This window comes from Dermacentor silvarum, chromosome 9 (assembly GCF_013339745.2).
Source record: "Dermacentor silvarum isolate Dsil-2018 chromosome 9, BIME_Dsil_1.4, whole genome shotgun sequence".
NCBI lineage: Eukaryota > Metazoa > Arthropoda > Arachnida > Ixodida > Ixodidae > Dermacentor > Dermacentor silvarum.
In genome coordinates, this window is record NC_051162.1 from 122,407,229 (window position 1) to 122,479,317 (window position 72,089).

The 72,089-nt window shown below is 46.1% G+C and overlaps 1 protein-coding gene across 1 annotated transcript; it reads right to left on the bottom strand.

Moving 5' to 3' along the window:
- Positions 1-2,348: 2,348 nt before the first annotated feature.
- Positions 2,349-54,869, bottom strand: LOC119464223 (protein henna-like). Its single transcript, XM_049656651.1, has 11 exons — positions 54,807-54,869; positions 47,703-47,825; positions 45,153-45,333; positions 36,039-36,133; positions 34,410-34,477; positions 28,177-28,227; positions 24,958-25,103; positions 19,259-19,394; positions 11,271-11,397; positions 5,735-5,830; positions 2,349-2,486 (listed from the first exon to the last, which is right to left on the bottom strand). Exons 1-11 carry the CDS (start codon positions 54,852-54,854, stop codon positions 2,349-2,351), a joined length of 1,209 nt encoding a protein of 402 aa, XP_049512608.1. The 5' UTR covers positions 54,855-54,869.
- Between the last annotated feature and the right edge of the window lie 17,220 nt (positions 54,870-72,089).

The window sequence follows — 72,089 nt, forward strand, 5'->3', positions numbered from 1 at the left end:
CAAACCAACTTGCCCAGTTTTTTGCTCTTCTGATCATGCTTAATGATAAAGTTGCTAACGCAATTTATGTCTTTGCAGCTGCCTCGTAAGCGCGAGTTTCCGTTCTGAAGGTTTTCTGCCATGAAGTGTGCCCGACATAATGCAACCAGATGTCTTATAGTTAAAATATGGTGATTTGTAACTTTTGGTAAATCTGCTTTCTCTAGTAATGAAAATCTACGGGATCATTCCATTTTTTTACGGGAAAGCGCGGCGCCCTATGACATGTATTCCCTTACTGTTTACTGGGTGTTAACTAGGCATTGTCTTGTCGAATACTTTTTTCGTGAGGCGGACCTTTGTGCTATTACAGAGCTCGGTAGTTGCACATTGCACAAAAAGTCAATACTCACACTGAATGTCACATGCCAGGTTTTGCACTTGTATGTTTGTGTCGACAATCTCGACACTCTGGGTGTACGGGTTGTAGCGTACTGTGAAAGGCCTCGGGATCGACAGAGCGTACTCCCTGCATAAAGTAAAAAAAAAGAAAGTGTGCCGTAGTCCAACGCGGTTAAACCAAGTTTGTCGAGCGATAGCTCACGGTATTGCTTGCTTTGGTAAAGGACCGACGCTGCTCGGCGCCGTCAGCAACTACCGCGTCTACAATTGCACCACACGACAACATACAGACGCGGCTCGGCGGGGCAGCAGCAGCAGCGAGCGAATTGACTTTCATTCTGCGTCTCGCTTCAACGCGAACTAAGCGTCGAAAGCACAGCGCACACGAAGCTACCAGCACTCGGCGCTCTTTGTACACTTCGCAGATCGCTTTCAAGATATGGGCGCCCACGCGGCGTACGCAGCAGCCGCCGGTGGTGGCAGGCTAAGTCCCAGTTTGACCTTGGCTGATCTTGAAGGTCAGATTTAGGGAACCAGGCGTTTTCTGGGTTTGTACCTGGAGTAGCAGAGCTATCGATCTAGAAGACTCAGATTGCTTGCCAACTTACACTTCTATGTCCCATTAATAATAAGAACGCTAAAGTTTTTATCCACCTGTCGACAAGTTGGCAAGTAATCTGAGTCTTCTAGAGCGATAGCTCTACTACTCCAGGTACAGAATAAGACTACGTCAATTTAGGCTGGTTGTGTATCTTTGAAAAGCTGATTCTGAAGTGAAATATGAGTGGTTATTAAAGAAGCCAATCAAGGCTAAACACTTCGGTTTTCCTAATGTCGTGCCAAAACCAGCTCGTCTCTGTGACGTCATAGATTTAACCATTTAATGACGAGTGTTGCCTACAGGCAACATACTAGACAATTTCTTTTTTTTTTTTTTTTGCTCGCCGAGTTTCGGTTTTGAGCATGAAATCTTTGGCGAAATGTCTTCGGCCAACACTGAATAACAGAAATCAAGCGTCGTTTGTTGGTTTCGAGAAATAACACGGGACCAGGAAGAAGTTTGGCACTCGACTTGGTTTCTTTTGATATTTCGCTCAGAGCAGATAGATGCAAGATTGCCGGCTGCTGTGGTGTCACACACGGAATGTAAAGCAAATTAAATATACAACTATAGTTCGCATATGAGGAGAGTTATCTGTTCAAATTCCAAACGTAGTCATGGTTGCCTTGGGGCATCCGTATCCGCACTGTCCGTATCTGTCAGTATCTGGACTGTTTTGCCAAGTAACAGTGCTTCGAACTTGCTATGTTGAGCTTTTCGTTGACATTCGGCTGCTGCGTTGTCATTCATCAATGAGACACTTAACTAGACCGAGTACAGATGCCGTAAGAATTCTTGACGTCAATGCGAAGATGTGTGGGAACTCTAGAGTGTCATCGTCCTTTTGTTGTAATGTTTACCCACATGGAAGGGCAGCAGTTTTCGCTATCGCAAAATTGTACTTGTTTAATGTAGTTCAATCTTTCTCTTCCATGTTCGTTTATATCTCGTTTAATTGTAAGATCTAAAGACAATCCCCAAGACGGCTTTCAGATGGCGTCGCTTAGAGGCAACGCCAACCAGTGACAAGCACGCAAACACATGGTTCAACTGGCATGACACCTTCTACTGGTATCGACTGGCTTTAGAATTGGAGGAACGCACGCGGCTTAGCATACCGTCGAAGCAGCATCAGCGAGACTTCTCAAGTGCAGTTAGCACATTCCGCTTATGTTTTTTTTCGTGCGTATTGAGGATAGCATGCTCTAGTTTTCGCTACAACATTTCTAAATTTCTAGAAGTGATCGCGTTTAACGTAAGTGCATCACCACATTCTATTTTAAGACTTCCTGTTGTTTTCCGCCAACTCTGTAAAATGCTACCTCAGATGTTAATAAAGGCCTCGCTATGTACAAAACCATTTCCCTTACCTGACTTTCTTCTGGGCGTTCTGGAAGCTTTGCGCCACGTAGTAGATTGGCTGGTACTGGGTTATAGGGTACTTCTGCTCACCGGTCACCGCTGGGTCGAAAGGCTTCATTTCCGGCTTTCCGCTGAGACAGTACTGAAAAGAAAAAAAAAACAACGTACGGCGTCGTTAACGTGGGAGCGTTGAAGCTGTAGTGAGAAAATGCGCAGACGCCACTGGGATATTTTGACGCTGCGGCGAAGAGACACGGATGGACGAGGACACAGGAAGTCGTGACACACAAGCAGCGTACACACACAAGCAGTGGACACATACAAGTTGTGGCTATAAGCACATGACACATACAAGCAGCGGAAACACATGCCTGTTGTGACACACACGCCGAGGACACATGAAAGCAGGGGAAACTTACCTACTGTGACATACAAGCAAGAGGGCACGTAACAAGCAGTGGAAACACAAATCAGATGGTATACATACAAGCAGAGCATAGATGCAAGACATGGCCAGGAGCAAGCAGTGGAGACACATGCCAGTGGTGTGTGAGCGCTTTTTATGTGCCCCTTTTCTTCGTGTTTCTTCGCCGCAACACTCTAGCTTCCCACTTAGGAAAACCAACTTACCCGTCCTAGTGCAGCCGCGCAAAAGGCCCACGCAGACAGTCTTATCTAGCTCATTCTTCCCATTTATTCTTTGTCGTTCTTTCTTTTCCCACATCTTTCGTACCTAGCCGACTTGGAACATATGCTCTGGCGGTGCACCGCGTTACGCGACGGCGACGATGTCACGTCGTCCAAATGGGAGGCTGTCCTAAGCAGCCCCGATCTTGAAGCACAGCTATGGGCTGTCCATCGGGCCCGCGACGTAACACAGAGGCTCGGCCTTTCTGTACCGACGTGGGAGCGGCCCGTTACGTGCTGCCGCGCGTTCCGAGGGACCGTAATAAAGTTTTATCATGCCATACCATCTTTCGTACCCCTTGTCTCCTTCTCCAGTCGCAAGGTAGTGTGGAGTATCTCGTTTCCTTATATCTCTTTGTTTGACAGTCCTCATGCTGCACGTCAGTGATTACAATGCGATAGCAATATATAAAACGACTTAACCATGCCTTTCATTACATTGACTCCAAGGTCATCCATTTTTGCAAAGCAATTGAAGAGCTTTCGAGAACGCACATCATGCACACATAATTGACCCACCCTCCACTTTGGTTATAACTATCGCCGGAATCGGCCCACGTGATTTTGCGCCGACGCCCACAGCAAAGATTTCGGGAGGTGCCCTGAATGATTTCCTCGCAAATAAAAAAGCCAGGAATGAATGAAAACTTGTGCACTGAAAACCTGAGGAAGCCTGTCGCAGGAAATTGACCACAGTAGCGATAAAAATAGGTAACATTCCCTCTCCTCAACCTCCCATGTCAAGGCAACACGGGCACGGCACGGAGAGGAGGCGAGGCACACGCTGCTCCGCGAGGTGGTTGCTAGGCGACGCACGTTGACGTCATCGCCAGGTGCAGCTTTCGTTCGCACTACGCGGCCTAACCAAGAGCTTAAACAGCTCCGCTGTTAAAATGAATAATACAGAACCTCAAAATACGGATGCAGCCCTGTCAGCTAGTCTGTGTTAAGTGCTTGTGTCTGTGTGAGACACATATGGGAAATGTGCCTAACAAAAAATGAAATAGATGGCGTGAAAATTAAAAGGAGGATGGAGGAAGAACATTGTAGTCTCTACTCTTCCCCGTAATAAAACCAAGGCTGCCTTCTTACACCGTCAATCCATTCATATTTTATCATAACGTTAAGCTTTAGCTTAGCTTATATCTTGAGTGCCTTATTGCTAAATTTTTGGCAAATGCAACGTTGCTGCTTTGTTCCTTGTTATATTTGAATAGACAAGGCGCGCAGTGGTGTTCGAGTTGCTGCTACAGCAAGAATCTCGCGGAGCTTGAGATTTTGCCGGGCCTGCCACTCACCGTTCATCATTGTGCATGAATGAGTAGACGCGAGATAGCAGTCGGCGAGCTTACGAGTTTAGAAACGGAAATGCTTGCTGTCTTTTTAGTCCCGGAATTTGCGAAGAACTTGGCAGCATATGGCTGAGACATATGACTTAGATGTGAATGGAAAAGTTTTCTTTGGAACGTCGAACGCATGCTTGACTTATTAGCAGTGTGGAAATGAAAGTTGCGCAAACATGGTGTAGAAATACCACGTGTCCCTGCGACGACTGTTTCGCAATAGAGCAGGCTGTCGCTAAAGGGAACCTCAAGAGAACGGAGGAATATGTTCCAATTAACCGATGCTCTGTTTATCGAAAAAGACAATGTGCAGATGTACAGCACTATGCCATACACCCTTATAAGACTGTTACGTATGTTAAGCATAAAGAAGTGAATGTAGCAGCTAGTTTGTCCAGTGGTTTGGGCGTTGTTGACGGCTGCTGGATTGACTGTAGGCATCGTGACTTTGTCTTTAGAGGGTGAGCCGGTGACGTATCAAAGCAAAAGCAGCTCTTACTGCTCCAATTCGTAGAAGAATAGCACGTGGTCGTGCAGTGGGAGTCCTAAATAACGAATGGCACGCTATAAGGCATCCGAAATTTTCGTTGCCCTTATTTTGACCGCCAATGGGGCGGGCGGGTGGTGGCGCTGCGATGCTGTACAGATTTGTACACGCGTAACATTAGACGTCTAACAAATGTTTACCTGCACGAGTCTTTGCCCCCGCTTTTTATTGTTGGCTTTCTGAGCAGAAGACATCTGTCGCAAAAGAATCGATTTCAGATCAGCTGCCTCTTAGCAAAAATACTTGAGAGCTTAGTTTGTCATTCCGATTACAGAGTTGCTAAAATTTTGATTCCCATTAACCAAAGGTTTTTTTTTTTTTTTTGCATTGCCCAAGCACAAAACCGACCAATTTAGAGGCTATTGTTTCATTTAGGCGGCTATTTTGTTTAAGCAACTTCCGTTCACCGATACTCTGCTTTACTAAAAAATATGGGATTCTAGTTAAATTTATGACTTAAATATAACGCGTTCTTTGCCTCCTTCTAGGCACTTCGCGGTAGGTAGGTACGGTCCTGCCTCGCCTCGATTCGGGCCCCTTCAATCAAAGAAAAATACTTACCCGATGGCGGTTGGATCGAGTTCGTGTACCCAGCACAAAGGCCAGACGATATTCTACCCATTAGGTCACAAGGCACTTTTTTACTGCATATAAATATTGTCACAAACGTAGGGCAAGTGTTATTTACATGAAACGTGATGATAAGGTGTCTAACGTGTGTCTACCGGTGTCTACCAACCAATGCTAAATCGATGGTAAAGAATTGAAGTTCTCGCTTATCGTCATTAAGAGGCACGGAAGTGAACTGCTTACCTCTAGTTCACCGAATGATGAGAGCAGGCCGGCACCGTAGGCCTTGAGCTGCCCGTCTTGTTTGCAGATGCCGAATTCTATTGTGAACCAGTAGCACTGTAATGGAAAAAAGAGAGCACCGGTCAGGTTTGCGATAAACGCGTAAACAAGTACCAGGTGCCTTACCAACGAAGAGTGACACGCGCTTAAAATACGACGTAGGAAAAAAATTAACATGTGTATACATGCTGTTCCCGATGGGCCTTCCTGGGAGCTCTCGCTCAAGTAAGCCCCTGTTAGGTGATACTAAGAGGAAGCTTTAGCTCGAGATATTCTGTCTAAATACATGGCAATAACATATCTTGTTTTGAAGCGAAAGCTCCATTACGCTACCTCGGGCAGCCGTCAGCGACTCAACAGTTTTAACCTTGAGAGCTAGAGGTCAAATCACAAGATACTCACAAGGCGCGTTTATAGTACGACTTTATCGACACGCGGGCGAGCGTCATCAGACGCCGGCCACGTCGGCGCGCATTGGCCGCGCGTCCAGTTACGTTGGCAACGCCAGTACGTAGAACCATCGGTCGAACTATAGCCGCTGTTGTTCTCGCCAACGTGACATAACGTGTGCGCGCGTTCACGCTACGTCGGACTATATTTAGGCCTTTGGAGCCCTGAAAGGAGACATTGCCGCCGTTGCCCGAGTAGAGTTGGGCCCGGCTGCGAGCTGCAACCAAGTCTAACTACTTTACCGATCACCGCAGTGACTTCGTAGGCATAAAAATGGTCAATAAACACTGTATTCATTGCAAACATGTCTGTATATCATTGCGAAACCACACCTCGGCCACAACTCGACAATGGGCCTAGCGAGGGCAGTGAAGCTTTCGCTATCAACCAGGGTTTCTTAGTTTTCTTTTTCCGCCCGTTTTCGTGCTCGAACGGGCGAGTTAGTCGCCGAATGCCAAGTATGATATCTCTTTGAGACACACCTGCTGCCACGCGAGAGCTTTGCAGTGGTCGGTGGTGGCGTTGTTCACGTGCAATGGTCACGTGTGCCAACCAAGGAGGCTATAAAAAGGAATTCCTGGGTCCCAACTACCAACTATTTTCTTGTCGCCTGATCTATGCTCGTGAAGTGGAGCCCACTTCCCCGACTATAGCACATTTTAATGCCACAGACTTGCAAACTTATTTGGGACTACTTTCACTGTTCCTGGGGCACTGAGAGGCCGGAGCTCCTGCGGTAGCCTAGTTTCGTTCAGCAACCAAATAGTCCAGAATTCGTATTGTTTAGCAACACTAAAGAGAAAAAAAAAATAGTCGAGCAGTATCAGTAAAAAAAAAAAAAAATACGTTTCTACAATACGACGTTTATTTTCCCTTCTACTATACAGCCTATTGCCGCGATACGAATTCAATAGTCGTAAAAGAATACTTTGTCAGTTTAGACTGACTAAGCGTTTCTCTGTATAGTATCCTTTCAAGTCGCTCAGCCCAAATTTACTTACGCATTTTTAACGTCCTCGCCTACGTTTGCGGCTCCCGACACTTCTTGGGGTACCAGCACTGACGCTGTGCTGCGGCCGCTTAAACACTGCGCAGCATACTTTCTTACGCCCCTGCGGAAATGCTTGATTTAGTTGGGAGAAGTGCGAATACACGACAGCGCATCGACTACCCCGACCTCAAGGCTGTGTGCATACGAGGCAGCTTGGCCAGTGTGCACTCCCGCAGCCGGAAAGACACCCGGCTTCCACAAAAATGCCCGGCTTCCACATGAGCCGAGGATATAGGAGGGTTGTAGTGGAGCAGAGGGTAGTCGTAGACCATCGTTGCTCGGTCAGACAAGATTTCACTCGTGACGATAGCGGAAGCGCGACGTCTTGGGCAAATACCTATAATCCTGTATCGTTTCCCGCTCCAGGAGTAGAGCACGAGAATTCTTTATTTCAGGAGAAACGTGATGGTGGCTGGGAGAGCTAGCTCGATAAGCGGGGGACAAATTGCCGGGACCCGGAAGTAACCGCCATGGCTGTTTGAAGAGTGAGACGAGAGTTGAAACCGCGGGCAGAAGCGGGAAGACAAACATACGTGTCTTCTAGGGCGCCCCCAGTCGTTTCCTGTAGGGACAGTGCAAACAAATGGGTTCTAGGCCTAGGTAGCCTTGCATTAACACTTGAAGTAGGGCGTGCAAACTACATAGCGAAATAGTTATCATTTATATTTTTCAGTTCTGAGAATTTCATTTTCATTTTAGCGCTAAAAGAAGGTTTCCTGCACTAATAACCGGATTCCGTAGCTTGGCGAGCTTGGTGAAATCTCTATTTTATTTATTTAGTTATGTAGGTGCGACAGAGAGAATGTATAGTCGATCTGGCGTTCAACTTCAAACGGTAGAAGGGTTCGGAGTTTTGACAAGGCTCGGGTGACGTGGCGTCGTTGCGATGCCCTCTCCCCTCACTCAACACCTAGCGCGCTATTGTGGCAGCAGGTGTTTCCTTTCGCCCACTCTGCTCCGTCGAGGCGCGCTCGCGACGTGACGTGTTCGTGACGTAGCGTCGTAGCCAATGGGAATTTAGGTGCTGTTTCGCTGCTACAGATGCAGCCGGCTTGTTCGCTAAATGTAACATTTGATGTATTCGTATGAAATTAAATCAACAAGAAACACACCCAGAGAGATATTTTTAAGGCTTCAATTCACGGTGCTAAACCGTCTTCTGTGAAACCAGCCATTTTCGCCTATCGTTTCAGTGACAGGTAAAGACTACATGACAGGGAGTTAGCACTTCTCGGGCATAGTTCGGTGAAAGAGCAGCCGGATTTCACATGGCTTTCAAAAACCATCGAAATACCAATGTGTGGTAGTGTCTCTAGTGGACCGGCAACCTGCTTGACACGGCTGTTGTTTTAAAATTATAGTACTTTCAGTAGGAAGGTTTTACATGCATAGTCGCTATACTAGGTCTTTCAAGCAAGACGTGTATTTCTTAAGACTGTGTAGATATGGTTGCCATGGCATTATGCAGATGAAGGAAGATCTGAAGGAAGGACATTGAAAACACCATTAAACCGAACAGCTTCGTAAACTGAGCGACACCAAACTGAGCGGGATTCGTAACACGTTCCCTTCGGAATACACGCTTATTCGAACTTTCTCGCCCTTCGACAGGGTTTAAGTGCTACGCCTACAAAATTTAAACAGCGACGACATTCCTTTAAGATTGGTTGTGAATCCAAGCAGTCTTAGAACCCCGTGTAAAGCTCTACGTCGTAAGTGTTGTCTTTTTTAGGTGGTGTTTCGCCGTGTAACTCGAAAATGCTTTCAACGTACCGCTGTATGGGAAATGTGCTGTCAAAACATTTTGTCTAAGTTATATATCCGTGTGTTTGTCAACGTTCGGTTAGGCTGCAACAGGTGCGGGCATATAGATTCGATGTATAGGCGAGGTGGCGTAGAAACTTGTACGAGACCGTTAAGACCACTTGCATTTGTCGCCAGATGCGAAGACAAGGAGCTAGATTTTTCTTTACGGATGATGTTTTTATTCGGCGAAATTTCTGGGCAATGCTAAGCCTTTCTATAAATAGAAAGTTGCCTGTTATGCTCTCTCAATGTACTTCATGAATGTTTCTAGCTCAAGCATCATCGAATGTCACTGTAAAATAAAAATGATGCTGTTTTGAGGCTTTGCGAATAAATGGCAAGGATACCAGCAGAAACTGAATGAGGCTAAAGTGGTGGAGAAAACAACACCAAAAAAGAAATGAATGCATCGTAGAGACTGCATCGTTTGGAAGCGCCGCATGGCGTACTACGTACTTGTATAGTTGGCATATTTCTGCCCCCAATAACATTGTACATTGACATTCATTTTTTCGCTTTCCTAATGAGGGGGCGATTTGTCGAATAGGTTCAGTTGTTGGACTTCAAAATAAAATGAGTAACACGCGAGTCAGGAGTAGTACTTCGGCGTTTGTTTTAACTGTTTAATCAATTCACATTTTGTAATCAATTATTAAATTTTGTTTTTCCTTTTTCTCGGAGCTATTGGTGTTGGTTTTAGGTTCCATGTAAAGTTAGCGTTTTTGAGCCTCTGCGGTTGGTGTCTTCTATCTATCTGTGTCAGCTCGTTCCGTAATCTGTTACGCGCGGAGGCCCATAAAATTGGGGAGGTGGGAACATTGCGTTATAGTAGATTACTAAGCCAGTTGCTTATATGGCGACACTCTCGCCTATAGCCCTTACATTTCTTTTTGCCGCTTCATTTCTCAAGCGGTTTGTAATAAGCGTGCGTACACTAAATAGCTCTAGCATGGCTTTGCGGTAAAACGCATGTTGACGATATTCTATTTGAGCAAGAGAAAGAATTCGATTTTTGCAGGCCTTGTGATGTCCGTATCAGAGAGTCGGCCGTCTATTAGGGCGATGGAATGAGTGCTAATGGCAGGAAAATGCAGCCGACAAATTGATTGCTAACGAAACGGAAATGCAGGGGAGCAAAATATGGATGACTCAGGAAAGGGGTGGTCACTGATCTCCGGGAGACGCCTTCGTAGTGCAGCGGTCTCTATATATTATAGTCTAATGGCGGTGACTTGCAATAACCAAAACGGGACGAGTGGGCCTTTCATGACAAATACTGCTGTGTCAGGCTCCAGTAAGGGGTTGCTGTTACAAAGCGCGCAATCAGCATGAGGCGACACGCCTGCAATGTATACTTCCGGCAGATAAACAGACCGACGAGGATACTGATAGACAGAAAGATAGGCCGATAGGCTGATGCAGAGATATATAGGTGGACACACGGACGGACGGACAGACAGACAGACAGACAGAAAGAAAGACAGACGGACGGACGGATATAGATATAAAGATAGCTCTTCGAGGATGGCTTTGATTTAACAATTCACTGGTTTAACGGTCGAATTCAATGCAGCGGCTATGCGTTACTTCGTAGTGGATGTCTTCGGATTAATTTTGACAACGTGGTGCTGTTGAACGCCCGATGCTCGATGCATATACACTTGGCTTTTTTGTTACGGCCTTGGTGAAAGTGATTTCGAGGTTAGGTAGATGCAGAGGTGACGACGCGAAGGGTGAGACTTCAACATCTGGCTGCGCAATCACGAACATGTAGCGCGATCTCAAAGTTGAGTTGGCAACACAACTTGTCACTCCCTTCAGAAACATTATCCACACATCTCACTCTAGAATTAATGGAGATTTTCCTGGGCGGAAGCTGGACAGGATCCGTGGCGTTTAACGTCACAAGACCAGCTCTGTAAGAGGTGTCTCAGTAGAGGGCTTCGAAATAATGTTGCCCGCCTGGTGTTATTTTTCTTTTAACTTGACTCGGACACGCTATGAAACAGCCTGTTTGCCTAATGGCCTCATTGGAACGCGGCTACCGAGGCTAGGAATTGCGTCAGTCGCCTCGTGCTGAGCTCCAAAGCGTCATACCAACTGAGCCATCACGGACGAGGATGCAACGACTTCGATCCAGGCCGCCTAACTGATATTGCAGCACACACTATGACAGTGTTCGGTACTTGCCGTTGCCAGCTTTTCGATGTACTCATCCGGGGCACCTAAGGACGCGAGGCCAATCTCCTGGGAGAACCTGGCGAAGCTCGGGTCTGCGAAAAGTGGTGCATGGCCCAGGAGTTCGTGGCAAATGTCCCTGCGAAGGCAAAACCAGCACAAGCGAGAACAGTGAATCATTTCCGTTTGAGCACTATTATGCTAGTGTAAGAGTGGGGCTGAATAATAATGCGCGGCATACAAAGATAATGTTCAATTTCCTGGTAAGGGAACAAGAATTCAGGATCGCCAGTCAGCCTCTTGAGTATGTAAAGGAGTACGTTTATCTAGGTCAATGACTCACAGGGGACCCTGATCATGAGAAAGTAATTTAGAGAAGAATAAAATTGGGTTGGAGTGCATACGGCCGGCATTGCCAAATCCTGACTGGGAGCTTACCACTGTCGTTGAAAAGAAAAGTGTACAATCATTGCATTCTACCCGTGCTAACATATAGGGCAGAAACTTGTAGGTTAACAAAGAATCTCGAGAACAAGTTAAGGACCGCACAAAGAGCGATGGAACGAAAGATGCTAGGCCTAGCGTTAAGAGACAGGAAGATAGCGGTGTGGATCATAGAGCCAACAGGGGTAGTCGGTATTCTAATTAACATTAAGAGAAAGAAATGGAGCTGGGCAGGCCATGTAGTGCGTAGGATGGATAACAGGTGGACCATTAGAGTTACAATATGGATACCTAGAGTATGGAAGTGCAGTCTCGGATGGCAGAAAACTAGGTGAGGGTGATGAAATTAGGAAATTTGCAGGCGGAAATCTGAATCATCTAGCGCAGGGCAAGGGTTATTGCAGATCGCAGGGAGAGGCCTTCGTCCTGCAGCGGACATAAATATAAGCTTACGATGATGCTGATGATGATGCATGTGAGAAGGAAGCTGAGCTTGAATGGGGTACAAAATTAAGGTTGTAATAAATTCTTGCGTTTTACTCGATAAAACCACAATCTGATTAAGCACGATGCCAAAGTAGGGCTCTCCGGATTAGTTTTGACTTCTTTGGTTTCTGTAACATGCACGTAAATCCTAGAACAGCGAGCGTTTTCATTTCGCCTCCATCGAAATGCGACCGCCATGATCGAGATCAAACTCGCAACGTAGAGCTCAACAGCGCAAAGCCAAAGCCACAGTGTGTGAATCGGGACCAACTGGAAAAGTTGGAAGCTGTACCCCTACGCCTACTCTATTTGACATATAAGAAAATTAAAAGTTTGCATAAAAAATTGAGTCACACAATATGTACAAGTATTACGCAGATCAAACGCACATTTTCTAGCCTATGTGAAGCACTTAATTAAAGCCGACAAAACTTCTAATCTTCTGCAACGTGGTTTATAGCATGATAGCGATTACGTGCCCGCCGGACAAATCCGCAAGGCACAGATACCAACCTCACGTGACCCACGTGACCACAGGTTACATAGCCTCCGGGATGGGTCCTGTTTTGACTCCACCAACTCTGGGCCCCGCCCAGTTTACTGCTGTGCTATATACAGGATCAGGCCGTATTAATAGGCCAGAAAACGACCTAGCAGACGCGCCAGAAAGCAATAAAGACGGCATAAGAAAGCTTGGCTTTATTAAAAGAATTATGTGCTTGAAGCAGTATACATTTAATAATTGTTGAACTAATTTCACATTTGCAAGTACTTGAAAAACCACTCACATTTTTCCTCCTTTAAAAACCCGGCGCCCACTTTCAGACGATTTCTCTTCTATCTGCCATTCCCAGCCTTTTCAAATTAGCTACTCAGTGTATTATTGAAAGAAACGTGGAGGGATGCACCTATCAAAAAAAAAAAAAAAACTTAAATTGAGTAACATTTCGACTACCCCCATCCTTGTTTATAATAAGAAAAAGTTGTCGCAGTTTCGCTTGAAAGGCGAAGCATCAATTGCGATAGCAAATTTGTAGAGAGCTATACGGAGTAATGATAGTAGCTTTATCAGCTGTATAAACTTGGACATGCAGCAGCACCGGCAACACGCAGAACTGTTGTCGACGCCGTCGGCGTTTTGCCCGCGTTCGCACAAAATGCGTGCGGCGTTGGTGACTGTTGACGGAGCGTCTGATATAAATAGGCACTTGGTGCCGCAGCTAAACGTCCGCTCCCTTCAGCGCAAACATTTCGTAACGTAGGCTTTTTTATTTTGATTGGCGTGCATTAGCCGATCTTAGGATCGTTACGATCTTAGGATCATATACGATCTTAGGATCCTTATTAGCGTGCCATTATAATTGCTTGCCGCACTGTGGGAAAGCTAGATTAGGATTAGCCTTGAATGTAGGTCGAGCGAGCAGATGCCCCACAAAACACGTCACATTCGAATTTGTTTTCATCTCAAAGAATTGAGCCACCAGCAGTGTAAATATCCTATCACGTTCACATACGCAGGCAGCAGGGTCACAACTGCGTTTATTGCAGTGTGGAAGTCATAAACGCGCCTAAACGTGTCAGTTAAATTTCGAGCGCAAAACAAAATGTACATTGTTAGTACAGAGTTAGAGCGATCGGACGGCCGCGTACAACAGCTATATATAGCTCACATTGCGCGGGCCTACACAGGCGGCGTCGCCGTAGGGCCGGTACCTTGCCGGTCCCATCACCGAGGCGATCGCTTCTATCGCCGCTCACGACGACGTAAAAATCGGCTACAGCTTGTTTTTAACATAAAATAGTTCTTAATAGAAAAGCTATCTCGAATTTGCGCGTGTTTCGTAAATCAGCGCCCAGTACTAAACCACTGGTGCGATCCGGACACGGCGACGGCGACGGCGACGGCGACGGCGACGGCGACGCCGACGGCAGAAATCTGCTTTGGAGTGTCCATATAATTGCTATCGCAATAAAAAAAAAGTCGGGGTAGCTTGCACTAGTGGCTCAAGGCTAAAGACACAGCGGAGCATATCGGTTCCTAGCTGGTCCTGGCTATACGAAGTGATGCTAAGTTATACGAAGTAATGCATTTCCTGTATATGCATTTCCGAAGTAATTCATTTCCTGTATAAGCATTTCCTCGTGGTCCGTGGCATCGGGGAACGCTTCGCGAAGCCCTTGCAGTCCGATCACACGTAGGGGAAGTGGGGCGAAAGCTATGCACAGTGTACGGGCGGTGCGCAGCAGACGACGCGCCGGGAAGACGTCGCGGCGCATGCGCACTAGCGCGCAGCAGGTGGGAGCTTGGCCGAGCCGCCGCCAGAGACGCCTGCTGCAGTCACGGACACCGCGAGCGTTCGGCGCTAATGCGAGAGAGAGTGCGCGCGACCGCTCTCACTTTCTCTTTCTCTCTCCCCAGCATAGCGCGCGACGCGCACTCTCTCTCTCTCTTGCTCTCATTTTCTTTCTCTCTCCCGACCATAGAGACCGACGCTCCGCGAGGTGGTTGCTAGGAAACGCAGTGGCAGGCAGCACACATTACGGTCGGCTTAAACGGCTCCGCTGCTAAAACTGCCCAGCGGGACTTGCTAGATAGTGCAAAAGCATTCTCTTTAGTCGCTCATCTTGCACACCCACGTCTCCGACGTATCCGAATGCGTTTGGTCGTAGGATGGAAAAGTTTGCCTAATAATTTATGAATATTTATTCAATTATTATTTGTTAGTTATGCGTAATTATACGTGTGACAGTGACGTTTGTTTAATGAATTAGGCCTAATAAATTTTATGGTGGCGAAACTTGCTAATGTAATTAATTATTTATTAGGTTTAGTTAGTGCTAAACCCCTTAATAAATGTTATTAGGCGTAATGATTCAACTATTATTTTCTTCATGTGGCGAATTATTTTAACCTAATTTATTTTAATAAACCTCACTATTCTTAATTACCCTACGGTAGCCTTCAGCAGTTATACTTAGGCTTAAATAATATCGTCGTAGATAATTTAATCAGTTTTTATTAACCTTAACTACTGTTAATACATCTTCCATACCAAGCATATAAAGCCACTAGTGATGCGTATCATAACGCATTCTCATATGTGCCCTCATAGGACCCCATGTATACCCATGGAGCACGTCGTTTCACGCGTTAAAGACTGACGGTCAGACGGACGGACAGATTTCCAAAGGATGTCGCCCTAGAATACTTACGCATTAAAAAAAAAGCAATGACAAAGACAGCGTATCTATAAGTACGCTAAAGTACGTGACACAATCATCGAGTACACATCGTCGGAAGTGTTCCGTCATCTCTATACAGTGTGTGCGCCGTAGTCCGAACGTGCAGGGATTCTACATGCAGTCGCGACGTGAGCTTATGCTTGGCTGAAACATGTGCACTTGCCTAGTCTATATGGTAGCCTGTAAACTCTGCATGTTCAGCAAGGTACTCGAGGTCACGTGCTATTTTCGGACGTCGTTCACGTGCGGTTTCACTCGTTTCTTGAAATCATCCGTGTGGCCGATATATTGTACTCGGTCACCGCAAGATAAGACGTAGAAAGGAAAATTCTCACGTGGCATATATTTTTTTTTTTACGTTGACTAGAACGTTCCTTATTTTAAGTGTTAGCTAATGGGCAATTTTGACGGCGTACCTCCACATGATACGAGCGATGATATCCCTTGTGCCTGGGACTTATGGCATGGGAGGTTTTCAAGTTTGAATAATTATCCTACATTTCCGTCCCTTGGCTACAGACGTAGCCGTACCAGTGTACAAAATCATTCATGTAATTATTACGTGCACGGATCTACTTGCTTTCTCTTAATCTATGGGTTACCAGGAGACTGATAGGCAACATAGACCCTTCCACGTTTCTGCATCTTTCAGCAGACACTCGTCTACGTAACTAATTATCCCCATCTCTATATCTTTCACGAAGTGTTGTCTTCTTTCCGTACCAGGCTTCGCACTTTCTCTGGAGTCTTCTTTCTAGGTGCACTTCTCTCATCTCTTCTCGTAGTTCCTCCTTCATTATAGGTGTGTAATATATATTCTATGTAATTTTGCGTTATTGCTTAATTATTGCTCCTTATATACCTGTTCACCTTGATCATTTTTGAGGTAAACTTTATTTTCGAACTTGTAATTTCTGGTCATATTTTGTTCGAGTTTTTGTATGTTTTTGTATTTTATTTACATGTGCCGAGTATTTAGACCTTCGGTTATTCGTGAGCATTTATTACTATTAATAAATAAACAAATTAATTGAATATTTATTTATTTCATTTCTTTTCTGAAGGAACAGATGGCAGAATCTGATGGGAAGTCCTTTTTTGAACGATGTGAAGCCGAAAACAAAAAAATTGCCAATAAGGTCTTGCTGAAATTCGCAATGTGGACGGGTTTTTACGATAGGGATCAATTGCCGTCCACACGAGATTAGTATAGAGATACAATGGGAGCCCGTGCGGGTCTCTCACAAAAGAAAGCTTCGCAGAAAAACTAGTCCGTGTCCGGGGATCCAACCAGTTAGTAAAGCCTTTCCGGCGTGATCGATTGCATGTGAGCTACGGCAAATTAGTTCCGCGGAAATCCGCAAGGCAGTGAACGTTTTATGGAAAGGGGAAAATTTTCATCCATTTGAAAGAGTATGGCACGCGGCTAAAAAGTAAACCAATCTGATAAAACTCATTTGCTGTATTCACCCTCCATACGCATCCTGTTATCGATTATTTCGCCCTCGCCCAGCACTCCGTTAGTGTCCTGTTTAGCCCAGAAGGCACAGCTACCGCCCCTGAAAGGAACTGATGCCCGATTCGATGCCTTCAACTACGAAGCTTTCACACTCAGAAAGCAATATGGCATTCCGTTGTACCAGAAAGCGCGGGAGAGCAATGGAGATGCGGCTGTCCAGCTCGGCCCTCGACGACCAGCTCAAGCTGATCGAAAGAGCAGAGAAGATGGCAAGAGCCAGTGGAGCCCTGGATTAGGGGCCCCTACCATTAGCGCTGCCCATTCAGGGCAGCACGAAACTCTGATTATTTTCCAGTAAAGTTTATCTATCTACCTCTGAGTGGATATGCCTTTGCGTTGCTGAACAGAAGACCGGTCACGGTCATGGTGACCGCGTTTACATAGGAACTAAATGGAAAACTGCTCACGTACTTACGTCCAGGTGCACTTTGACGAACCCAAGTGGTCAAAATCATTCCGGAGTCCCCCACTACAGCGTGTCCCCTAATCGGATCGCACTTTCGGCCCGTGAATCCCAGACTGTAATTGAATTTTCTTTGTTTCTTCGAGCTACGTTCGGCATGGATGCCAATGTTCTTTTCATGAGGATTCCCTCCGGCTTGCAAACTTGAAGGCTAATTTGCGGATTATATTTCGATTCCTAGTGCACTTTCTTCGATAACAAGTTCTGCGGAAATCCCTGTAGGAGAAACTTTTACATACCAAAAAAAAATCTAATCCAACCGAGAATGACATGAAACTACAAAGAAACCACATATGGTAGAACTTGCGTGCCATGTTCCCAGCGCTCGTGCTTGGAGTTTGTTGATTAATTTGGCCTTTCCCTACAATTCTGCTAGCGTCCCGGTTAGCTAAGATGGTACATGTTGAATGACTGCTGCGAAAACGCTTTGGTTCCCTGTTTCGTCAGGGGGCCAGGATTATTTCTTCAATTGCAAAGCCTCGTTTCTGAGCAACGCATATGAGAGACAGAGAGAAAGCAGGGAGAAGGCAAGAAAGGTGGGGTGGTCAACGAGGACGAGCATCCGGTTTGCTACCCTACATTGTCAGTAAGAGTAAAAGAGAAATAGAAAGAGGAAACGAGGGAGAGAGTGAGAACTGCTTGCACAAAGTAGCACGCACAGCAGGACTTCAATCGGCCACTGCTGCCGGTGGAAATCAAAAACTGCATTGACACGCGAGCAGCTTTCTGCACCTACAGACGGAATGTGGTCAGTGTCGAAGAATTTTTGTTCGCTCGGTGCGGTCAGTCATGTGACGCGCTGGACGTCGTATTGAGGGTGAGTGCACAAGAGGTGCTCCATAAAATTCGTTGCGGGGCTGAAGTTGGTCGAAGACTAAGGAATGCATGACAGCGCGAGATTCTTTCTACTACTTCCTTCTTAAGATATCTTTCCTTGTTGAGTTAATATCCATTCCTTAGGCGCTCGATCGTTTCTTCAGGTCTACAAGTTGTCGCAAGTGGGTGTGCTGACAGTTCTAATATTGCAAGAATGCACGTTTGTCGAGGTCATAGCCGAACGGATTTTCCTTCGTATGCCCTCATGCTACTCCCGGATCGATGACAGCTTTCCCATTTGAAGCGCACTTCTACTCTGCCAACAACCGCGCTCGTCGCTCGCTCGCACCGTCGCTTATCTCCCCACGGCTCTGACCTTTATGCGCCGTGCATTCGCCGCTCAGTTTCCGTTGAAGCGATAGACCGCACGTACCTTCGCCCGCTGCGGCGTATATACGCTCGCTGCCAGCGTTGTGACAGTCGTTGTCTGCAGACGTTCAGTGTGATCTATTCCTGTTTGTGCGCGCTCACACCACGCTTGTTCATTCAGTTAGTAATAGTCGGGCCACATTTTCCAACGCACGCTACACATGCAATGCTGCCCGGATCCGCAGTGCAGCACTACAGGTGTGTCCCTTCGCACGCGCTGCCCACGGGAAGCGCTTCTCATCAACACCACGGTTTCACACGCGCCATCTCGTGGTCATCGAGTCTCTCTCTCTTCATGTCGGTCTACTTACGCTTCAGCACACCTGCTTACTTAATCAGCTCATGTTTACTACAATTTATATTGCTACCAAAGCCGCTCACCTTACTTCGTATGACATTGCTGTGTTGCTATCGCATTCATTGCTTCGCCCTCAGGGCGAAACTGTGACATTTTTTAAAAATGATACAGCTAGAAGGCTACAATGACGGAAAAGGGTTTTGATACAGTTAAAATACTTTTTCATTTGCAAATTTTCCTATTGAAAGGCAAGAACTTGGAGATGCTTAAAAGTGAGTGCTCGTCAAAGTCGAAGTACTCACGGTTCAGGTGTGTAAAGTGGCTGAGAAGGATGCCGGATGTACTGTGTGGAGTGGAACACACGGAAGGCCAAGCCAGCCAGAAAGTCTCTTGAGGAAAGGAGTCCGGCAACAGGCCGCAGCGTAAAGCCGGTGCAGTCTAGAATAAGAAAAAAAAATGCAACAAAGAGAAGCGTTGAATATCACAACTTAAAGAGGCAGTATATGAGCTTAAAACCAGTAATATCACACGCAAAGACCGCTTCGCGTATAACAACAAATTAACGTTCCTAGATAAAATGTGGTCGGTTATCAGAAATTGGTGAGCTTGGTGGTCGCTTTTCAGACATTGCTGCACTTCCGACCTGGTGCAGAGTGGGAAGCTTTTATTTGATTTTGTTTTATTCCCCATAAGGTATTGAGGGAAACCTCCCTCTCCCCCAAGAAAAAAAAAGTTGACCGACAAGTTCATATACAAATCAATGGTCTTGTGACAACTGTCCATGCTTGTAGACTAATTACGCAATCCCGTAATCGAAGGCGAATGCCATCTGCAGCATGTAGTTTTGTATCTGCAGGCGCTCCTGAATCGTATGGTGCGCTTAATTATATAAGTAGTGAGGATTAGGAAAGCAGCGGCGGCGGCAACAGGGGTAGCTCTTTGCGAAGCGCAGTAGATGCTCGCTTTAGTATGCGCCACTAGACAAAAGCTAACTAAACGAAACCAGTGGCATTGGAGCGTGCCTTGCCCGCTAATTTGGCCAAGCCAAGACGTATGTCAATTCTGAAGACGCGAGTACTTAATGAGCGGCTTATGCAAAGCCAACGTGACGGTATTCCTTCCCCGCATCCACGAGCAAAGGCCAACGTTAATTAATCGAGAAGTAGACGGTTTCCAGCCAGCCGAATCTGGCACTCAAGTCGTTGCTGGTTAGATGTCAACGAGCAAGAGGATGCTTGAGGATTCCGGGAACTTCGAAGTGTTCAATTAATAGGAGCGTGACGCATACGTGAGTTGTCTAACTAAACTGCTTATCCTTCGTGCTAAAGTTTCGCAAGAAAGTTTCGTCTGCTTCGAAATGCGCGTCTTCTGCTGCTGCTCCACAGACAAAAAGACGTCGTTCATTTCATGGCATCGTCGCGTACGATGTGCTCTTCCAATTTATTGTGGACGAAGAAAGCAAGCAATGCCCAAAACACGGTAATAAACTGTGAATTCAACATGAAATGTGCGAACTTTCAGCGCGAACAAGGATGTGGTTTGCCTGGAAGAGCAGCGTATACCTGGCGCACCTATTTACTGCACACTCGATGCGTACGCGTTTAGGAAGGGACCCCCCATGACGAGTACAGGTGACCCTCTTGATTTCGAGAGGCCTGCTTTATGGATGCCTGTTCTGAAAATTCTGCACTGCTGCCCATGGCTTCTGGGTACAGCCGCCGTCTTTCGAAATAGCTCATATATATATATGAGCTATTGCGAAAGACGGCGGCTGCACCCAGAAGCTATGGGCAGCAATGGAGAATTAATATATATATATATATATATATATATATATATATATATATATATATATATATCCGTCTGTGCTACTTCAATCGATGTACCGGTGGTCTGGTCTGTTCTAGAAGGAATTACACACTGTGACAACGGTACTTATATAACCTCACTGCAATACCTATGCACCTTTGAGCGCATATTTCTTCATTAAAGTAAAGTTACATTTATGCTTTCTTCATCCGAGTTTAACGCGACTGCTCCGTCAGCTCATCTCCGAGTAAAAAATGGACCTATCCTACAGAGCGTGCAGTCGTAAATTGGGCTGTTGCCGTAGTTGTTTAACGAAGGAAAAAAGAAAAAAAAGCTTGGCCAATCCCGGAGAGAGAGAGAGTAATCGGCGTTAGCGTGGGTCGCGTAGGGGAGGTGTCCTCGTTGGGCCGGGCAGACACGTGATCGTTAGGCTGCTCAACGTGGTGTAGAAGATGACTGCTTTACAGCATTTAATTAGACGCTTCAAGAGAGTTTCGCTTCACATTGATTTCAACATGTGCGTTGAATCTCATAACTTTTGTAGTAGAAATGTGCAATGTTTTTAACAGGCTTTTGCTTTGTAAGACGTCTGTTGGAAAGACATTTCGCATTATATCGCACATTTCATTGCATAGTATTACTTGAAACTTTGTAGCCTATTCTGTTCTTCCTTTTCCTTTCTATGCCGTTTCGTCTAAAATGCTTTTATAGACTGAGGGCTATACGAATAAAAAAATTAATGTGATAATGAGGGACATGTTGGAAGATGTTGAACTACAGTTGCTGCCTATCTGTGCGTTAAACACACCTTTTTTATTTGTGTAAGCAGAGAACTCGACTGTTTACGCAACACCTACTTCAGGGCAGATGCCGCTAAAATTGAGGGCTAGAGTGCGGTCGAATAATACTATTTTGAAAGGCCAGGTAGAGAGCGATCTGGGGGGCTATGCTGTGAGAGTCCACCTATAGTGGTCCATCCATTTCGGCTGTCGCCGATTGGCTCCAGCGGCACGAGCGAGAAGCAGACTGGCTGGCTCCGTCTCGCTCCTGCAGCTGGAGCCAATCGCGACAGCCGAAGTGGACAGTCAACTAGGTCGGTCTCTTACAGAATACCCCTCCTGGTGTAACTGCATATATGCCTATATTTTCTAAGGTGCGAAGAACTTCCAATGACTCCTTTCTCCATTGCCTACAAGTGACAGCTTGCACACCGTCTCGCGTAACCTGGCTCAAGCTGTCTCAAAATGATATTTGATCCCTGTAACAGGGATCAGTGGAAAAAATGGAGGACGCTTAATCTTCGCCTTTAAGAGTAGAACGCGTGATAGCGTTATCGGGACCCGTTCGCATCGCATCGTTCGAATATCGCAAGTAGGCTTCATTCACTGCAACACAGAACGTGGAAAAGCCAGCTTACAAAAAACAAGCTTACACCCACCCCCTTTAAGTCGGCTTCACTTTTAAACAGAAATGCATTGCTGGAAAGACGTTTTCACAGGGGCAATAGAAGTGGTCTCAGATTAAACTGAGAAGGCCCTAGCACCTTTTATGGCTACATGGACACTTCCACCGGATTTCTGCCATCGGCGTCGCCGTGAGGTTCCGTATAAAGTCCAACGGCGATAAAATCGTCGCCGCGCGCCGTATGCGCGAGTGAAAGCGCGCGGGGACGCGCGCTACCACGGAGAGCGAACGCATGGCCGAAAGTAAACGCAAACTTCGTCGCGCGAAAGGCCGTGGCAGGATGGGAGCGAGGGAGGTGCGGCGACGCTGTGCTGCGGCACCGAATGCGTATCTTGCAACCGGGCGCAAGGGGAATTGGCCACTCAATCTCCCACGCGAAAGCAAGAAAGCGGGAAGGCAGCGCGGGAAGGCGGGGGCGGGGGGTGGGAGATTCTACATTGCCAACAACGGCGCTTGTACTTTGCCCGGCTGTGGCGGTCGTCCGCACCGTCTCTTAAAAGCGATCTCCACACGGCTCTGACCTTTGTATGCGCTGTGCATTCGCCGATCAGTTTCCGTTTAAGCGATAGACCGCACGTAGTACCTTCGGCCGCTGCGGCGGATGCGCTTGCTGCCAGCGTTTTGACAGTCGTTGTCTGCAGTCATTGAGTGTGATCTATTCATGTTTGCTTGTGCGCGCTGACACCACGCTTGTTACTTCAGTTAGTAAGCGAATGTGTCGAAGTTTATGCAGCCGATAAAACTACTATCCCTACTCCGAATAGCTCTCTACTAATTTGCTATCGCAATTGATGCTTCGCCTTTCGAGCGAAACTGCGACATTTTTTTATTAATTTATTAATTGTTTGTTATTACCCCAACGTGCGCTCGTGTCCAAAACGAATTAGCAGCTGAAGTCCCAATTTGACCTGCCTTAGGGAGCCTACATGCAAGTGCTGTTTTAAAACGGCGTTGCATGTAGGCTTCCCTAACGGGGCGGCGACAAATAGTCACCTAGCCTGCTTGATTTATTCAGGTATACTCTACATGTTCTTTATCTAGAATTTTTGTATACCTCTCATTTTTTTTTCTTTTTCAAAAATTTACCTTGTACCGCTGCCTATGATTTTAAGAGATCAGTTCGTATCCATCTTTTTTCTGCTTTTTTCCACCAGTACTCTAATCGTCTCTTTCTGATCTCTACGGCTGATCTGTTTATGTTTCCTTCCACTTTAAACCCAAGCACTTCTGGGAGTTGCACGTTACCTACAGTTCTCGCTGGGTGGATCCCGTGGCATTCCATCAGAATGTGCTGAGTGCGAGCTAGGATGCGAGCGTCATCTGGATATCATTTTCGCAAGTACACGAACGCGCGGCTGTAGGCCTGATAGAAATGCTGGAAAAGGGGTTTGTGTTTGAGTTTCCTCGTAGATGAATGAGGTTTTCTCGTACTTTGAAATTGCAATACGACGCCGATTGGTAAACAATCCGACGGCGAATACGACGCCGAATGATAAAGGCGTACTTTACCATTTTTCTGCTGGGTTTCACTGTTGGAAATTCAATTTTTGTTCACGAAAACCTTGCACCACGTGGAGGGCCTGCGCGATCGGGGTGGTTGAGGTGGTTGGGGATGACTTACCCTGCCACCCGCCTACCCTGCCAACCAGCCCGGTTGCCGATGCCGGATTTTCTGCGACACGGGGCCCTGAACGCTGCCGCGTTAAAACTCTCATTGGCCATATGCTGTATGTGCGAGTGAAAGCGGATGGAACGCACGGCGGAGAGCAAATGCAACTTCTTCCGTCGCGCGAAAGGGCGTGAGGGGACGGGTGGGACGGGAGGCGATCTTGCGACCGGGCGCAAGGGGAACTGGCGACTCAATCACCCACGCAAAAGGAGGAAAGCGGGAAGGCAGCGCGGGAGGGAGGGAGTGCAGCTTTTGCTCTGCGAGCAATTAACTGCGTACTTTGCGCGGCGACTGGCGGTTGCGCGCACCGTATCTTGAAAGCGGTCGCCAACACTGCTCCTACCTTTGTATGTGCTGTGATTTCGCCGCTCAGCTTCCGTTGGAGCGAAAGACCGCATGAACCTTCGCTCGCGGCTGCTGGCGCGCTTACGCCAGCATTTTGACAGCGGTTGTGTGCAGTCATCGAGTGTGATCTACTTGGTACGTACCAAAATTGGCATTGTATGACAAGAGTGTATGACGAACATAAATTTCGTTTCGAACTTTTAATATTTCCGTCTGAGAAGATATAACATAAAAGGCATACGCTGCCGGTGTTTTGCTTCATGACATTTGTTTATGGACTGTCGTTTTCAAAATTCTGAGGAGCTGTATAAACTTGGAAATGTAGCAGCACTAGCAACGCGCAGAACTGTTGTCGACGGCGGCGGCGTTTTGCCTGCGTTCGCACCTAACGCGCGCGGCGTTGATGACGTGTTGATGAAGAACGTGCCAACCTTTGCCGTACACCCTATGGTGGTCTACCGTAGCGACCATAAGGCCATGGTCCCTGTGGTCACTAAATAAATGAAAACCACCGGATCATATATATTTCTCATTCTTTAATTGTTCAAATAAACAATTACAACATCGCATCTTAATAGTCATAATTGGAAGTACATAATTCCCACCATAGTACCGCTGCGCTGGTCTTCCATCTCCACCCCAGTGGAAGAGATGCATTTTTTTTTTCTGTACGCACGTGGATTCCAAGTAGAGGAACAACAACGTATAGCTCACCTTTCAGGAAGTTGGACACGTCTTCGAGTTGTGGCACGTTGTCTTCTCGGTAGCCGCAGTTCTCGATGAGCAGCGGGAATATGTGGTTGTGCTCGCGACAGGCGTGAGTCTTGTACAGTTTCGTTAGCTCCCGGAACACGACACCCCTGGAGTGGGGAGAATGAAATATCATAAGCTCAGTAACTCACGCTTGACGCTGTGCCGGATCAATTGGCATGACATCATATTCAGGAAAAAAATTAAACTATTACGCTGCGCGCATCGAAGTTGCTTGTCTAAGTGAGAGAATATCTTCCTCAACCGGTTAAATTTCAGTGAAAGTCACTGGGCGCAACGTTATTTTCCAACGTGGAAGTCCTCAAGTATTCCCTACGGAGCTTCCCTCTCCTTCTTCGACCAGCGGAGAATGTCTCGCTGCCGACCAAATAGAAGGGGAAAGAAAGCCAATGAATACCTTTTGTACCAAACAGCCAGTGAACAAGGACGTGCAAAAGGTATATAAGCAACGGTTTTGTTTATCTTTTCGCCAGCGCAGACTGGTCTTCAGTGTTGCCAGGAGCACTGAAGTTGCGGACGCATTGCAGCCAGTATAGACCCTTTTCTCGGCGATCCCGTGGGCGCCGCCATGTTGGATCGCCTTGTGACGCGTCCATTGCGTGCCTCAGCTGCCTCCGTTCGCCTCTGTGCTTACAATACACCGCTAATGCACTTCGTCGGACACCTTTAAATTAATATCTCGAAATGAGTGCAGTCCTGAGAATTAATTCCAAGCGTCTTGCGAACTCAGCGGCTGTATTTCGTAGATTGAAATGTGTGCCGTAAAGCAGACTTAGAAAGGAAATTATTGAAATAATGGTAATTATTCAATTAAGCACTTTGATTTCTCATCGAACTAATGGCCACCTCATCGAGTAATTTTGACCAAGGGTTAGAATTGTGTTATCTGCCGCAGGCATTTTTTAAAATTTGGTGTAACTAAAAAGAACAAAAAAAACCCTTATATATAAGCACTGTCGTCCAAAATTATACAAAATATCCTATACTATACAATCGCAGCGAAAATATATAGAAATTAGCCCACTATGCTTCTCAGAAGAAATGCCGCTTAATTCTGCAAGATTTAAATGGATGTATTAGAGGGGCGGCTTAGTACAGCTGACAATAAAGATTCTATTCCAGAGTGCGTTTTTTGTTTGTTTCTAGAGTCCAGATATTTCTACAGATAACTTATGGTGTTAGCAGTAAGCAGCATAGGAACATTTAGAGAATAGGCGTATGTTGTACAGAACAAGAAAAGCAATAAGAACATGTTTGGCTTTCTGAATTTCGTGTGCGCTGCTATAATGCCCGGTTGTGGATAAACGGTACTGGATAAATGTAAAATAGGAATGAAAATCAATACCGAGATATTTGAGAATAAGAACTCAGCCATTGTAACTAAAACTCAGCAGCTAAATTTAATACATCTCGGGAAAAGATAACATGTTTTTGTATATGCGTCCATTCCAAGCTAGACCGAAAACATTCAGAGCCCTTCCCCTGTCAAGGAAATGGGGGTAAGCGAAGCTTGTGGCAAGACCAAGCTGTCACAGGCACTCCGCTTCGTTAGCCCTAAACTCAGGGTAGGCGGCTCTTCGCTGACATTTGACCTTAACATCGCGCTCCCGCCACTGTAAAATATACTTCTCTCTTCTTTCCTCACCCTGCGCATATGAAATTGATCAGGAATTTTATTTTCGTTGAATCTATCTAACTGTGTCTCGCTTTAATTTAAAAAAAAAACGCTTTTTTCTCTCCCAATGTTTGTTCATTCCAAACACAGTCGCGCTTCAATCGATGCTCCCATAACCGCCCTTGTCGGTGACAATTCTTTCTGAATCGCTTTTCGCCCGAAGCTTTGCGACCTATTTGGATCGACCTTGGCAAGCACGGCGGAACGTGCACCAACCTCCTTTCATCTCCTTTCCCTCCCCGCGATACACCAACGACCCTGATTGGTCGCGCGCGTCAAGTGATCCGGGTACTGTAATCCGGCGCCGGCGCAGCTTTCGCCGCACATGCTCTTTCTTCCTTCCTTCCTTTCTTACTTTCTCTCTTCCTTTCTGTCTTTCTTCCCTTCCTTCTTTCTTTCTCCCCTTCTTTCTTTCTTTCTTTCTTTCTTTCTTTCCTTCCTTCTGTCTTTCTGTGTTTCTTTATTTCTTGTTCCTGGCTCATACCCGCATATTAATCCGGGTATGGGCCATTGCAGTTTTAGCGTTTGCATAGACGGCGCAGGCTAGCGAATACAAGCACAAGCTTCGCTTGAAAATTGCATCGGAGCCGTTATATGAAAGCAATATTTGATCCTGATGCCTATTTCTTTAAATGCTTTATTGGTAACGTGCGCTTAACGAGCTACGAGAAATGTCTGAAGCGGAAACGGTGCCTTTAAAGAGTAAATATTTGTTCCGTCGAAAGCAGTGTTATTTCATCTGACTGTGTAATGAGTATTTGTGCTCAACATTGGAACTGAGTCTATGCAGCTCTTTCGTGAGGATATCGTAGGGCGAGTTCCTGAAAGGAAAATCAATGATTCCTGTGCTCAACAGGAATTAGGCTTTCAAAATTGGGCGCGATATATCAGTGTCTTGTTTGAAAAAAAAAGGTGAAAAAAAAACTGACTTGCTTTGCATGAAATTGACAATCAGGTGAAAATAGCAGGAGGAATGTATTAACTAAGAACCATGTCCGAGCGCTGTGACCGAAGCAATTTAGAGAAAATTAGGAAAGGACGAATGAGCTTGATAAAACATCCCATTTATTACCTTGGTATTTTGACCTTCTGAATAGCTCACAGGCTGGGATTTCGTAACCATCAGAAAGTAAATTTTTCAAGAAATTAATATTTGCTTGCTGTGCGGTTCATGTGTATATTACAGCAAGTTTGCAAAAGCAAAAAGAGAGTCAGTTCGTTCGTTCCTGATATATATTGCTTAGTAAAATTTCCAACATCTTGCGGACTGCTGAGACCTTGTGAATAGGGTCATCATCTCAGGGGAAATTTCGAAATATTGCATATTGCTAAGTGTGAAGCACGCTATCGTGCTATGTGAGAAGTTTCCACATATTTCAAGATATAATTACGCATTGAAAACTGGTCTATTGTTTATTCACTCGCGAAATGACATTTTCCGGTCTGCTGCGAACACGAAGAATAACTATTCATAAGTGCACACTTACCATGTTTTTGTTTCCTCTTCCGTGTATTCCACTCTTGGTATGGGCTGTCCACTGAAATGCACAGAAAAAAAAATAAAGCAACAACACATGGGACTTTACTGGCGTGTCGTCTGTGTGTAGGGTCATATACAACGTGGGATGCATCGCGATGTCTTAAATTAGGAGACGTTGCCCGTGTTGTCAGAATCAGTTCTTGGTCACCGCTGCAGAGTAAACCATGCTTTGGATGATAGAAGCATGCATGCACTCATAATCTTGTTCCACGTAAGTTCTACTAAATGGAACTTTGGAGAAATATGTTCAACGTAGTGGGTGAAGTTATTTTGCGCTAGAATATGACATCACTTAGTGCCACCCTATAGCGGGAGATCAAGTGTGGAATGAACAAATAAATTGCTGAATGGCTGTAAGAACGGGCCAGAAGATTTTTCAACGTGTTTTTTTTACAAGTTTCCCCCCAATAATATTGAAACTTAACGCCTCAGGCAGTCTAATCACGTCTTCACTCACCTCTTGATCTATTCTACGACATGCTGAAGCATTTGTACAATGACCTCTGGCGAACTTGCAAATACTTGTACAGACTCTTGCAAAGCTGCAGACGTAGGAAGGTAGTTATGTGCAGGAAATTAAGGTTCTCAATGACTGCAACGAATGAACTATAATTAGCGTCTCGGGTTTTATTTGTCTGGCGGGAAGCTCACGCCTTCTATACCGAAGGTGCCCTGCTTTTTTTTTTTTTTTTTTTTTTTGAGGAACGTAACGTGGTGCGCAGTCCTCGCTACCTCACATTTATGCAATTACGCAGATTATGCAGTTATGCCGATCGCATTTATGCACATCCAACCCACATGCTGGAATCCGTGAAGCGGGCAAAGAAATGCGGTGCAGCTGATCATATTCTGTGCAGCGTCTTTCCTCATGACAGTTACCTGCCTGCCTGGGAAGACTGCGAGACGCGGAGACCCCTCCCCATGACCAACGTGACGCGCATTAAACTTGCTCCAGGCTTGGCCCCATTTGCTGTTACGCTATATGTTGTGTCAGCGAGCCGACTGGAGAGGGCCAATTCTGGAGACAGTGCAACAGTTAAGTGCACTTTACTCGGGGAAAGAAGGAACAAGCAGAGACGCCAAACCCCAAGCCGTAGCTAAGTAAGCTTGTAGAGGCTTGCTTTATTAAGGAAACTGTGCTCTCGATGGCGTATATTTGTGGCAGCCAGAATGCAGTCGGACCCGGATATATCGTGCATTGTGCATAACGAATTATTGTGTACAACGAACAGCAGTAAAGTCCCCTTGAAAAGTTTGTATAAAATTTTTATTAATTATATCGAATTACCTATATAACGAACTCATTTTTGTGATCACCTTTAGATTCGATATGTCCGGGTTCGACTGTATTTAGGTATTGTATCGTATCGCGTCTGACACCTGTGCTACGGTTGATAAGCTGTGGGGGCGTTGCCCAACTTCTCTGTATCTCGTAGCAGGATTATCTGAGGGGCGTTGCCCCATTTCAATGTATAAAAAGAACGGCTCAATAAATCCTGGGCACTCGTGCCCTGGCTACCCGGAACATGGTGTCATGCTGATACATGGTGTCAGAAGCGTCTAGCCCGTGCCCTCATCCGCTCGTCTGAAGGATAGCAGTCATCGAATGAAAGCTGCCAGCATGGATTTCATAAAGCCACCGGAGCCGCTGCGTTTGGAAGGCGACATAAGCAAGCACTGGGAGCTGTTCAAGCAACGGTTTCAACTATTCCTGACTGCAACGGAACCAGCGAGTAAGAAACGAGAAGCATCGACGAAAACTGCGTTGCTACTGAGCGTCGCTGGAGAAGAAGCCATCGAGGTATACAACACCTTCAGCTTCACGGAAGACGAGTCAAAGGATGATTACGACGCAGTAATCAAGAAGTTCGACGAATACTTCGCTTCACAAGTAAATGAGGTTCATCAGCGCTACCTGTTCCGTAGCCGAATGCAAGAGCCAGGTGAGCCTTTCGAACACTTCTTAAGAGATCTGAAGATTAAGGCACGAGCGTGTAACTTCGGTGGGCTAGCAGAGTCAATGATCAGAGACCAAATTGTTTTTGGCACAAACGACGCTAAGACTCGAGAGAAGCTTCTTTCTAACAACCAGTTAACGCTGCAAAAGGCAGAGGAGCTATGCAAGACAGTTGAAGTAGCAGCAGCCAACCAGGCAATTTGGATGCGAGAACTAAAGCAAGTCGACGCAATGCACAAGACAAGTGTTACGGCGGACGTAAAGCAGCGCAAAAGCTATAAATGTCGAAAGTGTGGAAGGGCGCACGCGCCACGAAAATGTCCAGCGTACGGACGAACATGTCGTGCATGCCAAGGAAAAAACCACTTCGCTGCATGTTGCAAAGCAAAGCCGCAAGTAGGCGAGTTGCAGGGTAGCGAAGATGATTTCGAAATTCTCGCTATCGGGAATAAAACCAGCCGATTAGACTGGACGGTGAAAGCGAAGGTTGGAGGAAAACTCGTTGACTTTAAAATAGATACTGGGTCGCAGGCTAATCTGCCACCATTAGCGCTGTACGCAAGGATGGACCCGAAGCCACAAAGCCAAGCAGTGCGGTGTTGCGATCCTACGGTGGAAGCGAAATCAAGCATTTGGGAACCGTAAGGCAAGAAGTGACGCTGCACGATCGCACTTCCACTCAAGATTTTTTCATTGTGCGCAAAGGAGGCCAAGCAATTCTCGGTCTGCAGGCGTGCGAGACCCTGGGGCTAGTATCTCGGCAAGTACACAGCGTATCGCAAAGCAGTTCAGAAAAAGTTGTGAACGAATTTCGCCACATTTTTTCTGGCATAGGCTGTATCCAGCGCCACTATCGCATGGTCCTGCGCGACGGAGCTGTCCCAGTCGTCCAGCCGGCGCGTCGAGTACCACTGGCTTTGAAGGAGCAGCTTCGAGACGAGCTGGAGCGCATGGAGCGGGAAGGCATAATCACGAAAGTGACGGAGCCTACTGAATGGGTGAGCCCTCTTGTCATTGTGCGCAAGAAAAACGGTAAACTACGCGTGTGCATGGACCCACGTAAGATAAACGAGGCCATTAAACGGGAACATTTCGCAATGCCGAGACGAGAGGACATTGAATCCGAACTCGCAGGAGCTAAAGTGTTCACGCGCCTAGATGCCAATTCAGGGTTCTACCAGATTCCGCTGCATGACGAAACTTCCCGAATATGCACCTTCGCGACGCCTTTCGGTCGCTACCGTTTTCTCCGATTGCCTTTCGGCATATCATCGGCATCGGAAGTCTTTCAAAAGGCCCTAAACGACATTTTTGAGACTCTACCAGGTACGAAAGTATATGTCGATGACATATTAGTGTGGGGCTCATCAAGGCAAGAGCATGACGAACGACTGAGGTTGGTGCTAAAGACTGCAGAAAAAGCAGGGCTAACATTCAACCCTGACAAATGCGTTGTTGGAGTCAACGAAATAGACTTTCTAGGGGACGTAATTTCTGCAGAAGGCATCAAGCCGAGTCCTGCCCTCGTTCAGTCTATGCTGCAGATTCCCGAGCCACGTGACAAACAAGCAGCGCCGAGAATGCTCGGTGTTGTAAATTATTTTGGCAAGTTTATTCCAACACTGGCAGAAAGGACGAAGCTTTTGCGAAGCATAATCAAGAAAGACGCGGTGTTTGAATGGACGCCGAACCACGCGGAAGAATGGCGTCAGATATGCCACAGTTTAAGTAGCCAACCGTTGCTGTCGGTGTTCGATCCAGCAAGAGAAACGAAGGTCTCGTGTGACGCGTCACGCAGTGGCGTAGGCGCCGCACTCTTGCAGAACTACAATGGCACATGGAAACCAGTCGCGTATGGATCAAGAACACTCTCGGAAGCGGAAAGGCGCTATTCACAAATAGAAAAAGAGACACTGGCCATTACATACGGCTGCGAAAAATTCGACCACTTTGTTTACGGTCGAAAGGTCATCATTGAGACCGACCATCACCCTTTGATTGCTATCTGTAAGAAAGCGATCGGTGACATGCCACCCAGACTACAGCGCTTTTTTATGCGATTGCTCAGATATGATTTCCACCTGCAATTCGTTCCAGGAAAACAGCTCGTGCTCGCGGATATGCTGTCTCGAGCACCAAGCAGTCGGGGCACGGATGCTGTAGACACCGCTGACGTAGAAGTGCACGCCGTGAGTACGGTATCTTCATTTATCAGCGACGAAACATGGAAGCGTCTCGCCGCAGAAACGGCCAAGGATAGCTATCTCAAAGTGGTGTTGCAGAACTTAATAACGAGTGAACCAATAGATGGTCCGTTGAAACCCTTTTCATCCGAGCTGTCTCATATTAAAGGTGTCCTATTCAAGGGATGCAAGGTCGTAATGCCAAGCAGTATGAGACGAGAGACTTTGCACAGGATTCACGAAGGTCATCTGGGAATCGCCAAATGCAAAGCTAGGGCTCGTCGTCTAGTCTTCTGGCCTGGCATGAACTCGGAAATCGAGGCGTTCGCTCAGAAGTGCGCCGCATGCAAAAAGTATGCGTACAATCAGCCGAAGGAACCACTCATGATGCGTCCTGTTCCGGACCAGCCTTGGTATCGCGTAGGAATCGACATCTTTCAGTACGGCGGCAAGTCCTACCTGTGTATCTATGACGCCTTGTCTAACTTCCCAGAAGTAGAATGCCTCCGAGACACTACAGCCAGGACCGTCGTTGACGCGACTAGTGCTATATTTGCTCGTTATGGCATACCAATGGAGGTTCTTTCCGACAATGGTCCCCAATTTTCGAGCAGAGAATTTGCCTTGTTTTCACGCACTTACGACTTCAAACACATCACCTCAAGTCCGGGATTCCCACGTTCCAATGGGCTATCCGAAAAGGGGGTACAGGTGGTGAAAAGACTGCTTAAGAAAACTACTGAAGCTAAACAGGATTTCTGGTTGGCACTTTTGGCTTACAGGACTTCTCCCTTGGAGTGTGGCCGGGCGCCAGCAGAGATCCTCCAAGGCCGCCGACTACGAACACTGCTGCCTGACTTCCAATGTGGACCAGCCCACCAGGTCGTCAAGCATCGTCAGCCTCAAACCTCTGCGCAGCCACTAGCAGCACTACACGAAGGCGATGTCGTGCGAGTCCAGACCGGCACGTGGGCCACGAAAGCACAGGTTCTGAATCCGTCAACGTACCCGAGGTCGTACCACGTCATCACGCAGGAAGGGCGGTCCCTTCGGCGTAATCGAAAACACTTGCTACCGACCGGGGAGACTTTCCGGTGCGACTTCAGTCCCAACGACGCGGAACCCGAGTGCTCGACATCCGCTCAGCACATCGATGGTGAAGCGCCGACTAATGGTGTTACAGAAGCCGCGGACATAATGAACAGTTCGCCGCCACCGCCAGCCAGCGTTACGACAACCGCGGACATTTCGGACGGGTCGCCGCCAACGCCAGCACCGAGAAGGTCGCTGAGACAACCAAGACCACCACGACGACTGGAGTATGAGCGAAACTTCCAGCAGATTTCTTAAGCCCATTTTTGTCAGTATTTATATGCTTTACTTTCGTTACAAATGTGTAACTTCGAGGAGTCATCACTATAACATATGTAAATAACTGCATGGTTTATTTTTCTTTCTCGTAACGAAAGAGGATGTATCGTATCGCGTCTGACACCTGTGCTACGGTTGATAAGCTGTGGGGGCGTTGCCCAACTTCTCTGTATCTCGTAGCAGGATTATCTGAGGGGCGTTGCCCCATTTCAATGTATAAAAAGAACGGCTCAATAAATCCTGGGCACTCGTGCCCTGGCTACCCGGAACATGGTGTCATGCTGATACAGGTATAATTTGTTTTGTCGCTCAGTAACTCCGTAGAAAACAAGGCCAATAGCCAGGACGCCTGTATGGGAGTAAAGGTGGTAGTGCAGTTCTGCGTGTGAGGTCTTCCCTGAGAGAGCAGCAGAACGCAACGTCAAGAGAGTCCGTGATCGCTCGAAAAGAAAGCTTCGCTTTAATACAGCTTGCTACGCATGAAACTCGAGCGATACCAGCAGCATCTAAAGATTGCGCGGAACTTCCGAAAAAAATAGGTTTTTTTTTTTTGCATTGATGGTACTGAAATCACACTTTTGTTTCGTATTAAGCTACAAAGCTTCAATATTCACAAAAAAGCTATTGTCTGACTGAAAGGGACCATTAAGGAAAGAAAATCGATCTTACTGTTTGTACGAGTAGGCGATGTCGGCAAAGTACTTCCGTCGTTGGCGGTACGTCTCATCCGTGAATCCCTTGAGGAAGGAGGGTAGAGTGGAGAGGGTGCCGCAGAGAGCGTAAAAAGAGAAATAAATGTAAATTTTAAATACCAACAGTGAACGCGGATATATTTTTCTGATCAGCGAGAAACGCTGAGTGATTAGTGTTGGGTGCCAGTAAAATTTAACCAAAGCTCCTCGGGCACCAAGCATCCTTGTTATTTACTCGTGATTAAGCTAGTCATACCATTTCTAGTTACGGCATGTTACTGAGCCTGCAGAAGCGAGCAAGTGTCGAGACTAAGCGGTCAGAATTCAACTGCGGCAATTAGGTTTGCTTAAATTAACGCATGTATAGGTACATCATCATCATCAGCAGCAGCAGCATATATTTATGTCCACTGCAGGACGAAGGCCTTCCCTGTGATCTCCAATTACTCCTGTCTTGGGCTAGATGATTCCAACTTGTGCCTGCAAATTTCATAACTTCATATATAGTATGAACTATATATAGTATAGGTTCATACTATATGGTAATTAGCTTGAGAGGCATTATAGCCGATTTACTTTTGCGGAGGCACATTACGGTCTATAAAGTAAGAAGAAAAACTATTTAGCATCGGTACGAGCAGGCTTTGGTTTAAGTAAATTGCTGCTCGAAGATGCTCGATTAGCGCTCACACAATTGAATAACTTCCCGTAGAAACAAACGCGGTCTTATGTGTTTTGGTGAGAGTTCCCCTGGTGTTTGATAACGTTTGTTACTGAAGTTTGTTACTAAGAGTAACCTTTTATGCCGATAGGGATAGAAAATTTAACGATATATGGGGAGGTTGCTTAAATGCAGAAAAAAATTAAGCACGAAGTTTGGAAATCCGTAACGCTGCACCAAAAAGTTTAAATCAGTGAAGAACGACGACATTGTATTCTAAGAGTCAAAGACTGTGAAATTAGCAAGCTTCAAGAACTTTAGTAAGCCACACCGGTCAAAGTACTAAATAAGTATTTTGCTAGTCCTGACGTCACACTTCTGTACCAGCGCTGCGGTTCCAGCGCGAAATCAGTCAATAAATATGTAAACAAATAAACCTTTCACGTTGGCTTTCTCGCCTGACAACCAAAATATTACAATAAAAAGTATGTAAAAGGAATGATTGATTAGTAGAAATTGGTCTAATGTTTGAAATATAGCGTTCATTAAAGAGTGTAAAACCGTCTATAGTATGTCTTCTTGAACAAGCTTCGGAGGCTTCAAAATCTTAAACCCCGTTGACATTGCTCACAAAGAGAAGAAATACGCTTGAATTTACGTGAGGCTCTGCAAAGCACTGCATAAAGTTCAGAAGTGCATGCGGATATGGTGCGCAAATGCAAATTGCTGATGGCACATTTCATTTTCGCGGAATACTGACCTACAAATTTTCTCGAAAGACGCAGAGTTGCTAGCCACCATTTCGCCTAAAGCAATTATTCCCTCTTCTAATTGAATAGCGCTCTGGCGCACGGCATAAGAACAGGCCAGTAGTACAAAAGATACAAAGCAAGCAAGACAAGTGTCACCGGGTCCTACTTATAGAAAGTTTGCATCACTACTCACCGGGTGGTCGGAGTCGAGTTCAGATCCGTAGCTGAGAATGTGGTTGGCAAAAATGTCCAGGTCCTTGATCTTCCTCGGAAACCAGGGCACAGCGTCTGCAAGATCAGGGCAACGACATTGTGGTTGCGGGCCCTGGCAGGACTGTAAATTTCATACGTTATTCAATCTTTACTTGAAGGCATACGAAGCCACTACGCGAGTTTTGCTAGCCCGCTACTGACAGATTAGTATAGTGAAAAGTTTTTTTTTCTATTTTTAACAGCGAATCCGTTTAAGCTATCCGTAAAACCGTGCTCGTCTACCGAAAAAAAAAGATCGTATAGCGATGAGTCACGTGGGCTGCCTAGCAACCACCTCGCGGAGCGGCGTGTGCAGCGCCTCGTCTCCGTGCCGTGCACATGTTGCCTTGACATGGGACGTTAAGGAGAGGGAAGAAGAGCATGCGCGTGGTGCGCGCTATGCTCGCAAAAGAGACAAAGGAAATGAGAGTGAGTGGGAGAGAGAGAGAAAGAAATTGTAGCAGCACCAACGAGGCAACGCGCTGAGCGGCTGTCGACGCCGTCCGGGTTTGCCCGTTTCCCCGCGTTCGCGCCGAACGCGCGTGGTGTCCGTGGCTGCAGTCGGCACCTCTGGCGACGGCTCGGCAGGTTTCGACCAGCCACACCCCGGCAAGTGTGGAGGCGCAGCATGGCCGTGACGTCTCCGGGGAGATAAAGCTCAGAGCCGCGGCGACGGCGGCAGAACTCTCGTCGACTGTGGCGAGTGCATGTAGCCGTGACATGGGACGACCAAAGAAGATCCGGACACCCGAAGCAGCCGCTGATCGTGAAGCGGGTCGCGCGGCCAAGCGAGAATCTACGCGTCGGCGGCGAGCCGATTCGGAATACCGTGCCTAGCAGCACTTAGCATTTCCTAGCAAAACTTAGCCAAGCCTAGTAAAACCTGGAAGAAACTAGGTCGATCACCAGCTCTGCTGTTTACTCCAGCTTTGCACTGCTAGTGCAAGTGGCCTAAGTTTAATTTTTATTTTTTTCATCTTTTTTTTATCAGCGTGGGATTACTATACCATGGGCACGAATCGGACAACTCCTGCATGGAAGTTGGCGGCGAGGCCGCGGACTCACGCGTCTATGATACTGCCGCCCCTACACCCAAAGTACACACCGGCTTGGACACTGGGGCTTCCAAAAATTGGAAATTTCGAATGTGAATGCAAGAGTCTTTATCATTCGATGCGCACTCGATTAGATAATTCGTAGTTAGATTGAAGGAACAGCACTTAATTAAGTAGCGAAGGAGACATTGATACAAGTGAGGAGCGCTCCGAGCGATTCTGTAGTAGGACAGCGGCGGTTGTTGTGCAGAAATGCTAGTCCCTGACCAAACTCGCAGAGCAAGTAAATTGTGACCTTTAAACTCCAGTTTTTCAAAAGAATACTTCGCTTTTAGGTAGCCTAATGCGAACATATTGGCTCAATTTGCCAATTTGTTATATTGAACTTGTCTTTACAAGGTTGCATCTCTTTAAACTACGTGCGGTGCAGCAATATTCGACTCCTCTCCTTCAACGAACGCTACTTTATTTACTGTGTGATTTGGGGGATCTGCAAAAAAATGGAAAAAAGTACTATCGTTCCATTAATGCATTTCTCTCAGTGGACTCTTTTGTGCCATGTAATCAAATATGCAACATTTACACGTTTACTCGCAGTCGGGATTCGTGAGAGAAGAAAATTTAGATAAGTTTGCGAACCAGATTTTGTGGCCGGACTATACTTTTACACAATTTGACTGCATAATATGTCACGGGTTTCTAGCCCCGCAGTATAATTTGAGAAGCCCCTTTTGCTAGCGCAAAACGAAGTTTCGAGTTACACCACGAATATTTTTAAGTTTTCCTCGCAGGAACCTCTCTTTGGAGTTCGTCTACACATGACCCACGCGGATCGCACAGGGACAAATTTTTGAGAAACCCTTATCTACCTGAGCGTCTACTGATCTTGCAAGTGGTGCCTATTGATAACTAATCTTCTGACAAATGCACATCCAAGAGATGGGGCGAATAAGCTTTTGCGCAGAATGAAGCGATTTTGCATCAAATTCGGGAGCTGAGCTTTTGCACATGCAGATCTGTTGACGGACACGAAAAATGCATAGAACCCTACCCATGCACAGCTTCGCTTGTAAAATGATTGTGACTGTGCTTTCGAAATAGGTGCCACTACTGGGTACCAAAAGAATGTGGTTTGATGTGTAGGTTTGCACTTTGTTTTGTGAAGCATTGAAAGTTTTGCCTAAAGTCGATTTATGGAAAATAGTACGAAGGTGTCGAATTGAATTCGACTTCCATGGTGCTCGAACAAAACGCTGATGATGACATGATGTGACGCAGCACGAGAGGAAACGGCTGGTAATGATAATGATGATGGTGATGATGTATCGGCATAGCCACTGAAACGGGGGGGGGGGGGGGTGGCAAATAGTCGCCTAGCCTGTTTCATTCTAGCATTATCGTATACACCTCTTCAATGTTTTAACGTGATAGTATAAGGGCCCCGTGTCGCAGAAAATCCGGTGTCGACGTCTGGCGCCGACGTCCCGTGAGCAAAAGTTCTTGTATATATTGAGGTTTATGTATATGCCACGCCTTGCTATATGACATGCGGTATATGGAGTTATATTGCAACATCATTCTATCACTAAAGTTGCTCACACCTTGTCTTACATTCTAGGCAAAGTTATTCCTCGGAATTTCGAGATTGACAGCCCAGAAACAAATGTCATGAAGCAAAACAGCGACAGTGCATGCCTTTCGTGCTAAATCTTCTCAGATTGAAATATTAAAAGTGCAGAACAATAACAAAAACCCGAAAATGGTGTAATTTTTTTTTACCCTGCTGTGTACTAACTCCGGGATCGGCCCACGCAAGAGGCTGCGTTTTCACCAGAAAGCTCGCCTTCGTGCATAGCGTTCACCGCCAGCGTTTTCCTGTAAACATTACGGTTCCATAAGCTGCAGTTGCCAGGAAGCGTGAGAACCTAAATAAGTGTCCTCCAATTTTTTTATCTTCCTCAAAACTTGTCAACCTTGTAGCACTACCCATGCCTGTAACAGATCGGGTCGTATCAGTCAGTCTCTTCCCTGCTTTTTTTTCACCAATACTCTAAATGTCTCTTGCTTATCTCGACTGCCAACCGGTTGATGCTTCCATTCATTTTAAATCCAAACACTTCTGGAAATGGACTCTACAGACTTCCCACAGGGGGTCCCCACGTAGTTCCTCAGGACCAAATAAAGTTTATGTCTGTCTGTCTGTCTGTCTGGAATGTACACGGTAACTGCGGATCTCACTGGGTAAACCCCTTCGCATACCATTACCATGTGCTTAGTGGTATCCAGAATTTTCCCGCAGCATATACGTACATGCATCATCTTATTGGGAGTATTTCTCCGGTAGGTTTCAATACGAGGCATTCTTTGGCAAATACTCCATGAGATTTGGTAGAAAAATCGTGTCTAACGCAAAAAGCGTGACACCTTTCCCATATCAATACATAGGGATCCACAGAAAGTACATTGGGTTGAGGTGCGCCAACTTGAATTTGGGAATGTCAACCTAAATTTGGGGGTGGTATGGGGTGGGCCACACTAAATTTGGGGAAATAATGGGGGTGCGCCAACCTGAATTTTTGGGGGGCCATCTTTAAACTTGGGGTGGGTCAACCTAAATTTTGGGGTTGTATAGGGGTGGGCCAACTTAACATTTGAGGTGAGCCAACCTAAATTTGGGGGTGATATGGGGGTTCAACATTCTGAATTCAGGGGTGGGCCAGCTTATAATTTGGGTTGTCCTAAATAAATGTGGGGTAAGCCAACTTGAAATTTACGGTGGGCCAACCTGAATTCGGGGTGAATGGGGGTGGGCCAAATTAAGCTTGGGGGTTGCCCAACTTAAAATGTTTGTCTTCAGGCAACGAGCTCGAGCCTCAAATAGCAAGGCACTGACCTTTGTGTTATCATACAGATTTTCCTTCTAATTTCTATCTTCCCAGAATGTTGAACGCTTTCTTCCTAAAATTGTACCAAAGGTACTAAAATTGGTATAGTATGACAGGAGTGTATGACGAACATAAGTGATAGGTCATGACATAAATGGCATGACTGGCATGTCATGTAGGTCATGACAATGACTCAGCGAAAAAAGGATTGACACTCAAAAACCACTGAAATGGGTTCGGACGTCGTTACTAAGTGAAGGAAACACTAAAGCATGATGGTAGAAGTCATGGCCATGAGCATGACTCAGCAAAAATGACAATCAATCAGCGAAAAAAGATTAACACTCAAAGCCACTGAAATGGGTTGCGACGTGGGCACTAAGTGAAGGAAACACTAAAGCATGATGGTAGAAGTCATAGTCATAAGCATGACTCAGCAAAAATGACAATGACTCAGCGAAAAAAGGATTGACACTCAAAAACCACTGAAATGGGTTCGGACGTCGTTACTAAGTGAAGGAAACACTAAAGGATGGTGGTAGAAGTCATAGTCCCAAGTATGACTAAGGCTTCCGCCCCAAGGTCTCTTAGGTGTAGCTAAAGGGACTCCTGAGGACCCATGACATGAATATCATGAAATGTGTGTCATGTAGGTCATGAAAGAGCCGCCTACGTCTTGGTGCTCTCATGGTGGTTTCGTTAACTTGGTAGGCTCCCCGCACACCGCTTCGCATAACATCGATTCCCACAGTTTCTCTCTCTTGTTATCTTCCCATCAGCCCAATTATTTACGGTATCAGAGCAAATATATTTAGCTGTGTGCGGACTGGCGGGCTCGGCTCGGTTCCAGAGGTAAAGGGCAGTTAAACTGTGTATTTGTGGGTGGAGCTTGTTTGTAGTGCTTAGATTCACAGATTAAAAAATAAATTATATTATGCTGTTTTACGTGCCAAAACCACGACCTGATTATGAGGCACGCCGTAGTGGTGGACTCCGGAATTTTGGACCACCTGGGGTTATTTAACGTACACCTAAATCTAAGTACATGGGTGTTTTCGCATTTCGCCCCTATCGAAATGCGGCCGCCGTGGCCGGGATTCGTAGATCCACAGAATAGAGGTGATGTCGCTATCACCAGCCATATCTGAATTTACCTCACACATAGAAAAATCTGCGTGTGCTTAAGAGTACCTATGCATGCAGTGACATCGGCACAGATTTCTGTGTTCGGTAGGAAATTTCAGTAAACCTGCTCATCTAGGACAGTTTATTTGTTTGTCATACTGATTTTCAACGTTCGATGCTTAAATTTAGGTTCTGTTTCATTATTTGCCCCTTGTGATACCTGTGCTATGGTTATTTTCCTTGGCCATCTTTCGTAAAGCTTCATGTCCTCTTTTTTTTCTTTCTTTCTTCCTTCTTCCTATTCCGTTTGATATTAATATCGACGTATTGTATAGATTGTATAACTTGCACTGTATATATCCTTTTGTATAACCTGCATTTTTGTTTGACTGCACTATACAGAAGAATTATTGTACTGCCCAACTGCCACGCTCTCGAAGGAGAGCAGCAGTATTGAAAATAAAATAAATAAATAAAATTACGTGTCCATGGAGCCGAGCCGTAGTACCTTGCTGAATGCAGGAATGCACTGCCCTGACTCCGACAGAACCGAGTGAGTGGAACGTGACGATGTGTCCAATTGGCTTTGTTGCTCTTGCAGCTATACGCACTGCGCACCTCTGGAAACCTTAACGCTCCATCTGAGCCGCGCATGTGGTTGAATACCCTGAGAGCACGACGGGGTCGATGGTGCCACTCGGGTGCGCCTCGAGGGTTCGTATAATTGTTATCGCAATAAAGAATGTTTGTATCCTACAAATGATTAAAGTCTCACTCGCTATCGAAATCGCCATGCTATCGGCGTCGGAGCAGCTGTTGATGTTCTAGGTATATCACACAAGGATTTCGTATGAGCACCCTATAACTACGCTACCAGTGCAATAGGCCTCGAGCGGTCAGTCGTGCGGCAATTTTGCATTACTTTCACGCTGGGAAAAACACTTATGTAGCACGTATTGAGCAACAGACAGTTGTATCGGGAGTTTGTCCTGTTGCTTTAAAATTTTCTCATTGACACCTTTTATGTAATTGTAATATTTTAGAAGTTGAATAATTAAGACTAATTATGCCATTAGGCGGAGTGGAAAAAATAATCGGAGTATCTCCAAGCGACGTCAAAAAACATTACCTTGATTCTGTCCATCTACGTGGAACTTGCATATTTTTAAATCTTGGTGCATGATAGTTGGGACACCCTGTATATTTCTTCCGTGCAATATTGACTGCCCGCTTTTGTGCTGGTGTTTCGAACAATAAGGGGGTGCATTTATACTGAAAGCAGACACGGATACTTTGTATCTAAAGCTATTTGCGAACACATTTGTCCATCGGCTCCCTTTAAACCTTTCGTTTTGTTGCGACACGTCCACGAACTCTTCCAATGCAGCTCCGCTTCAAGCTTGTCTATTCTCTTAATCGGCTGTTGACCTTCCTAAGCCTTTCAGCAGAAATTGTGCCCACTTTCATTGCGTCCAAAGTATCGGCCATTTCTCTAAAGTTACGAATCCTTTCGACAAATGACTGTTTTAAGCACCACTGCGTTTCCACTCTAGCGGATTTTGCAATCGAAATAGCAGGCTTTAGGCTCTCTTGGGAACAATGTGTGCTCGTACTTAAGAGAACAGAATTTTCCGATGGCTTTTGAATAAAGTTTTTTTTTCGTCGAAAAAAAAAAGCTTTTCCGAGCATTAAATTTTTCCTTATCCGACGCTCTGTGAGAAATGCGCGCAGTAAAACATCGATCTGTAGCTATTTTTGTATACAATGCACAAGTTGCAATGAAACTTCAGGTCGTTCAGCTTACGCTGTATATTGCATTTTGTGCAGATGGAACATTTCCGAATGTTATCCAAGAAGGTCGCTGCCAAGTTCGAAAACAATAAGGACGCGACTTTAAAGAAAAAAATTGCCCGCCAATCCACCCTGTGAAGGTGGTTGGAAAGCGAAGCTTTATACGCCACCCTCACGGTGACTGCGGCGCACTTGATATTTCACACACTACAACGTAACTTTAACCACGGCCTTTATTATTATTTACTTCACAACAATGTTCCCTACTGCTTTATGATCGGTGTGATATACACTACTAGACTACCCCATAGTGGGGTAGTCTAGAAAATGAACCGAAGCAGTTAGTAGGCTGGAAGGGTTTCGAATGACGTCAACCCTCTTTCAAGCAGCTGCATAAGCTTTGCAACAGCTGCAATCTAATCTTACGGACCGCGCCGAGCCTATTTCCATTGTTTGCCCGCAGCCCTTATCATCCATCATGTTGGCTCATCACTTTGAAGCTTGTTTTTGTGGTTTTTCTTGCGAAAGCGAGTGCTTAGTTGTACGCTGAATGCCTGAATTCAAGTAAGCTATACTGCTATACCTGCAATTGTTAGCGGTTCGTCGGGATCGTTTTTTGATTACAACGACGGACACGACAGAACCCTTGGCTGGTAGAGGTACAAAGCTTCGCTTTAAAACATTACCCATTTTAGTTTTCCATTGAAAGGTTGTATAGTGTTCACATTAAAGCAAACCTTTCATTGCCTATCCTCCCGGGTTTGGCGAGGTCACTGCTGCTTCTGCTGTTTGCTGTTGCGTTTGTCGGTGCCTCGGGCGATGTGTTTGTTAATATATATATATATATATATATGTATGAAGGTACCTAGACATTCTCATTGTTTCGGCAGGTTGTCTTCGCCTCTTCTATAAGTGCTTTTTTAAAGGCGGGAAACGCAATCGACTACAGGTGATTTTAAATATAAACTGTCCTTGCCTTTTCCTCGAAGCTTGGTGGTCATCATCGCTCCTTCACGGTATAGGTATATATTTGGGCGTAAATACGGCACAGAAACTTTGGCCCACTGGGTATATGCTGGCTATTGTCTGGCCGACTCGACAACTTGGAAATATGGGTGTGTGCGCGCGCGTTGTATAAGGAAAAAGCAAAGGCTCAATTTCATAACTGTGGCTTGGGACAGCGGGCTATAATGTAGCCCACCTACATGTCCATCCGTGGTTAACAGGAAACAAATAAACAAACAAACAAGCAAGCAAACAAACAAACAAACAAACAAACAAACAAACAAACAAACAAACAAACCTTATTTAATTCGCGAACAAAAGGCTCAATTTCATAACTGTGGCTTGGGACAGCGGGCTATAATGTAGCCCACCTACATGTCCATCCGTGGTTAACAGGAAACAAATAAACAAACAAACAAACAAACAAACAAACAAACAAACCTTATTTAATTCGCGAACATGCGTGGTCATTGGTTGAGGGAGAATTTGTGATCACTCTAAGCTGTGGTTCTTGCATTTATATGGTACGTGATGGCATGCATGGAAGCAAAAAATAATGCAAATGGAACGCACATTTTGACCTTTACACGAAGCGAAACTTTAGGGAAGCGCTAATTCGAATACTACAAGCCTGTGCATATTCTGCAACGCATTGTGCAGTGTATAGCGATTGCGTGCCATCCCTGCAAATTAAAATGACCCGCCAACTCCCCCCCCCCCCCCCCCTTCCGATTGACCCATGCCACGTCGCATTACTCTCCCGGATTGGGCCAGTTTACTTTTGCACCATCTTCCTTCAGGTTCCACGCACCACACTCGGCAAGATGCCGACCAAGCAAATGCGATAAACCACTGGAAAGCAGGCATATATAAACCGTCGCCATACTTAATCAATTATGCGGCTGAAGGCGTATATTTGCTGCAGCGAAGGTAGTTAGGTTCAGTTTGTCGTTTGACGGCGTAATTCAGTAAAGAACGGGATCGGCAGCCGGTACATCTGCAGGGCTAGTACAGACTGGGCTATGCGTTCAGCCTGTGCGTTTTGTGGGTGCTGTCCTTTGTGTGACCCGCTTGACAGGAGAGCGGCCGCACCAAGCAGCCACCATCAGCAATGTACGGAAGGGTTTGTCAAGAAAGATTCGCTTTAATACGTACTCCGTGGTTTTAGAGTTAGTAGAAACCAACACCGCTCACCATCTGACTTGGGCGGCAAGTCCCTGGAGATGACTTGCATGTACTGGGACATGTTCTTGATCTGCTCCAGAGCCTGGTGCACTCTGCTATCGGTCGGAGTGAAGTTCACGATGAACTCATAGCCGTCCTTGAAGCGCGCCGATGACCTCGACTCGATGTGCACCAAATTGACTCCGTTCTCCTGAAAACGCATGATGTGCGAGAGTGAAACAGAGCCAGAACAAGGAGTCCATGTTTTTCTTCAAGCGCGATCTCGCTTCAAGTGGCAGCCATCCATTTCACTAAATCTGTAGGCCTATCCAGCACAGGAAAAAAAAAAGAAAACCGCGCCCAATAAGCCTCTTTAAAAGTTCAACCGACTGCTTGCGCGATTTCACTCCATTTTACTTGGCTGGATGCCGAGCATTGCTACACAAGGCTACGTTACTGAAGGCACCACCATGTTTGATGGCACGTTTGACAAGCCGCCTTCCGTCAGCCATGGTGAATTATTTTTCTTCATCATTATGCCTGCAGGCAATTATTTACTTGTGAATTTGCTGTCAACCAGTGGCTCAACTTTCTTTTCATAAAAAATAAATAAACGCGACATGACTAAATATAGATATAACTTGCTCAGTACAAGGACCCGTTAAAAAATGTTGAAAGTGTCGTCCACAAATCTTGATTCTTAATTTTCACTAAAGTCTGCAGAGCCTTCGAATGAAGTTATGCAACTTCGACACACTTATTCACTGTCGATCACAATACGTGACCGAAGAGGTCATACCTTACGAAGCAATAATAATCAATTTAGAAATACTTAAGATGAATTTACATCTGAACTGATTTAATTTTTATGGTAAGCCACCTGTTCCGTTTCAAAGATTCATATGGTCTATGGCTGGGGCTAACAGAGTAGGTAAGATATTGAAGATACCGACATACCTAGGTTTATTATCCTTATGCAATTAATGTAATACACTATACAGGGGCCTTTAAGGAAATGAACATTTTTCTCTGATAGCATACTTTATTATATGTCAATATTTGAAACAATAATTTTTATCTATAACGTTCTTGTTTACAGGCTATTCAAAGTTGAACTAAGAGTAATTTACTTAAAACGCGACGATACCTACGCAAAATTTACTCGCACAGACGGTTTGTACGCTCTGGTAGACATTATTTTCGCCAATAATTAGTCATCAAATGCGTAAATAACCAACGCTTCCTATTCAAGTTTTTTTCCATATCACATTTATGGTATATGCTTAAATTTAAACATCACGACAATCTTTTTTTGGAGACGACGTCGATTTCTTTGTATCTCCTGGAATGTTTCTGTTCTCTGATATTTATCAAGTCTGACACTCTTCTTTCCTGATTCTTACGTGCCAAAACCAGTTCTTTTTATGAGGCACGCCGTAGTAGAGGGCTCCGGCCTAATTTTGACCACCTGGGGTTCTTGAACGTGCACCATAACGTAAGCACACGGTCGTTTTTGCATTTCGCCTCCATCGAAATGCGGCCGCCGCGGCCGGGATTCGATTCCGCCATCACGTGCTCAGCACCGCAACGCCTTAGCTGACTGAGCCACCGCTGCGGGTGTATTCTGAAACTGAATCAGCTAATTTCGCAGTTCAGGGGCTTGAACCTCGACACGTCAAGCCTTGAGGGAACGTCCAAATGAGGGAAAAGGGACAATTAACTCACTGCTTGTTTTCGCCAGCCGATAGCAAGAACGCAGATGTTACGAGTTTTGCCCAGCCAGCAAATAATATGCCACATACAGTAAGCTATGTCGCAATAGGCGGCTCGACTTTCGTCCATATCCATGCCTCTGAATGGGCAAAATTAGCCGAATAAGTGCCAAGTATGATGACCAATATTTCGGAACAGAAGCGATCCAAGAGATCCAAACAAAGTGAAGATGCCTTCGAATGCGATTGTCTCAACCTTTTTCCAATATAAACATGTACTACCATCGTGTTAAAAAGAAAATCAATTAAGAAGTTTCCGTTGTATATGTGTTTGGTGGCTAATTTATGTCAAACATTGTGTCCCTGAAAACGCATGAACCACCTCTGCAGGCCGGTTTTGCTTAGCTAGCATAGCGCTTTTATTAAAATACTGCTTGTGTAACTTTGAAGACCCTCTGTATTGTGGCATGTGTTGTAAGATGTCATTTTTTAATTTTCATTATTGCTCCCTCATTACGGTAAACAATGACAGCACTATTGCTATGAGAAAAAAATATGACACTGATTAGTGTTGCCTGTGATATAACCTAGGGGATAAAGTGGTTGGTCAGTTAGAACAGACAGTGCATAGTATACGAAGCAGATGCGTTAGTGTTGATATTTCAACAGCATTAATTTACATGACGATAAAAGTTCATGGGTATTGTAGTTCAACAAGGCCTCTAAGTATATCACTGTAGTGTGAGCAGACGATTCTATCTTTCTTATCTTTCCTTGATCTTTATTTTCAACCTCAACACTGGGTAGACACTTCGTGTGCTTCCGTGTTTACTGTTTACCCTCCCCAATTCAGTCTCTGCAGTCTCACCTTGAATATGTGCAGGGCTTTTGCGAGGGCACCGACCTCTTCCTTCAGGGAGAAAATTACAGAATTTCCGCTGCTTTCCGCTGTCTTGGGTTCCATGATGTAGCCCTTGGAGACACGGGTTGGCTGCGGAGGCGACGTAAAATTTATTAATTTATTTACCAAAACTATGGAAACAAGTACAGTAATCAATGGCTTCTCCACAACGTGAAATTGTGAAATTAATGAAGAATGAATATTGGTGAAGGGATACACTTCAGCTATTTAGCAGTACCAAACCAAACACGTGATGGAAAATAAGCAGCTCAATTGTATACCATCTTGGGAGGGAGGGAATTGAATATAAATTGAAAGTAGGTAGATGGGAAGTAAATGAGGCGGAAAGAACAAAACGATGCATCATAAAACTATCCCAATAAACGACGTAGATAATACGACGAAAAAGAGAAAGCAGATCGTGTCGACAGTTTGCCAAGAATGCTTGTAAAACAAATTGGCAGTTTCGCACGACGGGTGAAGCACTGACTTCGATGGCATGGTTTAGCATGGAGCTTGAACTTCTTAAACGGTGTTCTTGCTACTCGTATATACGCGAACCCGACTACCGCTGACGCGACGTACGCGGGTGCGCCAAAATTTGTGGCACCCATAAAAATCATGAACATACCGTATAGGGCTTGTAATGATATTGCAGAGGCGCCACTGAGCTGCCGGTGAAGAGCCACGCCAGTAATGTTACGTCACTTTCAGGTCTGATCCCTCATATTGTTCTGCACTTTTAATATTTAACAGTCTGCTTAAGATAAGAGACATGCGCTGTGAACGTTATGTTTCATGCCATTTGTTTGCGGGCTCCCATTCTCAAAATTCTGAGGAATAATATTGCCCTGAATGTAAGACCTGGGATGGGTAACTTTAGTGATTGAATAGCGTAGCAATATGACCCGCATTACGGCATGGATAACAATATAGCAAACATAAACTTCTATATGAGGGGAGTCCCACGACCAACGCAGACGGCGAAAATTCACGTGAAGTGTCCATATAATTGTCATCGCCAAAAAAAAAAACAATTAAACTACTAGGCCCTAACTTAGCAGCGCTGACTCTCCGAGTATGCGAAAGCGTACTTAAAATGTGATGATTGTGACGCCTCGACAACTGAGCGCGTCCTTGTATACTCTCATTTCTCGACATGACGTTTCTATACCTCGTATATTTTACAAACTTGCTAAGTTTGACTTGTTCTTACAACCTTACAAAATTGCTAAACTCTGACGCGCTCACCTACGGCCAACGCACCTAGAGTTTTCTGTTCGATACTTCCAATATGGGTGAAGTCATGCTATAAAGAAAATGCATGACCCATGGTGGGATCGAACCTCCGTCCTCCACCATAGCAGACCACTGGTCTAACCATTAGACCACGATCACACGCACGCTTATCTCACGCCAAAGAAATTCTGAAATGTCGGGCACGTGGGTCACGTGCCATCTTCTCGCATTCTTCTCTCGGGAAAGGTAGTGCCATACGAGACGCTGCGTTAGACTACACTGCCTTTGGAATCGGCCCATATTTTTCTTTAGATGAATACCTCCACAGCGGATGAGGTCTGCCTATGATACTATCCCAATAAGTATTAAGTTTTGCCTCTCATGCATCGCATTAAAGAGATTTAGAACTGGGGACCCAAGGGGCTTGGGGACCCAAGAAATTTGCAGACCGCAAGTGCGCATGCGCAGAACCCAACTCGATCTTGGGTTGTTGCGTTCGCAGTTGACCCGGGCCCCCGAAAATCGAAAACTGACGTGGGTCCCCAAGCCGTGTTGGGTCGCCTTCGCGGCTGTGCTTGGCATAATACAGCATACTTAATTCGTAGTACTAATACAGTGACTACGTTTATTACATTATATTGTTTGCCCTTCTTGCTAAAAAATGCGCTCTGCGTCTGCTACAAACAAATATGTACCCTTCACCCGCCCGCCTCCACCTCATATTCCCTGAAGTTTACAGTGCCCCCAACTGCCGGTGCTGTGGCACTCACCCGGCATACGCTTCCGCATATGCTGTGGGAGTGCCCAGAACAGTACACACAAATTACCACGACCCTCCCGTCGAAGTTGCGTGAGGCTCTGCGCAGCTCCGCCCTCGACGACCAAACCTGGGCGACCCAGCACGCCCGTGAGGCGGCGGCGAGGCAAGCCCTCGACGTCCCCTCATGGGAGGTTTAGGCCCGGCCATCATAAAGTGCTGGTTCCACAATAAAAGTTTATTCCTCCTCCTCTTCCTGGTAGTTTTCACTTGTAAAATAAAAACGTGTTCTTCTTTTTCCTTTCCTTTTTTGTTTGTTTCAAGCACCTTTATTTTTGCCACTGCTATGTCCCGTGCGCACGACCCAACTCTGTCTGCGTTTGACCCAATTCTCAAACTCTGCTGCTCCTTTCAACCTAAGAACTACCTAACTCGGCTAGGGGACCCAGAGTCTTGGGTGCCAAATTCTAAAACCCTCTATTGACACAGATGGCAAGGTGTAGCATCGAATCCCGGCCACGGCAGTCGCATTTCGATGGGGGCGAAATGCGAAAACACCCGTTTATTTAGATTTAGGGGCACGTTTAAGAACTCCAGGTGGTCCAAATAATTCCGGAGTTCCCCACTACGGCGTGCCTCATAATCAGATCATGGTTTTCTCACGTAAAATTCATAATATTTTTTTAAGGTTTAGCGTGGCTCTTTAAATCCTTGGACAGTGTTCTCAACCTAAGTAGGGTGCGGCATGTTGGCGTGACGCTGCACGCAAGGTAATTTCTACTGGGCATTGGGGACAGTGATGTAGCCGGCGCCGCACCTCCGTAGTTGGTGAGATAAGACCGACGGGGTCACTGTTGGCATGAGCCAGCGCCCAGCGGAATATTGGATAACAATTAGCTTGACGGTTACTGCTCAGAGCAAAGCATGCGCAAAGCAGCTCAGCAGGAACGATAGGGTGCTCATAGCGTGCGCAAGCACAACGCTCGTGTCAGCAGTGGAAGGCACGGCCCTTGCTCCGCCACACAAGTGACCAAGCGTAGCGTTGACGGTGCGTGATTTGCCTGCTAACCTTCGCTCATCTCCTATTCTCCCTTCAGCTACAACGCAGCCGGTCAAATTAAAAAAAAAAAAGCTAGAAAATGCTTTCTCAAAAACGAAGGCCCGTGATAGGACAGAAAAATTCCTTTCTATATGTTAATGTCTATCTGACAGATTAGACCTTAGAGTACAAATAGACAGCTGAGTTAGCGAGCAGCCAGAAATGCATTTTAGTTTTAAGGGTTCACCGCCTCAATGCAATATACCCGGCCTATGTGAAAGACACCACATAACTTTCATCACCTGGAGCTGCCTAACACACAGCCAAAGAACTCTACACGCGCTCTTGGCATTCAATTCACGCCGGAATGAGGCCTCCGCAGCCGGGAATCGAATCCGAAACCGTATGTTCAACAGGGTGCAGCAACATAAAACAGCGAGCCATTTAGACACTGTAGACAGGCAAAATGCTATCTTTTCCTCTAAGGTCTACTGCATCGGAAGAAGCGTTGTGAAGAGGAAGAGACGCTATTCTCTGCTACGTGGCTGCAGAAAATAGCGTCTCTTGCTCTTCAGAACCACAATCTCTCTCTCTCTGAACTACGAAGGCTCACGGCCTGAACTACGCTCAATACTTCGGATGTGCCGTTTTTCTTTTCTTTTCTTTTCTTTAATTATCTGGTTGCCCGCCCGCTGGGAGGCGCCACTTCCCACAGAAGCAACACTTCCGGCAACACCTTCGTCGAACGACATCGACCACCCACTTGTCGTTATAACTTGCAGCAGCGACGTGCATGGCGATAGCCTGAAGCAGGCCCGCAATGGGCCTGCAGACTGGCAGTTTTATTGTAGCCTGGGGCCTGAGCGTGTCACCGAGCCCTGCCGTAATGAGCCTCATTAGGGGAATACGCGGCGCGAACTCTCCCTAATCGCCGGAACTTGTCCTGAGAGACTCGCTCCGGAAACTCTCCATTAATCGGGGTCAGTGTTTTGCTGGCCTCGTCAATGCTGGAATGCCAAGAGCACGTGTTCTTTCGGTTCCGTGTATGAGCGTGCTTATTTCTGTAGTTCCCTTCTAAAATGCACGCCACGGAACCTCATTACCGTCATTGCAACTTGAGTTCTGGTAGCGTCCACTCCGGTCGCATTCCTGCCCCTCCCTCCCCCCCCCCCCCCGCCCTTCTCTTAGGACAGGAGCTTCAATAGCTTAGAGCCACCGAGGGACTGGTCAAACAACTGTCATTATTTGGATGCATGGAAGTCATTTCCGAGCTGTGTTGTGTGAGACGCTTGCGTTCACTTGAGTTTAACGAGTGCGACTGGTCTTTACACATTAGCCGCGCGGGGGCTATATGGTTGTTTTGCTCCACTATAAATGTAACGTGTTTGATTTGCACCTCTGGTGACTGCACATAAAAAATAAAACACGGAACGACACCGTCGGGTTTTGGCTGCGAAGCAGCTTACGGCGGGGGCTTTGTCCGTCCCTCCGTCCCGCGGCGTCCCACACCCCCACAGCGCATGCGCGTCCCCTCCCCCTCTGTCTCCTCTCCTACGCTCCTCCCTTTCTCTCCTCTAGGAATCGGCAGCGGCGTGCACGACAGGTGGTGCGACAGCTGCGTACTCCGCTGGGGGCGCCACGGTAGTTCCGCGGTATGAAAATGACGGAGCGCGCGCGCCTCATTCTCTCTCCTGTGCAGCGCCGCGATGAGCGCTCGGGCCGCTGCCGCGAAACAATCTCCCGCTCAAGCTAACCATCTCCCCGCTGCTTCGCATCCACACATGGTTCCCTTTAGAGGGAGATGGGGTAATTTTATTTGAACTTGTGCTCACGTTAGGGAACCCTTAATGGCCAAAGTCAATTCGGGACCTTCCAGATTCTACAATTCAACGATTGCTATGAGCCGTTAAGTGGCATGAATGAATGAATGAATGAATGAATGAATGAATGAACCGATCAGTAAAGGAATTATTAAATGAGCCTTTGAATCAACCAGTCCACCACTGAACGAATGAATGAATAAATGAATAATACGGTGAATAAATGAAGAAATATCTGAACCAATGAATCAGCCCATTTCCCAGTTTCATAAGAAAGGGCCCAAACAAGAAGTCATTGATAATTAACTTTCCTAATGCTTTGCGAATCGCCTCAATTTGCGAGAAGAATTTGTGGCAAGTTAACAGTGCACGTTTGTAGTTTGTTTCATGCCGACGGGTGTATCATTATTGCCAGGATGTATTCGCCTTTGCCAACGACCATGAAGTTTCGTTTTTTTTTTTTTCACACATGGCCCTCGGTACGTATGATGTAAACAGTACTCATTTTTAATACCACTTAGGAACTTATTATCACAGGAGAGTCATAAAACGTTTGGTGGATAAGAGACGTGGGCAAACTCAACAATCGAAAGGGATGGTGCCAGAGGTTATCAAGGGTAGCATAGCAAAGCGAAGAAAAATTGGGCAGAACCCGTGTTAGGAGATGATTGTCAATGTCATACCGATAGCTTCTCGTAAGATACGATGAGATACGCTTATTTCTTAGCTGCATTGGGCAAATGCTGTGAGGCGAGCAGGTGCCGGGACGTTGCCCTGGCTCGCGGTTCGGCATGCGTTAAAAAACAAAGAAAACCTTACGAGCACACACATCGTGTCCTCACATTCGAATCGGGCAGGCCATATATCAACAAATAATTTTGGGGGTAGGTGGAGGGGAGTGGCACATGCCTGGCCCATGTACAGCGCCGAGTTTGGCACCGAGATGGTGCTGAGTTTTCTTGGGGAACGCTGCTGGAACGCCGCTGCAGTATATGCGTCATGCATAACTCGTTGGGACGGTGGCAGTGCAATGTGTCGCTATCTTGATTCAATGGTAATCGAATTACCGTCGATTGTCTTCGTGAGATTGGTGCCGCCGAATTTTTTTTTTCTATGGACCTTATTTCTGAAAGGTCAAAGGCGTCGTGATTCGCGATCGCACACGTTTTACTGTTAAATAAAACTTCCGCATGGTCCACAAAGTCCACCATGGCGACTGAGAGACGCGTTCGTCGCTGAAATACTGGCTCATGTAATACTGGCTCATGAAAGCTTCCCGTACACCGATTACCACAGTTCTTGGGCTCTCCACAATTTTTTTTTGCATATATGTCCCACTTGCCTTGTAGAACGTATGTGCAACGAGATTGAGAGCATGCTTACATTTCGTGACACGCCTGCACACTTTAACCGGCACTCGGGTAGCCTATACTCGGAGCGCTATGCGCGGCGTCACACTCTAGGATAGGTTGCGCTGTGTTCACAAGCGCCCGGTCCACTTCCTGTGTTCACTCAATGTAATGGAAGCCAGCGAGCATTCATCGATTCCGCACTTTCCAAACGTACCGTGTTCGGCCGTTTCCCCCTCACACGCACACTTCCACCTCCTGCGCTGTCGAGACAAGTCCATAGCTACGCGTGTAAATTGGATCAGCCAGCGCAAAGCAGAGGACGTCCGGAGACCAACCAAGCCCGGATGCGGTGGTTGGTGGAAGGCGGTCTGCTTTCGGGCAGGGGCCAATTTCTTCTTTCTTTTTTTTCTTTCTTTTTTTCTACGCGCCGGGACTTTCTTCGCGCATATCGAACTTGCTTCTGAGGGCACGGGGTAGGCGCAACAGGAACGCCGCAAACACTCTGGGCATGTAAACAGGCACATGCTGAGATTGCGTGCACTTGAGGCATGGTCAGTACGTGGATTATTCCGGGAAGAATAAAAGTTGAAAGACAGGACCCGGAGATCAATGAGCTGACACAACAAAGAGCTTTGTTGCGTCGGCTCCTCTGCCCTCTGTATTCCGTCTTCGGGTGCTTTCTTTCTTTCATTTTTTTTTCGTTGGAGTTCGACTAAGGCATGCTAGGAAGCAACGTAAATACCGCATCCTAGATTTGTGGCCGGATGATAAAATATTAATAACAACCTTCTTGTTCGATCTGAAGAATTACAGCTGCGCTCGTCTGCTTGCGCGAGAGGGCGCCATGGAATCGATGCTTCTTACCTCATAAGCCGGAGTTTGACGGACGACGCGTTCCCGGACCTCGGTCATCGATGCTCAGACAAGCGCCGCTAACGGTCTGTCGAGACTGAACGCGGCGTGGATTTTTTATCGGGCACGGGCTTTTTTGTTGGCTATGCCAGGCGACCAGTTTTTTTCTCCCTCTCCACAAACGTGCCCCGCTGCTGCCCGATCGTCTCTGTATGCATTGTTCGAGGCGACTCGAGCAGTGGCATTGAAGAAGTGGGTGGGGCAAGCGGCCACGTGAGGGTAATACTGTTCTTCGTAGCGGCATTCGCTTCGCGCCTTCTCATTAGGCGGACGCCTTTCCCGCAAAGCGACGTGCTCTTTTCGCGCCCGCTCATAGAAAAAGAAACCAACGTCGTGGACCATTTCGAAGGGACATACACAGTCTCCGTCTGTTTCCGTGTGTTCTTCCGCCTGGACTTCTATATATATTTTATATCGCAACAGGGTGCGAACTTTGGCGAGTTGTCCGATGCGAAATCCGATGCAAGAGAAGGCAGTCACGAGTTTTCTCACTAATCGCGTCCGTAGCCATTCCGGTTTATAGCCGCTTTCACGTATGAGCAAAATTAAACGGGCGTAATAGATGGCGCGAGCGTGACGTGATCAGAGTGCGCAAGAAGGCACGTCGCGCGCAGAGATGTTTCGATACGAACCGATACCAACTTTCGTAAGACCGGAGGTGTGTTTATACGTATATAGTTCTGTAACGGGGGATCGACGCTACGCGGCGCGCATCTCACATCGCGTGACAAGTGGCACGATGCGATGCAAATGATGATGATGATGGCGATGACGATTTATTGGCATCCCCTTTGAAATGGGGCGGTGACAAACACTTAGCTAGCCTGCTTGATGTAATCATGTGTGCCATACATGTTTTTCATTCTAGTATTTTTTATACATCTCCTTAATCTTCCTTTTCTTCATCCTGACTTCTCTATCGACCTCCTACCGCGACCTGTGCCACTGCTACATGGCGTGTCAGCTGGTGTAATATTACGCAAATGCAATGCAAAGTGTGCGTTTTCGTTTTCTATAATTGTATTCCCCGTGGCCGGAAATAAAGGAGAACAATTTGTTACAATTTTCCTTGATCTGGAACGGCGTTAGGGACTTTACAGGGAAATAGAAGAAGTGACCGCGTTGGATTTAGAACAGTGCAACCGACAAAGTTGCACAAATTACGAAAAAAAAGTAGCGGATTGCAATTACAAGTACTTCATTCAGAAATAAAATTTATTACAGTTACCAATTGCTGTCTCACGAAAGTAAGTGAGCAATTACTAAAAACCCTCAGTACTACGCATGATTTCATCAGCGGCCACCTAGCGCTATTTATCTACGGAAGCCAGCGCTCTAGTAATGGAACTTCAAGCCATCCACGACGCTGTGCCAGGTGCGACATCTAAGCTGCCTACCATCAAACAACTAGATATCTTCACTGATTCTTTAGCGGCTATTCAGGAACTGAAGAAGGTTGACAAGGCGGTGGAAATCTGCGAGACAATACGCACTATGAATAGAAAAACAGCTACTTGCGTTGAGGTACACTGAATTCAAGGCCATGCAGCGAACCCTCACAACGTTGCTGCTGACCAGCAGGCACATTGCCCTCCTAATCCAGATCTTCCGTCTAGTGCCCTCCCACCTCAACTGCCTTAACTCGCTCCGAGCCAGTAAAAATTTTCTCCGGCAGGACACACGCGTTCTTATCGCCCCGTGTGTCTGCTCCCTCCCCCTTCACCTTACTAGGGCGGAGGAAGTTGTGCTGTGATCTCAAGGTGGAACTGGTCGCATTTACCACGGGGTGCTACGTGTCCACACTGCTCCGTCCCTGTGATGGAAGCAGATGCATACCACCTAATATGGACATGCACTGGTTTACAATCGGAACGCTCGCGTCTCCTACTGCAAGCCGGCCTCCATTACAGTGTGACAACCAGCTGTGAGCACTGGATAGACAACAGATTCCACAAAACACTGCTTCAATTCATACGCAACACAGGCCTCACAGCACACATATAATACACATATCCACATCAAGAATTATGCCTTAACGGCAAGTCTTTATCGCCGTAAAAAAAAAAAAAAGATTACTAAAACGTAATCGGTTACTTTGGCGTTACTCTCCTCCATGCATCAACGTTGCACAGCTACTATAAATAGAACGAGCTGTCCTGGCTTTTTGAGCGCGTCCTCTGCAGCACTTCACACATTGCTTATCTCTTACTAAACACTGCTTTTAAAAATTTTGATATGTCCTCTATCTTCCCTTGTTTTCTTCCGAAGCCTCCAGCAACAAGACTACAAAAGGCCGATTTAGACTCTATAGCGAGACTGAAAACTCGCTCGATGCGCGCCCTGGTGGGAAGGGCGACGTTGCAACGTGCGAACGCCTTGGCGCCAGACTGTAGTTAGTCAACGTCGAGATGCTTGCTCCAGAGTCTACTATATGAAGCGCACCGTTTTGTTGTTACCGGGACTCAGAGAAGGTGACCCCTGTAGCAGTAATGAAAGGTGGCAAAACATCGTCAATGGGTGATTTTCTGACATCACCGTCGAAAGTGGCGATATAGCTGTGCCGGTTCTACTCGTTGACCAACATTGGGTGCAGCGTTAAAATGAGCAAATAGCAACGCCCGGGTTTAGGGTCCGAACTTACGAGTCCACGAGGCTGCTGCATGGCCTGGCAGTTGGCGTTCTACTGTAGTGCCCACCAAATTGAAATGCTCAAGGCTGTGTGGCCTGTTACCGCTCATCTCTTCAATAAACTAACCGGGTGCGTGTAATCTATTACTGAAAAAAAAAGTAATTGAAGTCGGAGTGAACACTATCGTACATTTGAGCGTTACCGTTATCAATTGCACAACTGCAAGAAAAAGAAATGCCATTGATTCAAGTAATTATTAACATGCAATTCGTTACGCAAAATTTTGGGGCAACCGCGCGCCGAGGACGGGCACCTGTCCCGTGTGTCACTGTTTTAAATTATAGGTGATCAACCAACATACCAAAATTCGAATATTATCGAATTACCATGCGTGCTATGTCCGACATTGTTCAATTTTTCCACATTGTTGCATTTTGTAATGGCGGTGCTTTGAGCGAGTTAGAAAGGTGGTAGCAGTCCTGTTGGCCAAATGGCAAGAATGGCGAACTCGACATTATGGCCGAATTTTATATATAGAGCGGAATAAAACCCCGTGTGGTGCAGAAGGAATGACGTGGTTGCGAAGAGTGGTTGATGCGTACCGCAATTTGGGGCTTGTTTTTGCTAAAAACTTGTACTGTTTTCTCCCTTTCGCACTGAAACTGCTTGTTGGCGCTGCTATTGCGTGCGCGCGGGTGTGCAGTGACTTGGTATATTTATAAATTGCAGGCTTTTCACTAGTCGCCATAAAATAAAACACTTCCCTTATGTGCCTTACTGGAAATGCCACGTTTTGACCTCTCTTACGATTCTCTACAACCCCGTCAGTTAAATATTGAGGATTATAACAATAAGAAGCTTCGGTAATTATATTGATTTTAACTAATTGAATATCAGAAACAGCATAATACTAGCAGTATCTCAAGAAGTTTATAATAAACGTGTACTAGGTCTTATTCACGTAGAACGATCCCTCTGTTTACGGAGCTTCGTGGAAGATATATCTGGGTCACCCTGCATGCATGCCGGCGCTTCTCCGCATGACCACCTAATATATATTTCATGACACGGCTGCCTGAGATGCCACGACATTCGCACACGTGGTGTATAAAAAGGCTTAGCTAGTGCACGGGAAATCTCAACGCTGTCGCTTCATCTTTGTCCGCCGCTCATTGATTCGGTGGGAGCGTGAGGACGGCGTTCAAACCTCGCAAATATCCTTCCAGGCCACATCGCGATCCAATTGACGTTAGCTTCGTTGTCCTGCACCGGACTGCGTTTCACCGTCAAGCACTTCCCGGTAAATACACTGCTCCGAGGCGACCGCATATATTTCTCCTGACTACTGTTGTTCAGCGCTTGCGTTCGGCGCTTACGCCGAAACCAGGACTTGTGTTGCTTTGGATATTGAATAGTGTATGTAGACGTAGCGATTGTGTATTTTTCTTCGTGATCCAAAGCCTTATACGCAGCTTTTCACTTCCTGGAAATCACGTTGGCGTCGGGAGATTGTGTGGAAGCGAAAACACGGGATCATCGGCTTCGCTTGGCTTGGCCTGCCGGCTCCTGCAGGACTAGCGATAATCTGTTTTCCGGGATACGCGGTTCCTCGCAACTACGGCATCGAAATGCTCAGTGTGTTGTTGCTTTGTCTGGGCATGCATCCGGATTGGTACAGCGCTCGGAGTACGTCCTCCGGACACTAAGCTCCAATTCGTGCACTCCTGCTGTAGCGTGCTGGGCACACCGTCTGCAATATATATTTAACGGGGCGCGAGTATTCGCAACTTTCGAACAAAAAATCGACTATTTACCTATTCGATTCGGTATTCGACTGGAATGTCACTTTTTTGTAAATGTGAATGATGTCCTAATAATTTCAGGCGGAACTGTGCGCGAACATAAAATGGAAGCAACGGTACGTGCAAGCTATGAATCTCATCGCGGCGGCAATTGTATCCACTGGGATGAAAGCTCGCCGCCTGCCAAGACGTGTTCTTGTAGCGGTGGTGCGAACGGCGTTGCTGCAGTTGGCGTGAAATGGCAAGGATATCTCGACATCCATAGCTCCATACAGCCGTCGATCATTCCAGAAACGCAAAGCGCCGGCGCAAGGCTTTATCTTCAGTGCAAGCGCGAATGGTGTGAGCTCTATCTCAGCTCACACCATTGAGCCTCAGCTCTATCTAGCCCCGGGCACCAACAGCCTTAACCGCTGGACAAATAAAGTTTATTCCTATCCTATCCTATCTCAGCTTAATCTTTGATAGCTTATATGCCTAAGTAGCCTGAGGAAGAATAAGCGTAAAGGGGTATAAACGAACGACCGGTCTCAATGGGAATGCGGAAAGTGCCCGGCTAGCTATAATAGGTGCAATTATTGTCACTCCCAGGCGGCAAACAAGTGCTTCGTATTTCAGCTGCGCCATGAATTGCGTCAAGCGGAAGACGAGAGAGAGAGAGAGAGAAAAGGTCTTTTAGAGAGAGAAACTGTTCGATCATTCGAAGTGCACAGCGGGGTTGGCGCAGTGTTCCGGTTAGATTAAAGCGTGATCTTATAAAGTGTGATATTCCGCTGTGGTTCAGAAAACGGAGTACAATTATATTAGTAATGCAGTATAGTAGTAGTAGTAGTAGTAGTAGTAGTAGTAGCAGCAGCAGCAATAGTTCTGCTTTCTGAGGTTTTACGTGCCAAAACCAGCTATGACTATGAGGCACGCCCTATTGGAGGGCTCAGGATTAATTTCGATCACCTAGGGTTCTTTAACGTGCACTACAACGCAAGCACACAGGCGTTTTTGCATTTCGCCTCCATCGAAAAAAGTGCGGCCGCCGCGGCCGGGATTCGATCCCGCGATCTCGTGCGCAGGAGCGCAACGCCTTAGCTAAGTGAGCCACCGCGGTGAGTAGAAGCAATAGTATAGTAGCGGTAGAATAATATGATACAGTGGGAGAGAATAGCAGGAGTGGTAGCACTAGCAGTATGCTTTTTCTATAATTGTCGAGAAATGTAGCACGTAAGAAAGACCCGTTTTTCTCAGCGCTACTCGCTAGCTTTGACGCTGACACGGTATCGACGACCAACGGCGGAAAGTGGGAGAGGAGGAGGATATAGAAAATGAAGGGTGTAGAGCAGAAAGGTTGCGACATTTGTGAGAAAAATGCTGAATGTATACCTTACGCGAATGTCAAACTCCACCATAGGGTTCGCGTGCGTGCGTGTGCGCGTGTATTGCATATACATGCATATAAATAGTTGTCTTGTTTACTCTATATATCATCTCCGCTATCTTCTTGGGTTTGACTCCGCTTTAGCGATCTCCTCTCTGCTGACCACATTAAGGCGCCAGCAGACTGCGCCTGACAGTTACTGTTCAGCTCGATCTGATACATGTAGGCGTCTGCTACGCCTCGTGTACTTGGTTACACAACCCATCACTACTACCCTATAAGCGAGCATCGCTGTGATTGTAAACAACATCGCATGTGTTATCCTTATAATAGAGACGAACATCCAATTTCTTTATGGGCGTCTTGCGATCAAGTTTTTTTCAGTGACAGCAGCGTCAGAAGGCACACCCAAGCCAGCGATGGGTGTGTAATGGTAGGAATGTGATTCTCTGTGAGACCTGCGATCGCTTATCTGAAGCAAGAGTGCCCATGATCTGAATGCATAAAAGTGTGCATGCGGCGCAGTGTCTGGGCACGTTCGCGATTGGGATCAGCAGCGTGACCGTGCCGAAGTTCCATCTCGGCAAAGCTCGGCGCGCTAAAACTCAGATGAACGATGAAGCCTCGATAGTTAACGTTTCAAATCACACGCCATTTTATTTGCATCTCTACACTGTTATTCTCACTGACCATAATTTCTGCTCAGTGGAACATCATTTCTTACATGCATGTTCTACTCAGCTGGTGGAATCGATGTGAAACGCGGTTAATAGTGAATTCCACTGGCGGATCTGGAGCGGTGTGCCGAATCCACGACGGAGCAAGAAAATCCGCCGCGGAGCGACCCGATCCCGATCGACCAGTGAAAAATAAACACGCTCCGGCAGGGATTGCAGCGGAAGTTGTCGCACGCATCCGGTTACCCATGTTGCCAATCTCGCATTAGACCACGTTGGGGGTTCTAGGCACAGCGGCAACTGCACTTCGCGTCTTCTTCGACGTAGCCGACGATTTTGGGGCGTTTGTGCGGAGGCTCTGCAAACATTTCATTAAATAAAATTTCGTACAGTACGTACGACTCATCCTCATCGCTGCTGCTGCTGCTTTCTGAAGAGGAACTGTGCGAACTGTCGCTGTCGCTCAAAGCAACGAGCAATCCGGCAGGGTCGAACGACGCCATTTCAGAACTGTAAACAACGCCACAGGGTTACCAGACAGCGCTTGAAAAAGCGCTGCAAGCAACCGATGTACCCGATTGTTCCGGAAGTGACGGCGCCTAGTCGCTGTAGTTCCGGCGAAATCCGGCTCTATAAGACGGATCAACGCGGAGCGCTCCGTCGCGGAGCAAGTTGCCCCAAATCGCCCAGTGGAACATGCGATCTTGCTCTGGATCCGCCAGTGGAATTCAAATTCTCGGCCGCGGAGCAAAAAAACTTGCTCCAGATCCGCCAGTGGAATTTACTATAAGATGTTCCACCTATTTAGCGAAACTTGCGACGAGCGATAATGCAATAGTGATACAGTCGAACGCCCCTGCAACAAAATGAACTGTATAACGAAGGCATAATTCTGCCCCGGTTCTATTGTGAGTGGTGCTGCACGTGACCTTTACAGCGAAGTGACTTATATAACAAATGATTGCCAGTGTTAACTGTATGCGTTAGCAGCGGCAAGAAGCTCAAGGTCGTTCGTTCTACATTGGGTATACACTTAGTAAGCGGAACACTGTTGGAAATATAAATATGTTTCGCTTAAGCTATGTGGAACGAGATTGAGAGCGTATGCAGCCTGTGGTGGCGACGCTGTGGCGATAAATGAAAGCGTCGGTTTGCTTCAAACCAGCTCTTTTTCTTCACATGAGCCGCACTCGCTTCGTAGTCGACAGGTACGTGTGTCGACGTCGTCACACGCAGAGCGGCAGTATAGTGGGTCCTATAATTATCGCTCGCGTGACCCGCGGCTGGCCGCACTTCGCAGTTTGCCACGAGCCAAAGATAAGAAAGCTAGGGCTTCCTCGTCATAATGGAGACAGGCGCTGTCTCGGAGAGCTGCACGAAAGGGAGTCCAGGACGAAGAAAAAAAACAAAAAAAAAATGCGAACGTCTATCCTCCATACTCTCGCCTGGCGCGGCGCGGTAGTAGACCCAGAACTTGTCCTCGCTAATTATCCACACTACACGCGTTCCGTCCGTGACGGTGCACCAGTCGAGGGCGATCCATCAGGCGTCGCGGCCTTGCCGGCCTCGCGAGAAAAAAAAAATACATACCCCGTAGGGACAAGGAAAAATAACTAAAAAAAAAAATACAGAGTGGACTGCCCGCGGGACGGCAGGTCTGGCTGATGCAATTCCCCTGCATTGTTGGCTGTGCGTATGTAGCAACGCCTACCTGCCCTGTCTGTTTGCTCTTAACGCTCGACAAAACCTGACGCCTGACGTGTGTCTGAGATTGTGTGCACAGCGCTGACGCAATGACAGGTTGATATTGCGGTAGATAATAGTAAAGAAAATATGCGAGACTAATAATGGAAGCACTCTACCGAGGAACATTGACGCTTAGGCGCATACTAGGTTCCTTGCTGCGTTTCTGCAAGGCCAAGCACTCAGTGCCTCGTTTGATTACCTGAAATCGTTGGCTACCAGTAAAACCTCTAGCTTAAATTTACTTTCACCTACCTCATATAAAAGGTTAACATTGAAATCATGTCGACAAGTCAGACACAATTGTATTGGAAAGTCAATCTTAAACGTGAAATTGTGATATCATGTCAGCTTCTTTTATTTGACTTGCATCTATCTTCTTACCGACAGAATAGCATGTAAGCCGATGTTTGCGCTGGCAAATCTAATTGGTTCTAAATAAAAAGAACTCTCTCTCTATCTGAGCGACTTGGTGCACTTGTATCCTGAAACAAACAGCGCGAGGTATTATATGTTCGTAATAGGCAAAGGTCTTTATTCTGCACATGCTGCTTTCAGATACGTTTAACTGCTTTTATTTGTAACTTCCGACTCCGTTCTGCCATGCGGCTATTGTCACTTGTAAAGCTATTGCTAACTGAGTTGGCTAACTTTTCCTTTTAGTGTGTGCGGTTGCGTGCGCGTCTGTGTGTGTGTGTTTGCGTGCGCGCCCGCTTGTTTGTTTGTCGTTGGGAATAAAGCAGTAGTTGAGATTTCATCGCATGATCTGTCTTTCTTTCCAGCTTGTATGTGTTTCTTTTCTTTTTTTTTTGGAGGGGGGGGGGGGTAGGGCTGTTGCTGTCAACATAGATATATAAGCCGGACGTTGGTCTTCATGCATAGAAGGCTGTGGCTGGCGTTGGCACGATGCAGTTTGCTCTTGCGATAGCTACATTACCTGGGGCTTCAGACAGCTTGCGTTGGCGACTGTGCCTCGGGGCTGATGCAATGGCATGTTACTCTTGCGATCTATCTATTATAACTTGATGGCCGACGGCTTGCGTTTGAGACTGTCCCATGGCCACGACACAATGATAGGTTGCTGTTGCAACGGGTGCGTAAAGGTTGCTCGTGAATTCAGTTACAAAATTGGTTCTGGCAACAAAGCACACGGACCTGGCATTTTCCACTTTAATTTCTTGTGTTATAGGAAGGTTCTGCGCCTCGTAATCACAGAAATAAAAACAATAGAAAAACTGACACCGGGGGGCCCGGAGCGCCTAAATTAATTTACGGTAAGCAAATTTCTGAAAACCAGTTTCGGTTTCGTTTTCCAGGAGGGGCATGTGGCGTGACGTCATGAGGCCTATGTTGGTCACGTGGCAGAAGAGCATCGCTATGTTTTAGCACTCGCTTCGGTTCGCTTGGTCGTCTGCTATAAGCTGCTAATCATTGCGCGACTCGACGTACCAGCATAGCAAACGACAGAGTGAGCTGAGCGAGTGCCAAATGATCACGATGTCCTGCTCCGACGTGACCACCTCCTGCGTCATAACGCCATGGCACATATACGTAGTTCCTTGGAAAGGAAACCGAATCTCGTTGAAGAAAAGCTGTCACAGTAAATTACTTAGGCTACTTTGCGGCTTCTGATTATTTCTTTCTAGAGTGTTGATGTCCTGGACCTTCATTTAACGCTAACAAGTTGAAAATGTTATGTCACTACCACTTCAGTGCACACATGGCCTGCACAATTCAGTTATTCGTGGCAAAGCTCTCTTGCCACCAAAGGAGGAGGGGAGTGGGAGTGAGGTTCCGTGTATTAAAGTTTTGTTTCTCGCCAAATACACGACTTATATAGTCACAACTGCTCGAAAAATTACTGCCTCGAGCGCATCTCTTTTCTTCACAGACAAACATCCGATGACGTCATTAAACCTGCACGCATAATGTCAGCTCATCGGTTATTCTGAGACCCTACGGACCTTTTAGTGGAACAGCACATGATATATTGACGGACTTTCTTGATATTGCTAATTTTCCTAAGTTTGTGCTACCCCATTCATGTGCCACGAGGTGTGGCCATGGGCATGTTACATTCTTGGCCAGTCTCCCGTAATAGCTTTGTGGCACTCGCACACAATGGACATTATATGTATTTAAAAATGTGTAGTACTGTGTGTATACATTTGCCGCCGCCAGTTTTATATCGGCAAGCGTGATACTTCGGCTTCGTAATCGCGAAAACTCAACGCTGACGTCTCACAGTGTGCATCCACCTGATTTAGTGTTTGCGTTTTGGCATAGCTTGTGAACTACGTAGGACATAAACATAAACATGGCATGATATTAGAGTTGTAACCTCTGTGGTGCATAAGCAAAACGTTGCATGAGATTACACGTTGCACAGCATATAAATCGAGAATTTCTACATCGAATTCACTTGCCTAGCATTTAACTAACCACCAACTAAAGTTTCGGTTCGTATACATTCCAACATTTGCATAGATCTACACTTTCTTTTTATTTAATATTGTCACGCACGAGTTTGTGCCGCTGTGGACAAAATGACGTTGGGAGGTGAAGAGGAGGCCGCAGTGTCTCGAAGATTGGTAGATGGCGTTACCCTGGCCGCTGAGCTACAACCTTGTAACTGTATATATTGTAAATACATATATTTTCTCCCGGTAACGATATCAAGTAGAATAACAGCTATCCGTGTTTTCTCTCTCATCTACATGCTTCCTTTCCGCTTCATCTAAGCGTTACGGCCATCCCTTTCGGTTTCAATACTCGCTGCGTCATTTCTGGCCATTTCTGTGTCACTTCTGCCAAATACGCTTGTTATTTTCCATGTCTTGACCTTATAGGTAATCACCGGCCATGCGCGCTGATTATACACAAGATAGTACCGTCCACAGGAATGTGGAATTTTTGGAGCCAGTAATTCGTGCCTTTAATCGAATGATTATGTGTAACAAAATCCCAACACGTTGGCCTTCTTATCTCATCTTCTCCTTATGACATTATCATATAATATATCGTTATCTTACTTTGAATGACGCTGTCTCCACATGGAGACGCAACTTGCTTTTTTATGATTCCGATCAGCGACAAGACAAAAATGTTCAACGCAGTGACGAATGTACGCGTATCCGCTTACCAACAAAAAACAGTATCACAAGTCACATTAGTACGTAGTGGGTGATGCGAAACATTGGTAGTTTCAGAGGTGCACTAGCCGATGTGAAGAAAAGTGCAACGTATTGCACTTTATCATTGCTCTGAATTAGTGTTCTTTTTTTTTGTGGCTTCAGAATGCCCTCCATGCAATAATAACCAGACCATCTTCTTACAACGATAACTTCAGTTGGTTAATGTATACATAACGTATCTACTGTTAGAAGACAATATCCGTAATACAAAAACTTTCTAAATAGAACGACTAACCTAATGTGACATAAATTTTCAAGGTATACGTGCAAACATTTCTTTATGCGATGTTTGGGCCATACTTCTTGAACACTACATCAATTTGAAGAACGTAAGCTCGCACCGTAATAACTTGTGACTGACGGTGCTATATTACAGATTTTTGATTCTGATTGAATTTTCTGGATTAAGTAAGGTACGTTATCCAATATGTGTTCCTATGATCCTGAGCAGAATTGTTGTACATTATTTCCAGCTTGCTATCGACCCGGGGTTTCCGGCCAACAATTATATCTGATTCCGTTTATTATAATACCATACCAATGATTACTCCTTTTGTTGTTGGCACCTTAGTGAACAAGCGTAAAGTACCAATGCTTTCAATTTATAGTGCATCGCAGCACGATTCGCTCGGTGGAGGAGTTGAAGCTATTTGCTGTATAGTGGCAATGGTTCCCAATCGTGGCCGCCGATACCATTGTCCTACTTTTCACACGTGCAAAGCCAAGTCCCCAAAACGGTCCACAATGACCGAACCGCTTATGAAGTTTTATCAGGTGGGAGCCGCCATACGAGCACATTTATCCAGAAGAACTGTCCAATGTGGTTTAGTAATGCAAAACTAGCGTGTTTTCCCTTTTATAATATACAGGAAAACAAAAGAAAGAATACATTGCTATGGTTGGACTGATGAGGAAAACAAAACGCGTAACGAATGAGCCCCTCTATCGTATTCGTAGTTGTCTTTGCTGCCGTTGTCCGTTAAAAATATGACTTGTAGCACTATGGGCGGTCTGGCAAGAAATATAAGGGTAATTAATTCGAAGTGATAATCGAAAATGAAGGACCAAGACTGACATAGTACAAATGATATGCAAAGGCCAAATTACACGCAGGTAAAGAAATTAAGTGCCATTCCCCTCTGTGAAGGTGGATGAGCAGCGAAGCTGTGTATGTTCTCCGATGAAACATTTCAAGTATGCGGGATCGGGGCCACATGGAAGGCTCGTTTGCACGATGCCGCCAGGGTAAGCTACGTCACGTAATGAAGAAGCAAACATAGGTTCCTGCGAAAAGCGCGGTGTGGTCCACACGTTTTTTAAGATCCCGAAGTTTAAAAACGCCGCCATACCGATGTTTGCATACGACGCCACAAGGTGGCGCGGACGCCGCCATCACGATGCCTTCATCCGACGCGACAAGGTGGTGCGGTGCGTCTGAAATTGCTTTACGATCCTGAAGTTTAAAAAAAAACCACCATCCCGACGTTTTCATACGATGCCACAAGGTGGCCCGACGCGTCTACTTGCGGTCTGTTGCCGGACTGCGATCTCCAGGAACCTAGCCTATAACAGCGTCTGAAACTGTTTTACGATCCCGAAGTTTAAAAACGATGCCATTACGACGCGTATGAAACGGTTGATCTTTGTACTTTCGATTCCGGACGCGATCTCCTGGAACCTAGCCTATAACAGCTTCGCTGTAAAAAAAGCTGAAAAACAAAATAGTGCAGAAGCTCCCCACTCGGGAATGTCATATAGCGCGTAGCATTCTTTGTAATCATTACTTATGAAGCCGATACTCTACCCTTGAAACCAATACTGCCGTATTTTTAGAGATAAGCGACCGCAAAGAATACCACGCACACTTTCACGATATCCCCAGTAAGCTCGTTATTACTTCCAATCTTGAGTTTTGTAAATGAAAGAAATGTTCCGGTAGTGCTTTTTTTTTTCTCGACTAGTTTACATTTCGGTCAGGGTGGGAATCGAGCCCGAGACGAGCACGTCTCACCGACGCCACAGCTTCTCAGCGGTTCTGGCTGACTAAATGAGTGCCTAGTGCATGCGTCATTGTACGCGTCACATACCAGGCATCTGGCTGACTAAAGGTGTGGCCTAGTGCGTGCGTCAACGATCACGTGACGGTGCAGCCAATGGGGAGGAGTTGGCGGCACGTCACGAGTGCATAAAATGAGCGCGTTCATGACGTTCCGAAGTTTACAAACGCTATAATGCCTTCGCATTCCCACATATAAGCAGTCTTAAGTGTATCTGCCAAATTTTCCTTTTTCTTCACGTATATACATGGCGCAATAACAATGGTTCCGCAGACGATACGACTTTTCAAAATGAATCCTCCGCATCCACTTGCTATAGAGCTCACCCGACAATCATTTCTCGAGAAATGTCGATTTCCGCTTCTATACATAAACCCGCCATCTGTTTCGTATGATTTCCATACCTTAATATTGCTGCAGAGCTAATCAATAAAAAAATAAACGATATTCAGCAGGAATGTACGTAATATTCGTACGTTACTCGAAGCTATGGTCGCAGCTGCCCTTTAGAATAAGTGCCTTCTAATTTATTCTCTGTACTCCTTGCTTTCTCACTCCAGTCATTATCACTCTTTGCGGCCCGCAGCCCATGTTCCGAGAGTCTTGGCGGTCATTAGCATCTGACGCGACTCTTTCATGAAGCCGCTTCAACCTTGACTGTCTCCGAAAAAAAAAAAGATAGCGAACGTTAAGTAATGAAAGTCGCGCTCGAACTCCGCGCTCCTCCGAAGGTTAGTTTTTCTTCGAGCCTGCATAAATGAATGTGCCATTGTTTTGAAGAGCCGGCCGGCGCTTCTGGACTGAGGAGATGATATAGAATTCAGTGATCATTAGTACCTCAAGCGCGCGCCGCTCTGATGAGAGGCCGAGTGCGAAAAAATATCGAAGTGAACACGCCCTTTACTTTCGCCCGAGATCGTCGAGTTACCAGAGTCTTGGTAGCACTGGCCTTTTTGTGTTATTTCTATGCAAATACTAAGCGTGTCGGCTGTCTTCACAATGCCTGTCTGGTGACTTACATTGCACCAAGGTAGGCATGAAACTAGAACAAATAGCTTACATTGTTTTAGCGTTGAAAAAGTTGGTGCATAGCTTCAACAAAATGTTGGTAACGCAAAGTAAGGGGCAGGAAACACAAGAGGGCAGGGTAGGATGTTAGTCCTGTCCCTATCAACGCGATAGCGTTTAGGGCCCCGTGTCGCAGAAAATCCGGCGTCGGCGTCGTCCGTGGTGGAAAAAATCACCCTCAACCAACGCATCCGCAAGGTGTTATACTCGCGGACAACTTTCTGTGGCAATGAAGGGAAAGCTACGGGCGCGTGGATGCTGCACATGTGTTACCACGCCAAGTAGTCCGGCAGCGTTTGGCAGTGCTTTTGGTTGCTCGGAACAGACGCTGAATCAACGCAGCTTCCACGTGCGACGGTTTCGCGTTTTCCCAGACGCGGAAGGGAAAAGCCGCAAAATAAGTAAACTTTTACACTCAGTGGTGTGTTCTGTCTTTATTAACTGTTGCTAATAAGCTGTTTATGTTTTCTCTTCCCCAGCCTAAACCAACATGGTTTAAAACGTGGGACTCTTTTCAGAAGCGCTCTCACTTGTGCGCGCTTTGTCTCCGTAGCTTTCCCTTCATTGCCACAGAAAGTTGTCCGCGAGTTATAGTGCAGGAGAAAATCATTCCGAACCACCACGACCACGCAGGCTCTTCGTTGTGGTGCAGGCTTTTGGTGAACAAGAAATTGAAATTCTCACAATGAATTCCGTCAGAAAAATGGTAAAGTGCAACTTACGCACAACCTACAGACATGGTGGCGTCGCACTGTTATTTGAGTGTACGAGAAAACATTTCTGTTACGAGGAAACTCAAACACAATCCTCTTTTTCCAGCATTTCTGCCATAAAAACACCGGCTCACTCGGGTAGCGTACTTGCGAAAATCTTATCCAGATGGCGCTGGCATGCTCCGCCGGTGAAAATTACGTTCTGGACACGCGCGCGCGTCGGGGCAATAGCAAACAAGTAATAAAATAATGAAAAAAGGTCCTATAGGGCCTTCACATTTTAATATAAGACGACTTTTATTGCCCTTGGACAAAGGTCTTCCCAGCAATGCATTTTTGATTAAAAGTGACGCCGGCTTCATGGGGATCGGTGTAAGCTTCGTCTTTGTAAGCTGGCTTTCCCACGTTTTGTGTGGCAGTGAATGAAGCCTGCTTGCTGGGTGCGAACAATGCTATGTGAACGGGTCCCAATAACGCTATCGCGTTCTACTCTTAAAGGCGAAGCTTAAGCGTCCTCGAATTTTTTTTATTCCTTTTTGCTATGCACAAGTTCACGCAATGCAGAGTTAGGTTTCGTTAATCAGTCTTGGGCTAATGGCGGGTACTTCGCCTGTCACCTGACAGCGTAACAAAATATATGAACCAACAAGCCCTGCAACAAGTAGTGATTCGATCGTTACATAAACATTCTTTATTCTTTTGAAGATTGCACCTATTAAAGCCTAGATTCAGAAGTACGGCGTCCTATCCTATCCCTCTTGTGTTTCCTGTGACTTACTTTGCGCCGCAAATCTTTCGTTAAAGCGCACATTGTGCTTGTGTTACTGTCGTTGTATGTGTTTTTGTTGGAGATCGCTGTGAGAGGCCTTCGTACTGCTGTGGATATGACGTAGGATGATAATGATTTGTACCTACATCGTCAACAAATCGAAAAAGTTAAGTCACTTTAGCGTACGCTAAAGACGATGAAGGTGAATGCCTGCGCGCTCATGAGACACTCATTAAATTACATGACATTCATTCGAATCTGTTGATACTTCGTATTGCTTTCTCCCTCCAAAGGTCGTGGGTCGAGTGCGTTAATTAACTCTACCTTAATTACCTCTGCCTTGTTTAACTTCGTCTTAAGTAGCACCAAAGGTCGTGGGTTCGAGTGCCCGAACTAGCTCTGTCTTTATTAACTGCATATTAATGAACTTCGTCTTAACACCAAAGGTCGACGCTTCGACCCCCAATTGTTGTGCCATTGAATTTTGGTGCCATTGAATTCTCCGGACAGTCAAATTTTTGACCCATGAGCCATCCAAGGATTTCGCCTTATTAAATTTGCACTGTAGATTATCCATGGCCGTGGATGACGCCACTCGACTTCCCTGTAAGTGTTTGTATAACCTCCAACTTCTTCAACAATAGAGAGAGTCGCAGTATAACTAACTGTCAATTTCAAGAAAGAACCAGCGCTGCTGTAACTCTTTCCGATTTCTGCAATCGCTTAAGCAGGAGTTGTTATAAATAGCGTGCGTTGTAATGCACCTCGAATTTGCCTTGAGGGCAGCAACTAGTCGTACGCTTCAAAGTGTTGTGAGGTCTGGCGTGTAGAAACACATAGGAACAAGATCTGTCGATGGTAAACCTATCGGCTGTGTATATCCATTGCGAACTATGTCGCAAAAAGAAACAAATGTTCTGTAAATGCTGCAGTAGAACTGATGTAATTGCTGCGACGGTGACGTCATCTCCTACTTGGTTGATTTTCTGTCTACCCTTGAACATTATGTAAGCCTAAAATTATGGATAATTATAGCAGCGCTTAGTTCCACGTTACAGAGCTGCACAATTTAAAACCTTTTTTTTTTTCGCCGTTATACCTTGAGGGAACTCCTTTGAATAAGAAAAAAAAGAAAGTGCAAAATTGGGTGGAAGCGTCTGACTTCACAAGCAAGCAAAAATGCACTGTTGGTACGAAGTTTCTCAACGCGCTGA

Bases quoted from the DNA above. Each gene is read 5' to 3' on its own strand.
- LOC119464223 (XM_049656651.1), bottom strand. From the start codon at position 54,854: ATGACCGAGGTCCGGGAACGCGTCGTCCGTCAAACTCCGGCTTATGAG. The intron at 36,134-45,152 runs GTGAGCGGTGTT...CTGATCTTGCAG, and splicing joins CTTGCCGCCCAAGTCAGATG to ACGCTGTGCCCTGGTTTCCG. The intron at 11,398-19,258 runs GTGAGTACTTCG...TTGCCTTCGCAG, and splicing joins CCACTTTACACACCTGAACC to GGACATTTGCCACGAACTCC.